The 72,089-nt window shown below is 43.6% G+C and overlaps 1 protein-coding gene across 2 annotated transcripts; it reads left to right on the top strand.

Moving 5' to 3' along the window:
- The first annotated feature begins 19,735 nt into the window (after positions 1 to 19,735).
- Positions 19,736 to 69,636, top strand: WASL (WASP like actin nucleation promoting factor). Of its 2 annotated transcripts, XM_069976643.1 has the most exons (12): positions 19,736 to 20,034; positions 50,987 to 51,121; positions 52,102 to 52,188; positions 53,096 to 53,192; positions 54,882 to 54,905; positions 55,847 to 56,012; positions 57,826 to 57,868; positions 61,983 to 62,136; positions 63,407 to 63,424; positions 63,735 to 64,270; positions 64,365 to 64,473; positions 68,208 to 69,636. In XM_069976643.1, exons 1-12 carry the CDS (start codon positions 19,924 to 19,926, stop codon positions 68,267 to 68,269), a joined length of 1,542 nt encoding a protein of 513 aa, XP_069832744.1. In that variant the 5' UTR covers positions 19,736 to 19,923; the 3' UTR covers positions 68,270 to 69,636. The 2 variants fall into 2 exon arrangements, with proteins under 2 accessions (XP_069832744.1, XP_069832750.1); XM_069976649.1 differs by lacking the exon at positions 63,407 to 63,424 and having other exon boundaries at positions 19,737 to 20,034.
- The last annotated feature ends 2,453 nt before the right edge of the window (positions 69,637 to 72,089 follow it).

The raw sequence follows: 72,089 nt of genomic DNA, 5'->3' as shown, positions 1-72,089 counted from the left end.
ATGTATTCAATCAGTACATTAGGAGGGCACCGAGCAGGGAGGGAGAGAGGTGCCTGTGCATCTACCTCCCCCCTCCCTCCCTGCTCGGCGCTGGTGCCACATATACACAGTACTACTTCTCCCATCATCTGCTCATAGTATGATGGGAGTAGTAGCTGGGTTATCCCTATGACATGTCTGCCACCGCTGATGCCGCTGGGCACAGGGGGGAACCACTCATCACAGTGCAGCCATCATGCCCCCTCCGCTCCCCCCCCCTTCTTCTTCCAGGATCCGGCCAAACTTCCCCCTATCCCATGACTGACTCCCTGCCCGGCCGCCACTCTCCCCTCACACATATCGGCTCCCACCGGGAGCCGGTATGTGTGAGGGGAGAGCAGCGGCCGGGCGGGGAGTCAGCCATGGGATAGGGGGAAGTTAGCCAGAATCCTGGAAGAAGGAGGACAGGGGAGCGGAGGGGGCATGATAGCTGCACTGTGATGAGCAGCTCCACCCTGCGCCCGGGGGCATAAGCAGAGGCATCAGTGGCGGCAGGCATGTCATAGGGATTACCCAGCTACTACTCCCACCACCTGCCCATACTATGAGCAGGTGATGGGAGTAGTAGTTCAGTGCATATAGTCCAGTGCGGCGGCGGCAGGGGGTAGCAGTTTGGCGGGTGAAGGAGATGGGCCCCGGTAATAGACCCCCATCATCTGCTCATACTATGAGATACTACAGCAGAACTGAGCAGGGAGGGAGGGGGAGGCAGATGCACAGGCACCTCTCTCCCTCCCTGCTCGGTGCCCTCCTAATGTACTGATTGAATACATTTATGGAATACTTTGGGGAGAAAGGACACTTATAATTTTGGCCGGACTTCTCCTTTAAAGTATTGCATCGCCCCCCAAAAGTCATACAAATTACCAATATACACTTATTACAGGAAATGCACATAAAGTGCTTTTTTTCTGCACTTACTACTGCATCAAGGCTTCACTTCCTGGATACAATGGTGATGTCACGACCTGATTCCCAGAGCTGTGCGGGCTGTGGCTGCTGGAGAGGATGATGGCAGGGGGACACTAATGAACACAGGCAACTGGAGGGACACTAAGCATGCCTCTGCCATCATCCTCTTCAGCAGCTACAGCCCACACAGCTCTGGGAGTCGGGTCGTGACATCACCATTTTATCCAGGAAGTGAAGCCTTGAAGCAGTAGTAAGTGCAGGGAAAAAGCACTTTATTGGTGCATTCACACCTACAGGATCTGCAGCTGATTTTCTGCAGCAGATTTCATTTAAATAACTGAACACAGCATCAAATCTGCTGCAGATCCTGTAGGTGTGAACGCACCCTATAAGCATTTCCTGTAATAAGTGTATATTGGGGATTTGTATAACTTTTAGGGGCAATACAAAACTTTAATAAAAATTTTCAGCGGACTTTTCCTTTAACCCATATGTTAGCTTGTTGTACAAACATGTTAACTTTAAAGTTGGCACTAAAGTCAGTGCTTACAGATTTTCTCTTTTGTAATATGTTCTTAAAAAAACATTAAACCAGAAAGTAGTAGAATCACAGCAGCATTTAAAAATTTCAGGAAAAAAAGCACCAGTGCAATATTTGAACTCCCCACTGGAGTTTTTATCAAGCAGTGTAAAACGTGTGCTCTTGGATCAAATTGTGTATAAAATCTGTGTCATGATAATACATATACAAATTTATTAACAAGTGTTCAGAGATCAGTCCCCTGATACCTTGTGACACTGGGTTAAGGGGTGGGTAATAGAGACCAGAACCTGGGCACCTTCATGTCCCCCTTCTCTACAACTATAGTAGCCATCACAGGAAGACGTGATAGTTTCATGGCCATAACCCACACTTTCCCCCCTCGTCTCCATGACAGCACACCTGAGACTGTCTCCTCCTGATCAGGGACAGGAAAAACGCCAGAGAGGTTAAAAACCCCACCCCTTCCTCCAAACACCAGTGTTTTTCCTGTCCCTTTCAGGAGCAGGAGCCGAGAGGTGCTAGGGCTCTGTGTGGTCCTGGCGATTATTTATATATTACTCACGGTGGAGAGGATCGGGCGAGATTCGGATCATTCCCCTTCCTCTGGCTGGCCCACCGCTCGCTCTGGAGCTGAATTGCAGCCTCCCAGCTCCATTTTTCAGTGTTCCCCTGCAGAAGACCTCAGGCTGAATCCAGGGGACGCCCGCATAGGCCTCTTTGTCCCGGTTACGACTCCCGCCGGGTTGAGGGCTACCCTCCGGGGTCTGGTGACGTCCACACTGTGCAGAACGTCACTTCTGGTGCGCAGCCAAAAACCGGAAGTTCGGCCTTCTAACTTAGGCGGCTTCGGCAGGAGACCGGAGCGCAGAGGGGACGCCGATTCACTTCCAGATCGGCACCAGGTCACGTGGGCGTTTATTCTGCGCCAGTATTCAAACAGCAATCGTGCTGAGTGAATGGACACTACTCCTGTCCAAACAAAGGGCCAGAAGCAGTCCATTTTTCAGCACTAAGGGAGCTCCTATACATTGTAAGTGTCGGGTCTCCTTCCTGCAGCAGCAAGGCAGCAAGATGAGTTCTCCTGCCACTTCAGCTTCTGACAGGGAATCACCAGTCTGGATCGCGAGTATGGCCTCAGCAAGCCTTACTGCTGATATATGATATTATATATGCTCATCCTTCTCCTCCTATTTTCTAGGATGACAAGGATTCAAATGCACAAAAGCCTATTGTTTCCTTAAGGAAGTGTGCAGTATGTGGTGCAGACTTGGATCCTGTGGGCAATAATCCTCTGTGTAGCAGATGCTCTGCCTCAGTTATTAAAAATGAATCTCAAAGTTTAATGCAAGATATAAAGAACTTGATTCGCCATGAGATTCGTTCAGCACTTGCTTCTAAACTGGGTCCATCTGCCACAAAACATTCCACTCCTCCTAAAAGGAAACGTGTGAAACCTATTATTTCTGATTCTGAGGATGAAGATAATAATCTCGCTATAGATAAGTATAATTCTGACCGTGACAATCCTACCTCTGATGTGGAAGAAGGGGAGTGTGTGGAGGATGAACCTAGTGTCCCCAGGAAATATTTATTTAGTCCAGAGGACACTCAGGAACTAATCAAAGCAATTAGAGCTACCCTCAATATTACAGAGAAGGAAAAGCCAAAAACTATTCAAGATCAAATATTTGGAGGTCTTGCTTCAAGTAAACCTATTGCCTTCCCAGTACATGAAAATATTCATGCTATGATTAAATCCGAGTGGGCTAAGCCAGAAAAAAAGCTCCGTCCTTCCCAAAGGGTTAAAAAGACGTTACTCCTTTGAAGAAAAGGACAGTACAGATTGGGATACAATACCAATGATTGATATTCCAGTGGCTAAGGTTGCAAAAAACACTTCTATTTCATTTGAGGATGCTACCCAGCTGCGGGATCCCATGGATTGTAAAGCTGAGAGTCTCCTAAAAAAGACTTGGGAAGTAGTAACAACTATGCTAAGGCCGAATGTTGCATCTACTTGTGTAGCCAGAACATTAAATGTTTGGCTGGACCAGCTAGAGATACATCTCCAGGGCAAAACTCCTAGAGCTAAAATATTAGAGTCCCTACCAGTCCTTAAAATGGCTACTAGTTTTCTGGCTGATGCATCAGCAGAAGTAGTTAAGATGTCGGCCAGAGCTTCTGCTCTTGCTTACTCTGCTAGAAGGGTTGTATGGCTGAAATCCTGGACTGGGGACATGGCTTCTAAGAACAAGTTATGTTCCCTCCCATTCCACGGTCAGTTTGTCTTTGGTCCAAACTTAGACAAGATTCTGGAAAAAGCGGGGGATAGAAAGAAAGTTCTTTTTACAGATAAGCCTAAATCTACTAAATCTTCCTTTCGTGGCCAATCACGATCAGACCAGTCCCAAAAAAGTAACAAGGGTAAAACAGGTCGCTGGTCCAAGATTAATCTGCTACCAAACAATGACGCCAGACAGGTGGGGGGGAGACTTCTCATTTCGGCCCTACATGGAGTGCTCTAAACCCAAATACCTGGATAACCCAAATAATCAACCAAGGTTATCAATAGATTTCAACTCTCCCCCCCCCCCCCTCTCGTTTTGTGGTAACAACTCAGGGCCATCAAAAAAGAGAAGATGGAGACCGCACTTCCAAAAAAGAGTTCACACTTTATTCACACCAGATGCAACGTTTCGGCTCAATGTGTAGCCTTTCTCAAGCAGTGATACAAAATGCTCCAAGAGCTCAGTATATATACATGTGTGCATGATTATAGTTCATCAAACAATTAATTCATAGAGATATAAACAAAGTAAAATACAAGTGATCTAGTATCGTGTAAGGTTCCAAAATCAAAGTGATAAGCAAGCAAAGTGAAAAGAGGTCCTAATCAGATAATTTACAGCAATGATCATGTTAGGAATAGTGTGAAGTAACAACAAATGACATGATTAGGTGTAATACAAACAGCTGTGCAACAAATAGTAAATAAAACAAGTTATACATACATCACACCAGAGCAGGGAATCCACATGGAGGTGGCGTGTCCGGGAGCGCCGGCGTCGCCCGCTGATGACGTCACCCACAGCGCATGGTGTCCGGATCACCTAGTACCAGATCATGTGACCTGAGTGTATCACATGATCGGTGTGATCACAGGCGCATGCGTCGGGCAGTCCTCAAGCTGACAGCGGCGCGGGCATGCCCATAACAGCCACAGAATCTGATGACGCCATATTAGTAAAGGGAAGATAGCCCTTACTACCATTGTCATAGCGTGTATGGATCAGTATATCGCAAAAGATAATAAAAGTTGCAAAATAATAAATGAGAAGGGGAATATAAATGGGGAATTGGGAAATTAACCAAGTTGGGGTTGAATAAAGTACATATAAATAAATGTAATAGCAACTAAGGCAGGAGGACCAGTACCAAAGGGAGAGGGGCTGGATTGTGTCCAGGATTAGTCATAAGGGCTCAGAGAGTATAACAGCAGGCCAACACAGGGCATAAAGGTGTCACACGGTAGCCAAGGCACCGAGGTCACCATTGTCCTGAGTACCAACCCTGTCGTCCACAGAATCTGCAGAGAAGCTGGGCAAGTAACATGGCCACATCTGTTTCCTCATATTAGCACCACACCGACTGCTTAGCAAGGACACCAGCCTCAACCTATATTCCGTACCTCGGGTCCATCCTCCCAGGCTGAGAGTGGCAAATAAAATAAGGAACTGTATAGACGACCCATAATGGTGGATATATAATGAAAGCAACTTGAAATAAATAAAAGTTTAATATAAACACCCATACACATTGACAAAAAACTGGTGCAGAAGAAAATAAATAATGGCACCAGATAAAATAATCAAGGCATCAACAAAAGAAAGAAATGGAAAAAAAATCCATGTTCGGATTCAGGCCAATGTATGCAGTAACTTGATTACACTCCAATTCATCAAAAGAACAGATTTTCATTCTGCAAAAAATGAGAGAAAAGCAGATAAATATACAAATATATGTACAAGTATGTTGGGGACAAAATACCCCTTTGATACCCCAATCAGGAGTATCAAAAATCAAAATGATAGAAAAAAGGGACAAAATGTTATGGGATAATGTATCAGAAGGTGTCCCTATCAGGCATTGAAGGCAGTATAGAATGTTCGGAGGGGCCACAGGGAGGAGAGGAAAAAGGAAAAGAGATAAGGAGAACCGAAAAGGGGAAGAAAAGGGGAAGAAGACGAGGGGAGGGGGAGGGGGGGGGGTGGGAAAGAGGGGAAAGGGGGGGGGGGGGGAAAGAGGGGGAAAAAAAGGGGGGGGAAAGGGAGGGAAAAGAAGAAAAGAGAAAGTTAGAGGCCAGTGGCTGTTCCTATTTTGAAGTCTATATTCATCCCGCCTGGTGCGAGGGTATCTAGTTTGTAAATCCATTGAAGTTCACATTTTTTAAGGCGGGAGACTCTATCACCGCCTCTTCTCAGCCTAGGTATGTGGTCCAGAATAGCAAACCTGAGGTCAGTGATTTTGTGTTTATGTTGGAAAAAATGTTTGGGCACTGGTAGTTCACATTTTTGTGTGCGTATAGTAGATTTGTGCTGATTCAGTCGTATCCTGCATTCACCGGTAGTTTCCCCCACATACAACATGTTGCAGGGGCATTGTAGAACATATATAACGAAATCTGATCTGCACGTAACAAAATGTTTGATCGGATATCTGCGCCCTGTTTTGGGGTGTGTGAAGAATTCTCCCTTGAGCATCTGGTTGCAATGGCTGCAACCCAAACATGGGTAACAGCCAGTCCTGGATTTGGTTATATAGGTCTGTCTGGATATGGTCGTGTTGTCTGGACCCATGTCTGCCCTCACCAATCTGTCCCTCAAATTCTGAGGGCGGCGGTAGGCCATGATGGGTGGGATAGAAAATTCAGGAACCTGTGGATATGCCCTAGATAATACCCCCCATTCTCTGCGGATAATTCTAGCAATGTTCTGGCTTGGTGACCCAAAAGTGGAGACAAAAGCAAGTCTAGGTTGTCTTTGTTGAGTATTTTTTGGTCTCAGTAGATCTAGTCTGTTGAGAGGGGTGATCTTTTCCCTTTGTTTCTGTATGATACGTGTAGGGTAGCCCCTATCCAGGAATTTTTTGCACATGTTATCCAACTGAGATTCACATAGTTGAGGTTCCTCAACAATGCGTTTGACTCTAAGGAGTTGGCTATATGGTAAAGATTCTACCATAGAGCGTGGATGGTGACTTGTGAAATGCAGTAATGTATTGCGGTCCGTCGGTTTTGTGTATATGTCACTGGTAAGTTTCTGACCTTGTATGGAAATTTTGGTGTCCAGGAAATTGAGGGATGTTGTAGAGAATTCCCTGGTGAACTTGATATCATCGTCTATTTGATTGAGGAATGTGAAGAAATCATCTAGTTGGACTTCAGTGCCAGTCCAAATGACAAAGATGTCATCTATATATCGCCACCACCTCAACACATGGTCGAAGTGGTGGGATATATAGATATGTCTCTCCTCAAGGGCTGCCATAAAGATATTGGCGTACGTAGGCGCCACGTTAGAGCCCATGGCTGTGCCTCTGCGTTGGACAAAGAAATCATTCTGGAAAAGGAAGTAGTTCTCAGTAAGTATGATTTCCAGTAGTGCCACCATGAAGTCAATGGCATGCTGTGAAAAGTTACTGTCGTGCAGTATCTGTTTGACTACCTCAATGCCTCTAGTGTGGTTGATGGAGGTGTATAGGTCCTTAACATCAAAGGAAACCAAAATGCAAGTGGGGATCACCCCTAGATCAGATAGTCTATTAAGGAAGTCTGCAGTGTCCCGTATGAATGATCTAGCTCCCACAGCATAGGGGCGAAGGACCTTATCAAGGAATTGTGCTGGAGGGTTAAAAATGGAGTCTATCCCTGAAACAATTGGGCGGGCAGGGGGTTTGTCCAGGGATTTATGTATTTTGGGAAGTCCGTAGAGTACTGGGGTGACAGGATGTGTAACAGTGAGGAAATCTTTTAGTCCTTTGTCAATAATGTTAAGCATATATGCCTCATCCACTAATGTGTCAATGGTGTCTTTAATTCTCTGTTTAGGGTCTTGGGATAGAGGTTCGTAGACTTCTCTATCACTCAGTTGTCTGATCATTTCGTTTCTATACTGAGATGTGTCCATAACAACCACCGCCCCACCTTTATCTGCTGGTTTGATTGTTATTGAGGTATCAGTGCTAAGATCGTGAAGTGCTTTTTTCTCCCTGTATGACATGTTGGAGGATAAGGAGTGTGTATGTTGCTCTTTAAGTAATGCCAGTTGACGTTTGGTGGTCAACAGAAAGGTATCAATCACAGGGTCATTTAAAGGTGGATTGAATCCACTTTTATTGCGTAGGCCCACCCCTTGTAAGTGAAGTTCACTAGGCATATACGCTTCCTCCCTTCTTGTCTGTTGGGGAAACCACACTTTAAGCTTAATATGTCTGGTTAATTCATGTAGATCACATTCAGTCTGGAACCAATCAAAAGGTTCAACAGGACAAAATGACAAGCCCTTATTTAAAACACACATTTCATCAGTGGATAATGTTCTAGAAGAAATATTTACCACTGTTAAGTCCATCAATGGTCCCCCGGCTCCTGTGCCTCCGTCTGTGGAGGGTCCCTCGTTTGTGCTGGTGCTGGTGAATCCCTCTGAGGAGGGGGTCGGTCCTTCTTGGCTGCGCTTCCATAGCGGGTTCTTGGTCGGTCTTTGGTGTTTCTTACCACCCCTTCTTGTCTTCCTCCAGGGGTATTGACTTGACCTAAAAAAACGGCAGAGTCGGTAAAGTCAGTGTCTGTGTCAGAGTTCTGTGAGCGCCTTTTGCGTTTTTGTGGGCCTTTGGACGGGCCTCCTCTTTTTAATAATGTACTATCTCTTTGCCACATGTAAATCTTCCCTATCTTGTAGTCATCATCATCTCTCTGCCATTTCTGGCATTTAGTAGCTTCCAATGTTGTTTTAAACTCGTCAAGAGATTTCTTGGTCTTGGTAAGAAAGGTCTCTAAATCTGTAGTAGGGAGTGTAGAATTAAGGTTAACATCACATTCAGTCATACGTATAGTTGCCAGTTCAATCTCTTTCTGAAGAAATTCCATGTTAAGCACAATTAAGTCCATAGAGTATTTGTTGGAGATATTAATGAAGATTTACATGTTGCAAAGAGATAGTACATTATTAAAAAGAGGAGGCCCGTCCAAAGGCCCACAAAAACGCAAAAGGCGCTCACAGAACTCTGACACAGACACTGACTTTACCGACTCTGCCGTTTTTTTAGGTCAAGTCAATACCCCTGGAGGAAGACAAGAAGGGGTGGTAAGAAACACCAAAGACCGACCAAGAACCCGCTATGGAAGCGCAGCCAAGAAGGACCGACCCCCTCCTCAGAGGGATTCACCAGCACCAGCACAAACGAGGGACCCTCCACAGACGGAGGCACAGGAGCCGGGGGACCATTGATGGACTTAACAGTGGTAAATATTTCTTCTAGAACATTATCCACTGATGAAATGTGTGTTTTAAATAAGGGCTTGTCATTTTGTCCTGTTGAACCTTTTGATTGGTTCCAGACTGAATGTGATCTACATGAATTAACCAGACATATTAAGCTTAAAGTGTGGTTTTCCCAACAGACAAGAAGGGAGGAAGCGTATATGCCTAGTGAACTTCACTTACAAGGGGTGGGCCTACGCAATAAAAGTGGATTCAATCCACCTTTAAATGACCCTGTGATTGATACCTTTCTGTTGACCACCAAACGTCAACTGGCATTACTTAAAGAGCAACATACACACTCCTTATCCTCCAACATGTCATACAGGGAGAAAAAAGCACTTCACGATCTTAGCACTGATACCTCAATAACAATCAAACCAGCAGATAAAGGTGGGGCGGTGGTTGTTATGGACACATCTCAGTATAGAAACGAAATGATCAGACAACTGAGTGATAGAGAAGTCTACGAACCTCTATCCCAAGACCCTAAACAGAGAATTAAAGACACCATTGACACATTAGTGGATGAGGCATATATGCTTAACATTATTGACAAAGGACTAAAAGATTTCCTCACTGTTACACATCCTGTCACCCCAGTACTCTACGGACTTCCCAAAATACATAAATCCCTGGACAAACCCCCTGCCCGCCCAATTGTTTCAGGGATAGACTCCATTTTTAACCCTCCAGCACAATTCCTTGATAAGGTCCTTCGCCCCTATGCTGTGGGAGCTAGATCATTCATACGGGACACTGCAGACTTCCTTAATAGACTATCTGATCTAGGGGTGATCCCCACTTGCATTTTGGTTTCCTTTGATGTTAAGGACCTATACACCTCCATCAACCACACTAGAGGCATTGAGGTAGTCAAACAGATACTGCACGACAGTAACTTTTCACAGCATGCCATTGACTTCATGGTGGCACTACTGGAAATCATACTTACTGAGAACTACTTCCTTTTCCAGAATGATTTCTTTGTCCAACGCAGAGGCACAGCCATGGGCTCTAACGTGGCGCCTACGTACGCCAATATCTTTATGGCAGCCCTTGAGGAGAGACATATCTATATATCCCACCACTTCGACCATGTGTTGAGGTGGTGGCGATATATAGATGACATCTTTGTCATTTGGACTGGCACTGAAGTCCAACTAGATGATTTCTTCACATTCCTCAATCAAATAGACGATGATATCAAGTTCACCAGGGAATTCTCTACAACATCCCTCAATTTCCTGGACACCAAAATTTCCATACAAGGTCAGAAACTTACCAGTGACATATACACAAAACCGACGGACCGCAATACATTACTGCATTTCACAAGTCACCATCCACGCTCTATGGTAGAATCTTTACCATATAGCCAACTCCTTAGAGTCAAACGCATTGTTGAGGAACCTCAACTATGTGAATCTCAGTTGGATAACATGTGCAAAAAATTCCTGGATAGGGGCTACCCTACACGTATCATACAGAAACAAAGGGAAAAGATCACCCCTCTCAACAGACTAGATCTACTGAGACCAAAAAATACTCAACAAAGACAACCTAGACTTGCTTTTGTCTCCACTTTTGGGTCACCAAGCCAGAACATTGCTAGAATTATCCGCAGAGAATGGGGGGTATTATCTAGGGCATATCCACAGGTTCCTGAATTTTCTATCCCACCCATCATGGCCTACCGCCGCCCTCAGAATTTGAGGGACAGATTGGTGAGGGCAGACATGGGTCCAGACAACACGACCATATCCAGACAGACCTATATAACCAAATCCAGGACTGGCTGTTACCCATGTTTGGGTTGCAGCCATTGCAACCAGATGCTCAAGGGAGAATTCTTCACACACCCCAAAACAGGGCGCAGATATCCGATCAAACATTTTGTTACGTGCAGATCAGATTTCGTTATATATGTTCTACAATGCCCCTGCAACATGTTGTATGTGGGGGAAACTACCGGTGAATGCAGGATACGACTGAATCAGCACAAATCTACTATACGCACACAAAAATGTGAACTACCAGTGCCCAAACATTTTTTCCAACATAAACACAAAATCACTGACCTCAGGTTTGCTATTCTGGACCACATACCTAGGCTGAGAAGAGGCGGTGATAGAGTCTCCCGCCTTAAAAAATGTGAACTTCAATGGATTTACAAACTAGATACCCTCGCACCAGGCGGGATGAATATAGACTTCAAAATAGGAACAGCCACTGGCCTCTAACTTTCTCTTTTCTTCTTTTCCCTCCCTTTCCCCCCCCTTTTTTTCCCCCTCTTTCCCCCCCCCCCCCTTTCCCCTCTTTCCCCCCCCCCCTCCCCCTCCCCCTCCCCTCGTCTTCTTCCCCTTTTCTTCCCCTTTTCGGTTCTCCTTATCTCTTTTCCTTTTTCCTCTCCTCCCTGTGGCCCCTCCGAACATTCTATACTGCCTTCAATGCCTGATAGGGACACCTTCTGATACATTATCCCATAACATTTTGTCCCTTTTTTCTATCATTTTGATTTTTGCTACTCCTGATTGGGGTATCAAAGGGGTATTTTGTCCCCAACATACTTGTACATATATTTGTATATTTATCTGCTTTTCTCTCATTTTTTGCAGAATGAAAATCTGTTCTTTTGATGAATTGGAGTGTAATCAAGTTACTGCATACATTGGCCTGAATCCGAACATGGATTTTTTTCCATTTCTTTCTTTTGTTGATGCCTTGATTATTTTATCTGGTGCCATTATTTATTTTCTTCTGCACCAGTTTTTTGTCAATGTGTATGGGTGTTTATATTAAACTTTTATTTATTTCAAGTTGCTTTCATTATATATCCACCATTATGGGTCGTCTATACAGTTCCTTATTTTATTTGCCACTCTCAGCCTGGGAGGATGGACCCGAGGTACGGAATATAGGTTGAGGCTGGTGTCCTTGCTAAGCAGTCGGTGTGGTGCTAATATGAGGAAACAGATGTGGCCATGTTACTTGCCCAGCTTCTCTGCAGATTCTGTGGACGACAGGGTTGGTACTCAGGACAATGGTGACCTCGGTGCCTTGGCTACCGTGTGACACCTTTATGCCCTGTGTTGGCCTGCTGTTATACTCTCTGAGCCCTTATGACTAATCCTGGACACAATCCAGCCCCTCTCCCTTTGGTACTGGTCCTCCTGCCTTAGTTGCTATTACATTTATTTATATGTACTTTATTCAACCCCAACTTGGTTAATTTCCCAATTCCCCATTTATATTCCCCTTCTCATTTATTATTTTGCAACTTTTATTATCTTTTGCGATATACTGATCCATACACGCTATGACAATGGTAGTAAGGGCTATCTTCCCTTTACTAATATGGCGTCATCAGATTCTGTGGCTGTTATGGGCATGCCCGCGCCGCTGTCAGCTTGAGGACTGCCCGACGCATGCGCCTGTGATCACACCGATCATGTGATACACTCAGGTCACATGATCTGGTACTAGGTGATCCGGACACCATGCGCTGTGGGTGACGTCATCAGCGGGCGACGCCGGCGCTCCCGGACACGCCACCTCCATGTGGATTCCCTGCTCTGGTGTGATGTATGTATAACTTGTTTTATTTACTATTTGTTGCACAGCTGTTTGTATTACACCTAATCATGTCATTTGTTGTTACTTCACACTATTCCTAACATGATCATTGCTGTAAATTATCTGATTAGGACCTCTTTTCACTTTGCTTGCTTATCACTTTGATTTTGGAACCTTACACGATACTAGATCACTTGTATTTTACTTTGTTTATATCTCTATGAATTAATTGTTTGATGAACTATAATCATGCACACATGTATATATACTGAGCTCTTGGAGCATTTTGTATCACTGCTTGAGAAAGGCTACACATTGAGCCGAAACGTTGCATCTGGTGTGAATAAAGTGTGAACTCTTTTTTGGAAGTGCGGTCTCCATCTTCTCTTTGGACATTCTATACGAACCTGGGTCCGGTTTGGTGAGACGTGCACCCGCACATATATGTTTTTCTGGTGCTGCTGAACATTTTTTTCAATTTTTTAACTCAGGGCCATCAGACTCAGATACTGGAGGGTGTTCAAGATCTTATCCGACTAGTCGCAATTTGTCCCGTTCCAAAGAATCAAATAGGTCAGGGTCACTACTCCCGTCTGTTCTCAATCCAAAAACCAAATAGAAAATCACGCACAATCATCAATCTAAAGCCACTGAACAGGTTCGTGATCTACAGAAAATTCAAAATGGAAACTGTGAAAACAGCATCACAATTAATAAAAAAAGGTGCTGTCATGGCAACAATAGACCTAAAGGATGCCTACTACCATCTGCCCATATATCCGACATCCCAACAGTATCTCAGGTTCGCAATAAAGGTCAACAAACAGATTTCTTATTACCAGTTTGTGTGTCTACCATTTGGTCTCTCCTCTGCTCCCAGAATCTTCTCAAAAGTCGTGATAGAGGTGATGGTGATTCTCAGAGAGGAAGCGATTGTAATCATCCCATACCTAGATGACATACTGGTGATTGCCGACTCGAAACCTATCTTACAATCTCACCTCCAGAGAACCATACATCTTCTTCAATCTCTGGGGTGGATCCTAAATATGGAGTCGAATCTAATACCCAGTCACGAAAAAGTCTTCCTGGGGACCCTGTTAAACTCCCGTCTCCAGATGTCCTTCCTGCCAGCAAAGAAACAATCAAACCTTCAAAATCTAATAAGAAAGTTTGTATCTCGGAAAAGTTGCCCGATACGTCTAGCCATGTCAGTTCTGGGTCACCTGACAGCCTGTATCCAGTCAGTGGCATGGGCGCAGTTCCACTCAAGGCCACTCCAGAAATTAATCCTGTCCAAGTGGGACAAGAAACAGACGTCCCTCGACAAAACAATTTGTCTCCCAAAGGACACAAAGTTGTCTCTTCATTGGTGGCTTCTAAAGAAAAATCTAGAGAAGGGAGTACACTGGCATCAAACAAACCTTATCGAGATAACAACCGACGCAAGTGCGACGGGATGGGGAGCTCATCTTTCAGGTCTATCGGTTCAAGGAATATGGAGTCAGTCGATTCAAAAAAGATCCTCAAACTTCTGGGAACTAATGGCGGCATGGAAGGCACTAAAAGCATCAGAGCATCTCACAAAAAATCATCATGTTCTGATACATTCCGACAATGTGACGACGGTGGCATTCATTCAGCATCAAGGAGGACCTTGTCACAGTCCACTCCAGGATCTAGCGCAAAAAATATTCGAGTGGGCAGAAAAAAATCTAATATCTCTCAAGGCAGTTCACCTGAAAGTGTCTTGGAACCTGGAAGCAGACTTCCTAAGTCGTCAGACCATAGATCCAGGGGAGTGGTCCCTAGGGCCCTTGGGCCTTCGACATGATAAAGGAAAGATGGGGGCTCCTGTACTCGACCTGTTTGCAACACAGAAAAATGCAAAGGTAAAACAGTTCTACTCCCTCAATCCAAGGGACTCTCCAGCAGGGATAGATGCACTAACTCAACAGTGGCCTCAGGGACTTCTATATGCATTCCCTCCGATTCCGCTAATATCCCAAGTACTAGCAAAGTTCAGAACCCAAAAGACCACGCTGATACTGGTGGTACCAGCCTGGCCAAAAAGGGTGTGGTATCCTCTTCTAAAAAGCCTAGCAACAGAGGACCACATATTGTTCCGAGCAAAGCAAGACCTTCTCATGCAAGGCCCGGTCTATCATCCCACAGTCCAAAGGATGCACCTATCTGCATGGATACTGAAAAATCCATACTAAGAAGGAAGAGATTCTCCCTGAAGGTTATTGATACCCTTCTCCTCAGCCGCAAAGACTCTACCACGGAAATTTATTTAAAAATCTGGAAAAAATATTCTTCCTGGTGTGGTCCAAAATTCTCACTTGACTCTCCAGATATCCCACTCATTTTGGACTTTCTCCAATTAGGCTTGAATCTTGGTCTTGCCCCAAGTACCCTGAAGGTGCAAGTATCTGCTCTAAGTGCCCTATACGATACTAAGCTGTGTGACATCTCCTGGGTAACTAGATTTCTGAGGGTGGCACAACGCATCAGACCCAGAATCAGAAACCTGCATCCCCCAGGGAATCTCAATACGGTTCTGTCTGGTCTATCTAGCCCCCCTTTCGAACCAATAGATTCCATTTCACTCAGACAACTTACCTTAAAAACTATACTTCTAGTAGCTATTACGTCGGCACGTAGAGTAAGTGAACTCCAGGCCCTCAGCATTCAAGAACCCTTCTTAAGAATTCTGGATGACAAATTAGTCTTTAAATTAGACCCTAACTTTTTACCTAAAGTAGTGACATCATTTCACAGGTCCCAAGATATTGTGGTCCCCTCCTTCTGCCCTAACCCAAAAAATGAAAAAGAAAGGTCTTTTCATAACTTGGATGTTAGAAGGGCAGTACTACAGTACATAGAAGCTACCAAGTCTTGGAGGGTAGATAAGAATCTCTTTGTCCAGTTTGCAGGGGTGAACAAAGGGAAAAAAGCTTCTAAAAGCTCTATCTCCCGATGGATTTGCCTCGCTATATCTGAAGCCTATAGTGTCATGAAACAGACTCCCCCTATTTCAGTTAGGGCCCACTCTTCCCGTGCTATGTCCACCTCTTGGGCAGAAAAGGCTTCAGCCTCAGTTGAACAAATTTGTAGGGCAGCTACCTGGACGAATTTGCACTTTCTCTAAGCATTATCGTCTAGATGTCTCTTCTGCTGATGACACGGCTTTTGGACATAAAGTCCTTAGTGCTGTTGTCCCACCCTAGGTGTTTCTCTGTTAGTTCTCAGGTGTGCTGTCGTGGAGACGAGGGGGGAAACGGTGAATTATACTCACCAATAATTCTTTTTCTACAAAGTCTCCACGACAGCACCCTAACATCCCACCCTATTCACTTGGTTACGGTTTTTATTTAATATTATAATTCACGTCTTCCTTCTCGGTGTTCTTCTTTAAAATACACTGGTGTTTGGAGGAGCGGGTGGGGTTTTTACCCTCTCTGGTGTTTTTCCTGTCCATGATCAGGTGAAGGCAGTCTCAGGTGTGTTGTCGTGGAGACTTCGTAGAAAGAGCATTATCGGTGAGTATAATTCACCTTTTTTTCCTGCACCACTGCCAAAATCTGCACATAACCGCAATAATGTACAGTAAACACTGACCTACAAAAAAATTATGTTAAAGGGGTAGTGCGACACTAAACATTTATTCACAAAATAACACACATTACAAAGTTATACAACTTTGTAATGTATGTTATGTATGTGAATGGCCCCCTTCCCCGTGTTTCCCCCCACTTACGCTAGACCCGGAAAGGTAGTGCTCTATACTCACCGCATCTCGTGTTGACCCCCGTCCCCAATCTTGGGACAATGAAGTAGTCTTCAGGAGGCCGGCCGAACCGCTCCATCCATCCCTCATGCCGTCACCCCTCTGCCGCGTCATAACTGTGCTCAGCCGCGATTGGCTGAGCACAGTTATGCTCAGCCAATCGCGGCTGAGCTGCTGATGACGCGGCAGAGGGGGGCCGGCATGAGGGACGGATGGAGCGGTTTGGCCGGCCTCCCGAAGACTACGTCATTGTCCCAAGATGGCGGACGGGGGTCGACACGAGATGCGGTGAGTATAATGCACCACACTTCCACGTCTAGTGTGGGTGGGGGGGGGGAACACGGGGAAGGGGGCCATTCACATACATAACACACATTACAAAGTTGTATAACTTTGTAATGTGTGTTATTTTGTGAATAATTGTTTAGCGCCGCACTACCCCTTTAAACCTAAAATGAATTCCTGATGCTCGCAGATCACTTTCCTGATGTCCCCTTTCAGTGAAATGCTAGGGGAAAGGTAAATCAGTTTCTTGCATATGGTGTTCCTGTGTTGATTGATTCTCATTTTAAAATCATCAGTTGTCTCTCTAATATCTCTTTTTCATATGTAGTGGATTACTTTACAGCAGGGATGGGGAACCTTCAGCCCTCAAACTGTTTCAAAACTACAATTCCTATCATGCCTGGACAGCCACACCTGCTGTCAAGGCATGATGGGAATTCTAGTTTTGCAACAGCTGGAGGGTGGAAGGTTCCCCATCCCTGCTTTACAGTTTTACGATCACTATGTACTACAGATATATTGGTACTATCATGAGTTAGTGTATGTTTTTTTTATATTGATATATTATTTAGTTATTGTAAATTAACACTTATATATACGTATGTAAACCACTATAATGACACAAGAGTGTATGCTTGAGAAAGGCTACCATCAGGTAGATCCTCTTTAATGTGACCCAGGGATAGAACGGCGCCGTCACGCGGAAGCCGATGCCTCAGTCCGTTTTTTGAACCACGGCCCGTTTCCCGTGTACGGCGCCATTCTATCCACGGGTCCCGGGCCGGAGCTAAAGCACAGGAGGCGGGCTGGCCCGGCCCCAGTGGGAGGAATCCCCAGCCTCTGTATGATGCAGCTCCATTGATTCCAATGGAGCTGCGTCATAAGAGGGGAGGGAATTCCCTCCCACTGGGGGCGGGCCAGCCTGCCTCCTGTGCTTCAGCTCCGGCCCGGTACCCGTGGATAGAACGGCGTATCCTTGGGTCAGATTAAAGAGTTTAAAACATGTCACAAAAGGATTAAAAAGACACTGACGCGTTTCGGGAAGTCTTCCTTAATCATGGCAGTAAACATATGTAGAATTTACATATGTTTACTGCCATGATTAAGGGAGACTTTCAGAAACTTGTCGGCATGTTTTAAATCCTTTTGTGACATGTTTTAAGACCATTGGAATAAAGCTTTGTGTATTTTATCTCTTTGATGGACTTCTGTTTTTCCTTTAAAGGGGTTATCCAGCGCTACAAAAACATTACTACTACCCCCCCCCCCCTCCCTCCTCTTGTCTCCAGTTCAGGTGTGGTTTGCAATTAAGCTCCATTTACTTCAATGGAACTGAGTTTGAAACCTCACCCAATCTGTAGACAGGAAAGGGGGAAAAGTGGCCATGTTTTTGTAGCGCTGGATAACCCCTTTAAGTGCATCTATCACCTGATGGCTCCAGGTGTAGTAATCCACCTGCTCCGTGCTGGAAACAACATTGAACAACGGAGTATCCATGCCACAGTGGTGAGCTGACAAAGACTTTTTTGTTGTCCTTTACATTATGTTACACTGATATCTGCTGCATCCCTTCACACGTCCGGAAAAACCATCCGGATTTCTGGACCCATAGACTGGGCACCGGGTGTCCGTTCCAGAAAATAGATCCAGAAAAAATAGGACATGAAAAAAATAGAAGCCTATGGGAGCGCCGGAGTCATGATGGGAGTTGTACTTCTGCAGCCTGTGGCCATCCAGGTACTTGTGATGTATGTTGGCATACTAGACCATATTGAGAACCCTTTTTTTTCTCTCATCAGGAAATCCTGAAGGTTTTTCCTGATGGTTTCCTGATGAATTCCTGATGTTAAAAACGTTTTACTGTCAGGAAATCCTGATACTTTCATGATGACATTTGAGGCCTCCTGATTAGAATTTCGTGACAGTAAAAACTGACACAGACGTGTGAATGGGGCCTAACAGATCCCGTACATGTGAATGTACCATTATTAGCACATATATTGTATACTGGGTGTAGCCCATTCTGGTTGCTATAGGAGATACAGTGTGTGTCAGTATTTCTTCTGGTTATTCAGGGGAAGAGATTGAAATATGTCAGAAGAAGAAGCAACAGAATCCAATGAAAAGGCACTGATACATTGCTTCTATACAGTTGTACAGTGTGCTTGACTCAACGTAATGAAACTCTCACTATCCCGGTGTGACAGCTCAGTTAGTGAGATTTATCAGTGCATTTTCCTCCAGTTTTCACGGCCAGTTCAGTACAGTATCACAAAGGTTTAAACGGTTTCGGAGCTCCTAGTAGCATAATGATACATGATGCCGGAAGTTCCGTAACCCATTCCAATGCACACCGTCCATATATCCGTATATCTTCAGCCACCGCTAATCAAAGGTTGTATGCTTGGTTTCGGACAGAGCCAGGCCTGCTTGAGCTGGGCTAATCTCTAATATACATGAGGACGGGTGGGCAGGAGGGATGGATAGTAATCCCGCCCCCAGTGCACTAGACAGCTGGATTAACATATTAATAATACAATACTGGGGGGAGAAGAGTGCTAAGGATGAAGGTAAGAAAACTAACAGCTATGTACCAGACTAGGATATACAGCGAAGACTGGTTCACATCTGTTCATGCATAGATGTGATTATCCATCTATATCATGGTGAGATATTTGCACCCAGTATGAGTGACTATGGAAGTGCTGGAAGCTTTCACGTTATTACTGGACCAGAAACCCCAGTGTGTAGCAGTCACACCAGGCACGCCCCTCAGCAGCGACTGATATAGAACTACATCACAACGGCCACGATCCAGGCGACTACGGAAGCTTCAGGGAGGAAAAAAGTATGTTGAGGATTAAGCTTTGCGTTCCTGTGACGTAGAGTCCTAGCAGATGAATACAGTAGCCGCCCCCGTATCTATTACCGCACAAGGAGCAGCGCTTAGTATACAAGCGCGTGGCCCTATGTTTGCTTTGGGAGGCGCGCATACTACATTCTGACACGAGCACTGACCGTCTGCGCGCGTTCGCATATATCGGGAGCGAGCACGCTCCCAAGGCCCGCCCTCCGCAGCCCCAGCGCCGGCCTGCTCAGCCAGCTAGGGAGGAAGCGGCAGCGGCGGATCCTCCCACAACACGACGACAAGCGCCCGGGACATGGAGCGGCCCTGATTCACCGCCCGGATCACTGGTATAGAGCTGCCGTCCGCAGGGAGGCCCTGACACGCAGCCATGAGCAACAACAACAACCGGCAGACCAAGCGGCTCACCAACAGCGGCTCCATCCTGCTCACTGCGCAGGAGAATGAGACTCTGTACGGCTACCTGGGCAAGAAGTGTGTGGTGAGTGCAGCGGGCCTAGTCCCGGGGCTGCGGGCAGAGACGTTATAACACGGCAGGAATCCGCACTGGACGGAAGGCAGACTTTACATGGGGGAGTGAGGCTACCGGTGACAGCTGTCCTATGTGACTATACTGTGTGTACACCACTGCCCCCCTGTCACTATACTGTGTGTACACTACTGCCCCCCTGTCACTATACTGTGTGTACACTACTGCCCCCCTGTCACTATACTGTGTGTACACCCCTGCCCCCCTGTCACTATACTGTGTGTACACCACTGCCCCCTGTCACTATACTGTGTGTACACCACTGCCCCCCTGTCACTATACTGTGTGTACACTACTGCCCCCCTGTCACTATACTGTGTGTACACTACTGCCCCCCTGTCACTATACTGTGTGTACACTACTGCCCCCCTGTCACTATACTGTGTGTACACCCCTGCCCCCCTGTCACTATACTGTGTGTACACCACTGCCCCCTGTCACTATACTGTGTGTACACCACTGCCCCCCTGTCACTATACTGTGTGTACACCACTGTCCCCCCTGTCACTATACTGTGTGTACACCACTGCCCCCCTGTCACTATACTGTGTGTACACCACTGCCCCCTGTCACTATACTGTGTGTACACTACTGCCCCCCTGTCACTATACTGTGTGTACACTACTGCCCCCCTGTCACTATACTGTGTGTACACCACTGCCCCCCTGTCACTATACTGTGTGTACACCACTGTCCCCCCTGTCACTATACTGTGTGTACACCACTGCCCCCCTGTCACTATACTGTGTGTACACCACTGCCCCCTGTCACTATACTGTGTGTACACTACTGCCCCCCTGTCACTATACTGTGTGTACACTACTGCCCCCGTCACTATGCCCCCTGTCACTATACTGTGTGTACACCACTGCCCCCTGTCACAATACTGTGTGTACACCACTGTCCCCCTGTCACTATACTGTGTGTACACCACTGCCCCCTGTCACTATACTGTGTGTACACTACTGCCCCCCTGTCACTATACTGTGTGTACACTACTGCCCCCGTCACTATGCCCCCTGTCACTATACTGTGTGTACACCACTTCCCCCCTGTCACTATACTGTGTGTACACCACTGCCCCCCTGTCACTATACTGTGTGTACACCACTGCCCCCCCTGTCACTATACTGTGTGTACACCACTGCCCCCTGTCACTATACTGTGTGTACACCACTGCCCCCCTGTCACTATACTGTGTGTACACTACTGCCCCCCTGTCACTATACTGTGTGTACACCACTGCCCCCCTGTCACTATACTGTGTGTACACTACTGCCCCCCGTCACTATACTGTGTGTACACTACTGCCCCCCTGTCACTATACTGTGTGTACACTACTGCCCCCCTGTCACTATACTGTGTGTACACTACTGCCCCCCTGTCACTATACTGTGTGTACACTACTGCCCCCTGTCACTATACTGTGTGTACACTACTGCCCCCCTGTCACTATACTGTGTGTACACTACTGCCCCCTGTCACTATACTGTGTGTACACTACTGCCCCCTGTCACTATACTGTGTGTACACCACTGCCCCCTGTCACTATACTGTGTGTACACCACTGCCCCCTGTCACTATACTGTGTGTACACCACTGCCCCCCTGTCGCTATACTGTGTGTACACCACTGCCCCCCTGTCGCTATACTGTGTGTACACCACTGCCCCCCTGTCGCTATACTGTGTGTACACCACTGCCCCCCTGTCGCTATACTGTGTGTACACCACTGCCCCCCTGTCGCTATACTGTGTGTACACCACTGCCCCCCCTGTCGCTATACTGTGTGTACACCACTGCCCCCCTGTCGCTATACTGTGTGTACACCACTGCCCCCCTGTCGCTATACTGTGTGTACACCACTGCCCCCCTGTCGCTATACTGTGTGTACACCACTGCCCCCCTGTCGCTATACTGTGTGTACACTACTGCCCCACTGTCGCTATACTGTGTGTACACTACTGCCCCACTGTCGCTATACTGTGTGTACACTACTGCCCCCCCTGTCGCTATACTGTGTGTACACCACTGCCCCCTGTCACTATACTGTGTGTACACCACTGCCCCCCTGTCACTATACTGTGTGTAAACTACTGCCCCCCTGTCACTATACTGTGTGTACACCACTGCCCCCTGTCACTATACTGTGTGTACACCACTGCCCCCTGTCACTATACTGTGTGTACACTAATGCCTCCCTGTCACTATACTGTGTGTACACCACTGTCCCCTGTCACTATACTGTGTGTACACTAATGCCTCCCTGTCACTATACTGTGTGTACACCACTGCCCCCCTGTCACTATACTGTGTGTACACCACTGCCCCCTGTCACTATACTGTGTGTACACCACTGCCCCCTGTCACTATACTGTGTGTACATCACTGCCCCCCTGTCACTATACTGTGTGTACACTAATGCCTCCCTGTCACTATACTGTGTGTACACCACTGGCCCCTGTGTACACTACTGCCCTCCTGTCACTATACTGTGTGTACACCACTGCCCCCCTGTCACTATACTGTGTGTACACTACTGCCCCCTGTCACTATACTGTGTGTACACCACTGCCCCCCTGTCACTATACTGTGTGTACACTACTGCCCCCCCTGTCACTATACTGTGTGTACACTACTGCCCCCCCTGTCACTATACTGTGTGTACACTACTGCCCCCCCCCTGTCACTATACTGTGTGTACACTACTGCCCCCCCCTGTCACTATACTGTGTGTACACTACTGCCCCCCCTGTCACTATACTGTGTGTACACCACTGCCCCCTGTAGGGGCCTTCTGTAATAAGTGTGTGTGGGGAGGGGGGTATGTGTAATAGATCACCATATGAAATTGAAGCCCTCCTCCTAACCCCTAAAGCCCATGTATCCCCACCGGCATAGAAATTGGCTGGTTTCTTAGAAGGAAATGGTGTCTCTCCCACAGTCGGCACCTCAGATAAGCAGCTTCTGAGAAGAGGCCGCCCTCCCAGGAGTGAGACTTTCCCGGCACTTCCTGCTTGTAGTCAGGAGTTGCCTGCAGGTGTAGTGACAGGTGTGATACTACTGACAGCGCTCAAAGGGTCAGGCTGACAGATTCCAGTGGATTAAGACCTATGCTTTCCGCTCCTGGCCTTTACAGGAAAGCTCCTTTTATATATTGGGGGATCCAGAATAAATCTATCAGCTGATCATCCTTTCCTAGGTTTAAGGCGTATGGTGAGAGCACCAGCGAGGAAGGCAGACTGCCCACAACTGCACCCAAGCAGCTGTCAGATTGCAGGTAACAGTCAGTAGACAGAACAGAAAGTTGTGATGGTTGTCAGAACTTGGCACCACTGTGTCACCCTCTTAACTCCCTCCTTTCCCACAATGCTGAAACTCATCACACGCTCCCTAGTACGCCAGTAATAGTGGGTCCGCAGTTACGGGCAGCACTACTGATCCATTTATTAAAACCGCTCTGTTCACACACAGGTGATCCGTGACGCAAAAATAATGGGCAGGTCTTAGTACAGACCCATGATTGTGGGATGGGTCACTAGTGTCTATAGGGTGGGCCTGTGCATTGCCTTCTGAGTGTTTGAATAAAGCCTTAAAAGAGAAATCCAGCAATTGCTAAAAGCCTGTGGGGGTGGGGGGGGGGATTGTTTACAAGTAGGCTCTCCGGTGCCCGTGGTGAGCGACTGGACCAGCCGCATGGAAATCCATCAGCCAGGTCATGATATGGGAATCTCTGAGTCCATTGGGGGTCCCTTGGCCGTTCCTGCTGCTCACCGCGGGCACGAGGAGAGGTAAGTTGTTTCTTGTGATCAGTTTCCCCCCTCCCTTGCAGGCTGCTGGCTTATAGAAATCGCTGGACTTCTCCTTTAATATTGTTGCTTACCTTATATGTTGCGTCCTGCTAGAGAAACTCAAACCTGAAATTTCAGGTAAGGTAGACTGAACTGCCAGCTTACATGAATGGATTGCTCAAGATATAAGGATAGAAATGAATGTATGACACCGTATGAGTTGCTATCACTCACTAGTACTAGTTATATAACTGCTTATGACGTGATTCACTGATGTGTATCAAGGTGGGATTGCCGAAATTAGATTCTTTGGATAGTGGGGTTTTAGCATTGCTGTTTGTAGTCCACTTAAGTAGTCACTGTCAACCATTGTGCATGGTTGATGCCAGACCTTATGCGCCATCTCCCTCAGGTGCAGTGGGATCAGCTATGTTTACAGTAAGTTGGGTCACTCCTCCACCTCTAAGGACTTATTCCCATATATTACAAAGGCTACTGATGGTCAATCCTTGCAGTAAAGTGTCTCCCCGCTTGTGTCAGTATCATGCCGGGACCAGGGAAACTGAATCTTTGCGGCACTGTAGTGACAGAGCCTCAGAGATTCAAACAGTTTCCCTGCTCCCGGCATGATACTGACACAAGCGGGGAGACACTTCACTACAAGGATTGACCATCAGTTGCCTTTGGAATATATAGGTGACGTGTAATACCAGTTTGACCAGATCTTGCATGCACTGTCAAGATGTTCTAAGGAGGTTGTCCAAGAGTTTAAAGGGGTTATTCAGCGCTACAAAAACATGGCTTCTTTTCCCCCCTCTCTTGTCTTCCGTTCAGGTGTGATTTGCAATTACGCTCCATTTACTTCAATGGAACTGAGTTTGAAAGCCCACCCAATCTGGAGAAGAGAGGGGGAAAAGTGGCCATGTTTTTGTAGCGCTGGATAACCCCTTTAAGAAGTAAAAGTAAGGGTCCTATTAGACAGAGAGTTTTCCTTTTATTCTGACTATCGATAAATGATTGTAAGTGAGGGCTTTTGTAGACGTCCTGAAATCATACACCATAATACACGTAACAATATTTGTTCATAATAATGGGCGGATGATATGTACATACATCAAAAAATTTGCAAACAATTAACAATGATTTTATGGTCAGCTCAAAAGATGCTCTCAACGACATAATAAGGAATACACATGGAAAGATTATCGCTTAAATTTGAACAATATAACGATTGTTTGCATGATAATCTTCCCGTGTAATAGGGCCCTAACTGCAGGAAATGCTATAAATTGCAGAAACAAACACTTATTAAATCCACAGTAGTCCCAGTGAGCACATTCTTGCAGTCGCTGCTGGTCTATGTGCCTTCTGTGGCCAATGGCTGGCCCCAGCACTGGTGCTAACATATATGTAATAGGTGGCACATTCTTTCAGTGACAGCATGTGTCATGGACTGTGCTAAGGACAATACCCGATTGGACCTGGTTTGCCACCATTCTTATTATAAAAGAACAAAATTTAATTTAACCCCTTAAGGACAGAGCCTGAAATGGCCTTAAGGGCAGAGACAAATTTTATGAATATGACCAGTGTCACTTTATTCATTAATAACTTCGGGATGCTTTTACCTATCCGGCTGATTCTGAGATTGTTTTCTCGTGACATATTGTACTTTACATTTCTGGTAAAATGGAGTCAATACTCATAACAAATCTTTATGAAAAACACCAAAATAGCGTGAAAAATTGTGAAAAAATGCATTTTTCCAACTTTGAAACCTTTCTGCTTATACAGAAAATTGTTATGCCACATAAATTATATATTAAATAGCATTAGCAACATGTCTACTTTATGTTGGCGGCATTTATTAAACTATATTTCATTTTTTTTAGACAATAGGAAGCTTAAAACATTAGCAGCAATTTTCCCAATTTTCTGTAAAATTTCAAAATCAGATATTTTTAGGGACCTGTTCAGGTTCAAAGTGTATTTAAGGGGCCTGTATGTTAGCCCCACAAAGCACCCCATTTCAGAAACTGCACCCCCCAAACTCTGCAAAAGCACATCCAGAAAGTTTTTTAACCCTTTAGGAGAGTCACAGAAATAAAAGCGAAGTGTGTAAGAAATTTTAAAATTTTTATTTTCTGTGCAGAGATTTTATTGTAATCCAATATCTTTCATAATGATAAACCTGTTACCAGAGAAATGCACCCCAATATTGATTGCCCCGTTTCTGCAGTTTATAGAAATACCCCATATGTGGCCCTATTGCGCTATTTGACGCAACCACAAGCCTCAGATATAAGGGAGCGCCTAGTGAATTTCAACGCCTCCGTTATATTTGGTCAGGTTGGCAGAGGCTCTGGGGTGCCAAAACCTAAAAAACACCCCTAAAGTGACACCATTTAGAAAACTGCACCCCTCAAGGAATGTAACAAGGGGTGCGGTGAGCATTTGGACCCCACAGGTGCTTCGCAGATTTTCAGAACAATGTGGTGTAAAAAAGGAAAAATTCTATTTTTTACACTAAAATATTGTTCTAGCCTTCATTTTTACAAGGGGTTAAAAAAAAAAAAACACCAAACATGTAGCGCAGTTTCTCCCGAGTACAGAAATACCCCACATGTGGACATAAAGTGCCAAGCGGGCGCAGCACGAGCCTCCAAAGGGAAGGAGCGCCAATTGGCCTTTGCAAGCTGGATTTTACTGGAATGGATTTCAAGGGTCATGTCGCATTTACAGAGCCCTCGTGCTGCCAAAACACTGGAAACCCCCCACAAGTGACCCCATTCTGGAAACTAAACCCCTCAAGGAATCTAACAAGGGGTTCAGTAAGCATATGGACCCCTCTGGTGACTGGCACAAATGTGGAACAATGTGACGTGAAAGGGAAAAATTTCATTTTTTCACATTCACGGCACAAATGTGGCCGTCATCAAGGGGTCCATATCCTCACTGCACCCCTTGTTAGATTCCTTGAGGGGTGTAGTTTCCAGAATGGGGTCACTTGTGGGGGGTTTCCAGTGTTTTGGCAGCACGAGGGCTCTGTAAATTCGACATGGCGTTCATCATCCATTCTGGCCACATCCAGCCTGCAAAATCCAAATGGCGCTCTTTCCCTTCGGAGGCTTGCCCTGCGCCCACATGGCGCTTTATGTCCACATGTGGGGTATTTACGGACTCAGGGGGAATTGCTTTACACATTTGTGGTTTTTTTTCTCTTTTAACCGCTTGAGAAAATGAAAAATTTAAGGCTAAACCAACATTATAGTGTAAAAAATGTAATATTTCATTTTCACGCCATATTGTTCCACATTTGTGCCCGTCACCAGTGGGGTCCATATGCTCACTACACCCCTTGTTACATTCCCTGAGGGGTGTAGTTTCCATAATGCGGTCACTTGTGGGGGGGTTCAACTGTCTTGGCAACACAGGGGCCTTTTAAATGCAACATGGCCCCTCGAAATCCATTCCAGCCAAATCCAGCCTCAAAAAGCCAAATGGCGCTCCTTCCCTTTGGAGGCTTACCCTGCAACCGCATGGCGCTTTATGTCCACATGTGGGGTATTTCCGTACTCAGGGGAAATTGCTCTACACATTTAGTGTTTTTTTTTTATCTTTTAACCCCTTGTGAAAATGAAAAAAATCAAGACAAGATCAAGGATTTAGTGTAAAAATTAAAAATTTTTTACACTAAATGTTGGTCTAGCCTTGATTTTTTTCCTTTTCCACAAGGGGTTAAAAAAGAAAGTGAACACAAAACGTGTAGGGTAATTTCCCTGAGTACGTAAATACCCCACATGTGGATATAATGTGCCATATGCCCAGAGGGCAAGTCACCAAAGGGACAGAGCGCGATTTAGAGGCTGGAATGGAGGATGGAGGCCATGTCGCAATTAAAAAGCTCCTGTGCTGCCGGGACAGTAGAAACCCCCCACAAGTGACCCCATTATGGAAACTACACCCCATAAGGAATCCAACAAGGGGTACAGTGAGCATATGGACCCCACTGGTGACGGGCACATAAGTGGAACATGTGCCATGAAAATAAAAAATAAAATTTTTCCATTTTCACGGCCCAAATGTGGCCGTCACCAGGGGGCCATATCCCCACTGCCCCCCTCGTTAGATTCCTTATGGGGTTTAGGGGCGATGCTGATCAGCACTCAGCGGCATTAGGGCGCAAAAAAAGAAAAAAAATAATCATCTTTTTAACCCAAAGCAACTGATCAGTGAATGATATTCACTGATCAGCCGCTAGGGGGCAATAGAGCGACGCTGCCGGAGATTGCCGAGACCCGCCGAACCCGAGGACCCGAACGTTTCCGAAGATTTCCGACGCTGGACGACCGAACCCGGAAGTGAAGCGAGGAAGACGCGCGGACCGCAGATCTTCGCTCCGGACGCCCAGATCAGGTGAATATGGTACACCTGCACCACACACACCTGTTCTGCACCCCTCAGCTACCTAGCTGAGGGGTGCAGAATCCGACAAAACTGTTTTTTTACGCTTTGATCGCCATGATGGTCCGGCCATCGTGGGGGTGGCATCGACGCCATCTTTCCCCAGTACACTAATGGCGATTGGTGATATCTCGGACAGCACCAATCGCCATTGCTTTCCGGGTCACCGATGACCCGGAAAGCTGCTTTTAGCTGCTATATGCTGATCTGTATTGATCAGCATATAGCAGCGATCGTCGGCACGGGAGGGGTTAATCACCCCCCCGTGCCGACGGGCAGAGATGGCCTGCTATACATTATAGCAGGCCATCTTCCCCGACCGTTGTGTGTAAACACACAGCGATCGGGGAAACATCGGGCGTAAGTATACACCCATTTGCGTTAAAGCCCACCCTGCGGGGGCGTATACTTACGCCTGATGTCGTTAAGGGGTTAAAAGGAATTGTAGACAGCGGTTTTAGACCGGAATACTTTTACAACGTACGGGGTGTGACAACAGTCTCAGGAAACCCTTTTATTTCAGAAACAAAAGTCAAATGACATATCTGAATATCCCAGCAAGTAATAGGTAAGGGGGGGGCTAGATTTTAGCGTATTACCAGACCATGGCTGCCATCTTGAAAACTGCCATACTGAATCAAGGGCAATGGTAAGGTGATCATAGCATATCAAAGACGACCAAAATTGTCTCAGAAATCGATTGCCACAAAAGGTTCTCTTGTTTAAAAGGTGTCAACACAGAGGGGTATTCGTCAAAGTATTTGTAAATGTTTGTGTCTATATTATGGCCGTTTTTCCATGCACCAAATTTATCAAAATGGGGCACAGACCATCATTTTGTTGCAATAGTGGAGATGTCGTTTCACACAGTTGACACATGGAGTGGCTTTGCGGCTTTTTTTTTTTTTTTTTTTTTTTAAAATCAGCTTTTCTAATGGCAAATATAAGCAGGGTAAACTTGATAATCAAGTTATTACGCCAAAATTTGTGACCTTCATCAAGACATACATAAAATGACAAATTCTCCCCAGAGTTGCGACAACAACCACAAAGAACATTCCTTGTGATGCACAGCTATCTCACGTCTTTAGTGTGTTGTCCATGGTGCTGAACACAGAGCTGAAGGCATTGGATCCAATTTTTATGAACCCGCTTGAGAATCTTCCTATGGTGATAACGTTAGAACCACAAAAGATATTGTAAATCAGATTATTGCAATCGATTTCTAAGACAATTCTGGTCTTTTATATGCTTCACATTCTTTTTGGAAAAACTTGCCCTTGATATGCCTCCTCACCCATTACTTACTGGGGTATTCATTTTCCTTTCTGAAATAAAAGTTTCCTGAGACGTTTGTCTCGCTCTGTACTTGTGCCAGAAAGCTCATACATTGATAAATTTGCTAGTATTTTTTTTTTTTTTTTATATATATATTGGGCATTTAGTACACAATACATATTTAAAGGGGTTATCCAGCATTAGAAAAACATGGCCACTTTCTTCCAGAGAGGGCACAATTGTGTCTAGATTGGGTGGGGTCTTGCAACTCTATTGAAGTGAATTGAGGTTAAAGGTGTATTCTAAGATGAAATAACGTGTCCCCCAGTATAGGGGACAAGAGATGTCTGTGTAAAGGTCCAAGGGAGGTGTTTACATCTTGCTTTACAATATAGGTATATCTTCGGATACCATCAAACGCATACCATGGAATTCACCTAGCGTAGCCATAGGGTTCAGTAGACCAGACAGTTTACCTTTGGCTACCTTTGCTCTGTTTTCTGTCAGTATAGATTTTGTTTGCAGGATTCAGAAACATAGGGGGAGATTTATCAAACTGGTGTAAAGTAGAATTGGCTCAGTTGCCCCTAGCAACCAATCAGATTCCACTTTCCATTCCTCACAGGCTCTTTAAAAAATGAGTGTAATCTGATTAGTTGCTAGGGGCAAGTGAGCCAATTCTACTTTACGCCAGTTTGATAAATCTCCTCCATAGTCTACCACATTTTTATGTTCCGCAAATAAAAGCTTTATTAGTGTAAAACAGACAATATGTAGTCACAGGTAGGCTGTGTCTGCTCTGTTGATCCCTATGACTGCACAGCAGTGTATGTCTATGTGGTGTATGCTGATGCATGGCCCAAGGATACAAGGTTGTTTTTCTTATTTGTACTTTTAACATGCCCTTATACATTTCAGTGAATGATTTCCTAACTCATAAGTGCTGGATACCCTTTTATATCTAGAGTGTATGTTTAAATACCTTTTTGACAGTGTTCTGACATATACCCGTGTTGTAAAACTAGAACGCAATATGATCAGTCTGTAACTGCAGTGTGAGCATGATCACGTATGGGGCATTCACAGTGCTATAACGTATGAAATCTGCTTTCTTTTGTACACTGCTACACCCAATGAATGACTCTGCATGCTTTCTAGAACACATTAAGTAGCAGTTGTAGATATAGTGTCTACATGCTATACCCATGGCTGCACTCTGCTTCCTGCTCTGAAGGTCTGCACACTGGGGTGAACCATAAAGAATGAGTGATTTACGGTACATGCTCATTCTGTCTGAAAAGCCTGCAGTACATGCAATTTTTCATGCAGCTGTAGATCTGTAATTATATAGATTACAGATCTACAGCTGCATGAAAAATTGCATGTACTGCAGGCTTTATATATATATCTATCTATCTATCTATCTATCTATCTATCTATCTATCTATCTATCACAGACTAATTACTTAGCCTTAGGCTACTATTACACAGAACAATAATCGGCCCGATTCGGCCGATTATCGCTCCGTGTAATAAATACAACGGTCATCGGCTGATCATTGATATAGGTTAGAACCTATAATTGTTGGGCGCCAACTGCGGACCACTACGTGTAATAGCGGTGCGCGGCTGGGGACTAACGATATAAATTACCTATCCACGCTCCATGGCTTCTCCTGCGGTCCGCTTCAGAGCGGCCTGTCAGGATAGGTAAAGTATATAGTTTAAGCAAGGGCTGCAAGGACATCGGTAACAATGCCCTTGCAGCCATTGTTAAACGATTATCGGGCCGTGTAATAGGCCCAGTAAACGTGCGCCGATCTAGCAGGTCGGCGCTCATTTATAGTTGTTATCGGGCCCCCATCGGCCCGTGTAATACCACCCAGGCAGGGGATGCGGGAATATTATAAAGAAAGTATTTTTACCCATTCCTGTTCCTCCGAAACGCCGCTCCTGCTATGTCACATACCCAGCTCTGGCTGCTGCAGCGCCACAGCCCTGCTGATGGTTTGTCCGTTCAGATACTCTGACTGCAGCAATGTCCCACTTTAGTCACTGATTTGCTGACCGGGCAGTCCATCAATGGGGTACGTGACATAGCAGGAGCTTCCTAGGGAAGATATCTGTAAAGCAGCACTACAGGGCCACGGGGATGGGTAAATATACTTTTTTGTGTTCCTACAACCCCCGGTATTTCCAGTGAGTATTCCATTTTATGGGACTACTTCTTTAGACTATGTTCCCACACAGTATTTTTGATCAGTGGTTTGCAACCAAAACCAGGAATGGATTCAAAACAAAGGCTGTTTTCAATTTCAACATTGTTTACACAGGAAATAACGACCATTGTTTTAAAATAACAGTAATCATTTGCCATTAAATGGCGGTCATCCACTCAATTTCAACAACTTGTGAACATAGCCTTTCTGTGTTTTCAGTCCAATCCTGGTTTTGGTTGCAAAAAATACTGTGTGGAAACATAGCCTTAATTTGCATGGAAATCTGCCAGATTCCACATGATTTGTGGAAATTTGCCACTATGGGTTTTCCTTGTTACTTTCTGTAGCAGATCTTCCTTGTGTGTAGTAAAAAAAACTGCAAAAATGTATACCAATATGCATGCTAAAAGGGTGTTCTTTTGGAGCACTTTAGGTCATTTAAGGCTACATTCAGACGTCCGCAAATTTGCGGACGTCACGGATGGGGAAGGAATGTAATGGATTCGTTCCCCGCCCCGCATGATGTTTAAATATCATTCTGGCAGCGGGAAAACTCTGAAGTGCTGCGGCGTTGTAATGTATCTATGGACAACGGGACCGGTGCTCGCTTGTGGTGCCTTTACATGACAATTCATTTGTTGTCCAACTCGCATTCACAACCGGTGTGTAGTTTGTGCAGCCATTAACATTCATTGTTAGGGTATGTCCACACTACGGAATCCCGGGAGATCACCCGACAAGGATTCGGCAGCTTGCCCGCCCAAAGAATGAGCAGGTTCATTCTTCAAGCAGACAGCGGAATCTGCTAACCCATAGAATAAAGCCTGTGGGGCGAGATGCGTGATCCGTCGGGATTCCGTAGTGTGGACATACCCTTGAACAGAGATTTGCAGATGAGGATGATCAATTTTAGTGGCGCACAAAAAAAAGTGATCAGCTGATGAGTGAGTAATTTCCTGATTACTAGCACTTTCACACGGGCTGATTATTGGCCGAATTAGTGTTTCTTGGAGCGCTGGTTGTAGATAACTGGCCTGTGTAAAAGGACCTGTCATAAATAGCATTTTGTTTTCATGATCATTGAGGCCAATGTGTGTCGTGCTATTGTATGGCTATAAAATATCTATGTCCTATACATTCAATGAAAGGCCTGATAATATTAACAACAATTGTTCGTGTAGCCCAGCTGCATAATGGATTGTTTCTTGGGAAGGCACTGCAAACAGATGTGAAACTCTCTGATCGGCACTCATTTGCGGCCACATATCAGGCTGTCTAGGCTCGGGGGGTGGTATTCTATACCTCACCCTAAAGATAAAAAAAGACCAATGTGGAACTTTTATTTTCTTATTTGTGGATTAACTTTTTTTTGCACAGTTTTTTCAGTTCTGACTAAAGGGAGACTAACAACAGGTTAGAAGAATCTAACCTGCTGTTTTGTACCTATAGCACACAGGCATGAAAGTTATTCTACCTTATCTTCAGCACCCTTTTTGGGAAATTGGTATTTTTTTTTATATGTAAACTAGCCAGTATGGGGCATCATAAATATAGAGGTGGCGCTTATTACTGCATAGCACTGGGTGAAGATTGATTAGGAAGGGCTGGCGGGGAGGATTGTTGCACTGCCCTTGATCCCATCCCCAGTACACCAGACCACCTTATTTACATGTTAAAAAAAATTGCCAAAAAATGCTGAGGATCGAGGGAAGAAAATTGCCCTGTGCACTTCTAACCTGCTGTTAGTTTCCCTTTAAGTCTGTTAATGTTAATGTACTTGCCAAAGCCCAGACAATTAATTTGGATGAAATTAGCCCACACAACCAGTCAATTATGTTAGCAAAAAGATGCACTAAAACTGTAAATATGGGAACACAGAACACAAGCATTGCAAGTAAAACCAGTACTGTGGCCGATTTGTTGTGAAACAAAGCGCAGTCTGATGCAAAAAAAAAATACAATGATGCAAGACAGCACTGCGGGGCAGGCAGCCCAGGGAGCAGACAGGTAAGTATACATTACTGACCCTACCCCCGGCCCGGCAACATGCTTAAGTATTAGTTTTTCCCAGACAACTTCTTTAAGACATGCAACGTTTTTATAAATATAAACAAATATTTGCGCAAGTTGACTCCAGCCATGAGCCTATTTAGATGATGATGTATCTGTGAACCTTTTAGAGCAACCATTAGACACACAGATATTTCAGACTTATTATAGACTGTGCACCACTGTTTTTTTTTTTTTATAAATTAGCTGTGGGTATGCATGGTTTTCTCTGCTAGAACTACTAAATACATGCATGGAATGATAAAATGCCCCCTTTGTCTTCTCACTAAGCTGATGCTTTCCCCACAGCTGGAGTTTTGAAGCAAATCTGTCACCCACAAAACAGGTAACGGAACTAATGATAGTGTTTTGCAATTATAAAAGCAAAATTAAATATACTCTTGTATCCTATGCCAGTGTCTTTATTGTGGATATGAATATATTAATATACATTGTTAAAAAAACGTCTACTCCCCATGATTGACTTGTGGGATCGATAAAATCCTGGCCATACGTACTGCAGTGCAGGTTCAGAGTGGGGGTGTCACCAGTACCTAACTTCAGTGCCGCAATGTATGCAAGCAAAGACCTCTGAGTGGGCTTTCATTCTAGTGAGGGCAGAAGCTTGGAAATCTTGTGCGTGTGTGCTGCAGTACACATCCATGGCACACTTGCAGGATTTTAAGAAAACTTGGTGCCATAAGCCGGGCCCCACTTGTCCATCATGCTGTGGGGGTGTGCAAGAAAGGTGTCATTAGAAAGTTTAAATGGTCCCACAAAAAACGACAACAAAAAACCTTAACTCCTATGACTTATAATTATATGAAAAAAGTGAAGTTCAAAAATGAATTTCTCTAATTCTCTAATGTATTCTCCCATACAGCTGATCTGTGTATAGACATGATGACATAGAGCAGTGCACTTTGATCTTCCCAGACAACATTCAACATTTGTAATGTTTGTTTATGGCGATTGTATTGCTGTTTGCTTTGTTTTATATGCCATGGCTAAGTGTCCAAACCAGTAGGAAGTGGGTGAAAAATCATTGATAGCTTGAAGCGAATGTGCATTGAATTTTGCTTTTGGCATTACATTTCTTTCCTGTTGATGTCTATGGCAGTCCTCATTGTCTGGCTACTAAATAAGAATCTGCTGTTGCTGTCTGTATTTACTCTCTACTGTATTGCAGACCTGTATACTGATCTGTGATTCAGATTTCTTGCGGATGTAAAATATAGAAATATATTACCCATACCTAAATTTTTAGACTATTGATTCATTTAAAGCATTGAGAAATGAGAAATACACACAGAAATCCTGTTATATAAACTTATTAATGTGTGAATAGTTTCTTGGGATAACATTGGCTCAGCTTTTTAGGACCTAGTCTGTATGGAAAGAATACAGCTCCTAAATCAGCACGCGTGAATCATACTTTTCCTTCTCTACTACTTTGACTGCTTTTAAGGCATTCCAGTTAATATATATGGCATTGTGAGCCCACTAGCCCTAACTTTAGTGTTGTTCTTCTAGTACAGACCCCTTAACCATGTGGACACCAACACACATTTTTACATATTTAGCATAGATGATGCTGAAAGGCCTGTGCATACTACCAGATAGAAACCAGTCTAGCTGCATACCTAAATGTGACTCAGACATTTACTACCTTGGCTTGTTGCAGGATGCTCCACAGCCATACTTTCCCTACTGAGACCAGTATGACTTGCTATCTACTCTGATCTCTAATGTACTCTTTAGCATTACTGGCCTCACATGTCTAGTTCCAGGATATTTGCCCTTTTTCATTTTTAGCACCATTGGACACCACATGCAGGATAATTCAATATCTAAATAATGCAGTGTTGTATTTCTTGAACCCACATTACAACTTCTCATGTGCCAATCTGAACACAGATGCAGTCTCCTCTTCTGTTAGGGTGAATGCTGGTCATTGCAACAGGCAGTGTCTTGATAAAACATCAGGACCAGGTCAGCCAGAACATATTGTACACAGGGAGTGCTATGGTGAAGTTACAGGTGCCATCTTTAGTACAACCTATCCCCCCCCCATCACTGTGTCTGTGTGAGCCCACTGACTCTATTCCATGGGCCGACTAGAGCAAATGAGTGCTCTCAGCGCTCGTTTGCTCCTCGTTCCCCATTCACTGCCGCCGATATTCCACGCGGCAGCAGCGAGCGGGTGAGTCCCGGGGAAGGCCGGGGGGGGGGGGGGGGTTGGGGGGGGCGACGGTGCCCGGGTAATCGCTAGATTGCAACAACAAATTGCCATCTAGCTGCAGGAAAAATATTTGCCCCTAATGTATCAGTGATTTTATTAAGGAAGACAGAGCTTCCTTCCTTGAGGAAATTAGGAAGATGATGAAAGATGAGATTGCCACATCAATGGCTAGACTCCTCCACCACCTCCTGCTATGCCTCAGGGCCCTGCACCTACCCCTCTAGTCCAGCAGGCTATAGCGGACAAAGTTCCTATAGCAGAGTCGGTCACTAACTATCCGGTCTCTATAACCGCTTCTGAGGGGTCAATCGCATCCACATCCAGGAAGCGTAAGAGACAGTCTTCGGCATCTTCCTGTGAATCAGGACAGATCTCAGAAGATCTAGAAATTGATGAGGAAGAAGCTGAACATAAGGAGGAGATAAAGAAATATTTTTCTTCAGACCACACTTCCGCCCTCCTCACAGCAGTCAAAGACGCTTTGGGAATGGAAGACGTGCAAGAGGAAATAGCACCCAAGGATAAAATGTTTAGGGGTTTAAAAGCAAAGAAAAAATTCGTTTTCCCGGTTCATGAGACTTTACAATCTCTAATAACCGATGAATGGATGGAACAAGAAAGAAGACTTCATGTTCCTGGTGAAATTAAAAGATGTCTTCCCATAAGTAAGTAAATGGGGAGAGATGCCTAAAATTGATGCGCAGGTGGCAAAAACTACAAAAAAATCAATTTTGCCTTTTGAGGATTCTTCCCAACTAAAAGAGCCTATGGATAGAAAGGCCGAGAGTCTCCTTAGACGCTCCTGGCAGACAGTCTCGTACACTCTAAAAAATAACATTGCTGCCACCTGTGTTGCTAGGGCTCTTCACGTTTGGATAGAGCAACTGGAGGGCCACTTAAACAACAAATGCCCTAGACAAAAAATAATTGATTCCTTACCCCTGTTAAAGGCCGCCACTGCCTTACTAGCTGACGCCACGGCAGAATCTATTAGATTTGCTGCTTAGGATGGCGCTCTGACTAACGCAGCCCGCCATGCACTTTGGCTGAAAAATTGGACAGGGGACAACACCGCAAAATCCAACCTATGCGGTATACCATTTGAAGGGGAATATGTCTTCGGAGCTCCTCTTGATAAAATTATCGAGAAGACAGCGGACAAAAAGAAGGCTCCACCTGAAGAGAAGCGCACAACTAAGAAACAACAATATAAACATTCTAAATTTCAGGAGAGCTATCGAGGCAAGAGGAAGACAGGCCGTTGGAGCTATTCGAAAGGAGGCAAGGGGAGGAATATTTTTTTCAACCCCAAAGCCTCCCAGGACAAACGGTGACGTTTGTCCTGTATGGGGAAGACTGCAGGACTTTTCAAAAGCGTGGGGCTCTATTACCGAGAACACCTGGGTAATAGATATCATCAAGAAGGGATATCAAATAAAATTTACTCATTCCCCCCCCCCCCCCCCAACCACCCCCACGAAGATTCACCATATCCAGTCTTCAAATTCCCTACAAACAGAGCTGGTAGATAATGTACGGATGCTACACCATATGGAAGTCATCTCTTCAGTACCGCTAAAAGAAAGATGATCGGGTCATTACTCGAACCTATTTCTTGTAAAAAGAAAAAAAAAACTGCACCTTTCGCCTAATTATAAATTTAAAACCCCTAAATCAATTTGTGAAATATGCAAAGTTCAAGATGGAGTCTATAAAATCCACCACTCCTCTAATAGCTTCAAATGCATGGATGGCCTCCATAGACCTCCAAGACGCGTATTATCATGTCCCAATACATCCTCAGTCTCAGAAATTTCTGAGATTCGCGATACAAATAAACAAAAGGATTTGCCACTTCCAATTCAGAGCTCTCCCGTTCGGGATTTCATCTGCCCCACGAATCTTTACCAACATGATGTCAAAGGCTGTGTCTTTATATATAGTGGCTTACCTGGGCGACCTTCTGATAATTGGAGTTTCGTCTGAGAATCTCCATCAGGATCTGCAAACAACCCGCTGTCTACTATCTACACTGGGTTGGATCATCAATGAAAACAAATCAGACCTAGTTCCATCTCCCAGGAAAGTTTTCTTGGGAATCCTCTTGGACTCCAGTCTTCAGATGTCCTTTCTCCCGCAAGAAAAGATCATAAAACTTCATAGAAATTCAAAGACAGCCCTCTGTCATCTGTAAGGGAAGCCATGTCGGTGCTGGGATCTATGACATCTTGTATACCAGCGGTTCCATGGAGTCAGGCTCATTCCCGAGTCCTACAGGCCCAGATTCTAAGAGTATGGAACAAAAAAAACATCAGGGCTAGACAAAAGGATAGCCCTCACTCCACAGGTGAAACAATCACTGCACTGGTGGCTGAGCCGTGTAAACCTCGAGAAAGGAGTACAATGGAATCCTCACCCCATGGTGATACTGAAAACAGACACAAGTCAGACAGGGTGGGGAGCTCAAACAGGGACTCATTTCTTTCAGGGAGTCTGGAATCCAGACGATATGAGAGACTCCTCAAACCTCAGGGAGCTGAGAGTGGTTCAGAATTCCCTTCTGGCAGCTCAGAACATCCTAGACGGGGTACATGTTCACATACTGTCAGAGAATATCACAACAGTAGCTCACCTAAGACACCAAGGGAGTGCAAAACACAACTGTCTGTGGTCTGTCTCCCAACAGATTCTCTCCTGGGCAGAGTCACATCTTCTGTCCCTATCTGCAACCCATCTAAAAGGGACAGAGAACACCGAAGCGGATTTTCTCAGCCGCAACCAGATCCATCCGGGAGAATGGTGTCTAAAAGAACAAGTATTCCATCAACTAGTGGATCGTTGGGGACTTCCCGAAATCGATTTATTTGCCACAAAGAAGAACAGGAAAGTAAAGAACTTTTACTCCCTGAACCCAGCCGACCATCCGACGGCAATAGATGCGCTAACTCAAACTTGGGAAGTAAAGTTAGCATACGCATTCCCTCCAATACCGCTGATACCCAGAGTACTACAGAAAGTCAGAGACCTAAGGTCAAAGGTTATCCTCATAGTCCGATACTGGTCAAAAAGAAGCTGGTTCGGACTTCTAAAGACCTTGGCCCTAGAAAACACGGTTCTCCTTCCACATCAAACAGATCTTCTATTTCAGGGCCCGATCTTCCATCCGGATCCAGCGAAACTACATCTCTCGGCATGGATCCTGAGCGGTCAATGTTAAGAAGCCAGGGCCTCTCAGAAAGTGTAATATCAACACTAATGGAAAGCAGGAAAAAGGTAACAAATTCCATCTATTTGAAAGTCTGGAAAGTTTTTTTCTTCTTGGTGCAAAACTCCACCTCCTTTTTCCTGCTGAACCTAATATATCTCAGATACTAGATTTCTTACAGGCCAGACTGTCCAAGGGTCTCAAACCAGCGACCTTAAAAGTACAGGTTTCGGCTCTATCTGCCATATATGACAAAAATCTAGCAGACCACCGATGGATAAAGAGGTTTATCAAAGCGGCCTCCAGAATTAATCCTAAACCTCAGATTATTCATCCGGAATGGGATTTAAATGTGGTCCTAGAGGCCTTAACAAGCACCAAATTTGAGCCCATTTCAGAACTTAACAATAGACAGTCTTTCTAGTGGCTATTTGTTCTGCAAAAAAGGTGAGCAAGATCCAGGCCCTAACTATCCGTAAACCCTATTGCACAATTTCCTATTTAAATATCAAAGAATTTCTTGCAAATCTGCTGTGCATTTCACACCGTTCATTGTAAAGTTAGTGGAAGAAGTCTATTTCTGCAGTCTATTGTTTCCATTTCCGTGTACAATGTGTGAAGGTTTTGATAACCCTATACACACACACACACATTTTATATATATATATATATATATATATATATATATATATATAATCTATATCACCTATGCATATTTGTGCATCTCCATTGTAACAGACGACAAACAGATGCTGTGTAGTCTTTGTTTTTTTTGTTTTTTTTATTGCTTCCTTATATTTTTTTAAAGCTAGATAGAAGTTTGGGCTTATATGTACTGCTCACTGTAGTAAAAGTGCAGTAATGCTTTTGAAAATAAGGGATCTGCACATTAGTACTTAATGGTGACTGATGGAGATGTGAATATCACATACGGGGTGGGGGAGGGGGTGCTGCTGTTAGGGGAGGTCGTTTGTAACCACACTCACTTTTGTTCTGTGTGGCACTTCTCTGGATATCACAATCCTCCAGTACCCAGGAAGCTGCTGCCCAGCTAGGTCCAATTCAAGGGGCTGGTTGTGGTCAGTTGCAAGATAATAACTAAATAATTCTTGACTCTTGACAATAACACAAGTACATGCCATCTCAAGCAATGTAGATACAGCCAATCAGCCATATCCTTGGTCAACATAAAATGTAGTTTATCATACAGCATTTAGAAGCATCTGCAGCGGGTAACAGCACAATATTTTCTATCCGTATTTAAGTGTGTCCCCTATGTTTTCCTGGTTCTGTAATATATGAATGTGTCCACTTTGTTTGCCTGATTCTGTAGTGTATATGTGAGTGTGTCCACTGTGTTTGCCGGATTCTGTAGTGTATATATGAGTGTGTCCACTGTGTTTGCCGGATTCTGTAGTGTATTTATGCGTGTGTCTACTGTGTTTGCCGGATTCTGTAGTGTGTTTATGCGTGTGTGTATATATAGATATAGATATAATATGAGTGTGTCCACTATATTTGCCTGGTTCTGTAGTGTATATATGAGTGTGTCCACAGTTACATAGTTAATACGGTTGAAAAAAGACACATGTCCATCAAGTTCAACCAAGGAGGGGATGGATACAGGGAAGGGGGAGGGGTGATAAGTTCTATACATATGCATTTATATTATTTTGCTCTATGAACTTGTCTAGTCCTGTTTTCAAGCCCTCTACTGTTTTTGCTGTGACCAGATCCTGTGGTAGACTTTTCCACAGAATCACAGTTCTCATGGTAAAGAAGGCTTGTCGCCTCCGGAGATTGAACCTTTTTTTTTCTCCAGGCGGAGGCAATGCCCTCTTGTCCTTTGAGGGGGTTTTACCTGGAACATCTTTTCCCCATATTTCTTGTAGGGGCCATTTATATATTTAAATAAGTTAATCATATCTCCCCTTAAACGTCTCTTCTCCAGACTAAACAAATGTAATTCTTTTAATCTCTCCTCATAACTAAGATGCTCCATTCCCCTTATTAGTTTAGTTGCCCGTCTTTGTACCCTCTCCAGCTCTAGAACATCCTTTTTATGAATCGGGTTCCAAAACTGGACAGCATACTCCAGATGAGGCCGCACCAAAGCTTTATAAAGCGGTAATATTATATCCCTGTCCCGTGAGTCCATGGCTGTTTTAATGCTTGACAATATCCTGCTGGCTTTAGAAGCAGCTGACTGACATTGTGTGCTGTTCTGTAGTCTATTATCTACAAGTACACCCAGATCCTTCTCTATCAGCGACTCTCCCAGAGTAACTCCCCCCAGGACATATGATGCATGCGGGTTATTAGTACCCAGGTACATAACTTTACATTTATCCACATTGAACCTCATTTGCCAAGTGGATGACCAGACACTCAGTGAGTCATCCTGTAACATCTGCATATTCTCCATAGACTGTACTGTACTACAAAGCTTGGTGTCATCTGCAAAGATAGAAACATTGCTGTTAATTCCATTCTCAATATCATTAATAAACAAGTTAAACAGAAGAGGGCCAAGTACTGACCCTTGGGGTACACCACTTATTACCGGGGACCATTCGGAGTAGGAATCATTGACCACCACTCTCTGGGTACGATTATTAAGCCAGTTTTCAATCCAGTTACACATTAAATTTTCCAAACCGATAGACTTTAACTTACCCATCAGACGTCCATGAGGAACTGTGTCAAACGCTTTTGCAAAATCCAGGTACACTATATCCACAGCCGCGCCGCCATCCAGACTTCTACTTACCTCTTCATAGAAACATATTACGTTGGTTTGACAGCTTCTGTCCTTAGTAAAACCATGCTGGGTATCACTTATAATACTATTAGCCACTACATATTCCTGGATGTAGTCCCTTATAAGCACCTCAAATAGTTTCCCCACAATGGACGTTAAGCTTACAGGTCTATAGTTACCTGGGGAAGTTCAAGAGACCTTTTTGAAGATCGGCATTACATTTGCCTTACGCCAGTCCCTCGGCACAATACCAGTAAGAAAAGTAAAGAATCACCAAGTGTTGGCTTGGTTCTGTGATATATGAGTGTGTCCTCTGTTTGCCTGGTTCTGTAGAGTGTGTGTGTGTGTGTATGTATTTTTATATATATATATAATATATATGACTGTGTCCACTATATTTGCCTATTTCTGTAGTGTATATATGAGTGTGTTCATTATGTTTGCCTGGTTCTGTAATATATATGAATGTGTCCACAGTGTTTGCTTGGTTCTTTGATATATATGAGTGTGTCCTCTGTGTTTGCCTGGTTCTGTAGTGTGTGTGTGTGTGTGTGTGTGTGCATTTATATAGATATATATATGACTGTGTCCACTATATTTGCCTATTTCTGTAGTGTATATATGAGTGTGCAGCACTCTGTTTCTTCCCTGAACCGCATTTTGTTTCTTTCTTTTCTCCGTGTATTGCACTCCTCCTGGTGAGACCCACATGACCGCAATTAGCAGGAGACACCTGAGTGCACATGGTTTTTTCCCATTCTGTTTGCTGCAGCTATGGTGAGTGTAATACCTTATCCAGACTTGTGCTGCTTGGGGGCGACCTTCTCCGCCGGCAGTGCTGGCCGGGTTCTGGTGTGGTGTTTTTGGGTATGGTCCTGTGGCATGGGGGTCGCAGGGCCGTCCCATGGCCCCCGTTCCCTGGCTGTGCACGCCTGCGGGGTTGGTGGCCACTGACTGGCACGGTGTGGACTTAGTGTAGGGACCCATGTGTATCAGATACCGGCACGAGGTACATGGGGCAGTATGGCTTGATCAATTCATACACAAAATTCTGATGTGTTTTTTATTTAGCCTAGCGGCACTAGTATCCAGGGCCGGACTGGGACTGAAAATCAGCCCTGGCACTCACACTCCTCCAGCCCACATACCATATCACACTGAGGTCGTGTTGTGTTGTGTTGTATTGCAACTCATTTTTATTTACAGAAATGGTGCCAAGTCTATCTATCTATCTATCTATCTATCTATCTCCTACCTATCTATCTATCTATCTATCTCCTACCTATCTATCTATCTCCTACCTATCTATCTATCTATCTCCTATCTATCTATCTATCTATCTATCTATCTATCTATCTATCTCCTACCTATCTATCTATCTATCTCCTACCTATCTATCTCCTATCTATCTATCTATCTATCTATCTATCTATCTATCTATCTATCTATCTATCTCCTACCTATCTATCTATCTCCTACCTATCTATCTATCTCCTACCTATCTATCTATCTCCTACCTATCTATCTATCTCCTACCTATCTATCTATCTCCTACCTATCTATCTATCTCCTACCTATCTATCTATCTCCTACCTATCTATCTCCTATCTATCTATCTATCTATCTCCTATCTATCTATCTATCTATCTATCTATCTATCTCCTATCTATCTATCTATCTATCTATCTATCTATCTCCTATCTATCTATCTATCTATCTATCTATCTATCTATCTATTATGCAACAACAGGTTACAGCAGTGATAATATATATAAGTAGGGTCCTAGGGAAATTTTTAGCATATGTAAAATAATATTACACATTTCCTGTATAATGTTAGCACTGGTAAGACAATTTTCTATTCATGATAATACTGTATATCTCTAAATAGCTATTATAGTTACTAAAAAAAACACCAGTATACAGGAAGTGAATATCATCATTACTGTTACTGGCCAATCTATTATAAAGAGACTGATACTACCATTATTACAGTATACAAGTAAAAGATAATACCTCAACCACCATCATCACTACAACATGACTAATACCACTATGCTGTCACTGAATAAAATCCACTACACGAACACAAGTATTACCAATAAAATGAGTACAGGACAAATAATACCAGCACACCATGACCACTGCCGTCATCACCATACAGTGACTGGATAATACTGCTGTACTGTCTATTAATATTCCCTTTATACCATCAATATATAAAATGCAATATTCTACCTCAGCATTGACTAGAGATGAAGTTCAGAGCATTTGGGTTCATGTGAACCTAAACTTACTGTAAGGTCTCTCATCTCTAGCAGTGACCAAATAGAGGTACTGTAGAGATCCAGCTATACAAAGGATCTACAGACCTTAAGAGTACGTTCACACATACAGGATCTGCAGCAGATTTGATGCTGCAGATAGCTTTGTTACTCAATGACGGAACCAAGCATCAAATCTGCTGCAGATCCTGTACGTGTGAATGCACCCAAAAAGTGATTATGCATGATTGTGCAGTTACATCCAGTGACTTTTAGGAGGCGTTTTCCTACATGAATCATAAGTGACTTTTTGGTAGTCAAAGTTGTCTGTTTTTTATTTTCTTTCCATCTGGCTCAGCCGATCATGAAGATTTCTCCAGCCATCACTTGTCTCCCCAGAATCTGCGAGACAAACACTTTAGGCTCCATGCTCCAGCATCATCCTAACCTTATACCTCATCATAACCTTATATTCCCCATTGCTTTACACCAGGGGTCCTCAACTGGCGGACCGCGGTCCGAACCCGGACCGCGGAGGCCAGCTGTCCGGACCCCTGGTCAGACCTCCTAACCGCCCCGGATCCGGTCCGTCCCGCTCCCCACCGCACTGCCTCCCGCCCCATAGGCGTACTGTCCTTAGATGTCAGTACGCCTGTGGGGCTGGGGGCAGTGTCGGGGGCTGATACGCGCTCTCTGGGGATGTCCCGGGGATTCCCCAGCAGAGCGCGCACCACAGACCTCAGTGTACGCTGCCGGCCTGTCCTTCCCGGAAGTGCAGGCCGGCGGCGTACGCTGAGGTCACTGATGCGCGCTCTGCTGGGGAATCCCCGGGACATCCCTACGGAGCGCGTATCAGCCGGGGGCCGGACCGACGGGAAGAGAAGAAGACAGCCGCAGCGGGGAACGAGGTGCTAGGTGAGTTGTTTTTGTTATTTTTTTTTTCTGTCTGGGGGGCATCTACAAGGGGAGAGCGCACAGGTGGACTATATACTACAGGGGGACCTCACAGGGGGCTATATACTACTGAGGGGGCTATATACTACTGGGGGGAGCGCACAGGGGGCTATATACTACAGGGGGGACCTCACAGGGGGCTATATACTACTGAGGGGGCTATATACTACTGGGGGGAGCGCACAGGGGGATATATACTACAGGGGGGACCTCACAGGGGGCTAAATACTACTGAGGGGGCTAAATACTACTGGGGGGAGCGCACAGGGGGTTATATACTACAGGGGGGACCTCACAGGGGCTATATACTACAGGGGGAAAGCACAAGGCGGGCTATATACTACTGGGGGGGACCTCACAGGGGGCTATATACTACTGGGGGGAGAGCACAGGGGCGCTATATACTACTGGGGGGAGCTCACAGGGGGCTATATACTACAGGGGGACAGCGCACGGGGGGGCTATATACTACAGGGGGAGCTCACAGGGGGCTATATACTACAGGGGGGAGCTCACAGGGGGGCTATATACTACTTGGGGGGAGCTCACGGGGGCTATATACTACTGGGGGGAGCTCACAGGGGGCTATATACTACAGGGGGAGAGCACAGGGGGGCTATATACTACTGGGGGGAGCTCACAGGGGGCTATATACTACTGGGGGACAGCGCACAGAGGGCTATATACTACAGGGGGAGAGCGCACAGGGAGGCTATATACTACTGGGGGGAGCTCACAGGGGGCTATATTCTACAGGGGGAGAGCGCACGGGGAGGCTATATACTACTGGGGGGAGCTCACAGGGGGCTATATACTACAGGGGGAGAGCGCACAGGGGGGCTATATACTACTGGGGGAGCAACAGGGGGCTATATACTTACTGAGGGAGAGCGCACAGGGGGGGCTATACACTACTGGGGGAGCAACAGGGGGGCTATATACTACCAGGGCAGTCACCCCCTTTGTACCTAATATCAAAGGCCTGGTGAGAAAGAAAAAAATGCCAGTTTTCCCGCTAATAAGCAGCAATTCTGTATATAAATAGTTGAACGTTTGTGACAAAGTAACAAAACACGTTTCCTACTGATGTTCAGCTCGGACCTTCACCTGACAATAGACCCCGGTAAGTGGACCTTCACTAAAAGTTGTTGAGTACCCCTGCTTTACACAGTAACAGTGCCCCCTCTGTGCTCCCACATAAGCAGTCAGGCCCAATATGTACCTCCAAATAGTAGTCAGGCATATAGCCCCCCACACATAATATAGATGACCTGTGCAGTCCCACATAATATAGGCCCCCCCACATAGTAAAGCCCTTCCCCCTGTGTAGCGCCCATAGTATATCCCCCTTTGTAGCCCCCACATAGTATAGCCACAACATATTATTCTCCCCTTCTTGTATCCCATCCCCCAAATAGTATAGGTCTCTGTGTAGCCAGCCCCCACATAGTATAGTCACAACATACAGGGATGTCACTCAGTATATGCACAGTGTACAGGGATGTCACTCACTATATGCACAGTATACGGGGATGTCACTGACTATATGCACAGTATACAGGGATGTCACTCAGTATATGCACAGTATACGGGGATGTCACTCACTATATGCACAGTATACGGGGATGTCACTCACTATATGCACAGTATACGGGGATGCCTCTCACTATATGCACAGTATACGGGGATGTGACTCACTATATGCACGGTACACTGGGATGTCACTCACTATATGCACAGTATACGGGGATGTCGCTCACTATACGCACAATATACGGGGATCTCACTCAGTATATGCACAGTATACAGGGATGTCACTCAGTATATGCACAGTATACAGGGATGTCACCCACTGTGTAGCCAGCCCCCACATATTTCCCTCCCCGATAGTATAGCCTTAACATATCCCCCCCCTGTAGCCCCCCACATAGTATAGGTCCCTGTGCAGCCAGCCCCCAAATCACAACATATTATCCCCCCCTCTGTAGCCCCCCACATGGCATTTCCCCCTGTACAGACCCCACATTGTATACAACCCCCTCTGTAACCCCATGTTATAGGCCCCAGGTGAAGCTCCCACTGTGTAGGAGCATTCATGTAAAAAACAAAGAAACAAAAGTATACTCACCTCCGGTGATTCCAGCAGGTCCTCTCTGGTCCGGTGCTGTTAGCTGCTTACATATTCTGTTACCGGTAGCCCGATGCAGCCCGGCCCCGGAGGCTCACAGCTCCAGCCCCGCGGCGCCTGCAGCTCTCTCCTCTCCTGCTCGTCGGCAGACTTGTGACGTCATCAGTTGCTGCCCGCCCGAGCAGGAGAGGAGAGAGATGCAGGTGCCGCGGGGCTGGGGCTGGAGCTGTGAGCCTCTGGGGCCGGGGCGGCCACACAAAGTTCTTACGGCCGCGGGGGACTGGGGGGTGTGAGCACGTGGTGAACTGTGGTTTACTTAGCAGGGGGGCTGGTCGGCGGCCCTCCGACTGATAATCTGAGCAGCCCAGCGGGCATTTGCCCGGCCTGCCAGATTATCAGTCCGGGCCTGCTAGTATCAGCCATAGGTGTGAGGTGCAGCACTCTGTTTCTTCCCTGAACCGTATATATGAGTGTGTTCATTATGTTTGCCTGGTTCTGTAATATATATGAATGTGTCCACAGTGTTTGCTTGGTTCTGTGATATATATGAGTGTGTCCTCTGTGTTTGCCTGGTTCTCTGGTGTATTTTTGAGCATCTTTTTTTTCTACTTCAGAGCACAATACTGATAGCTTCACTAAAGTCAGAAGGAATGTACTTGCTAGTCAGCATTTGCAACAGGAAATATTGGTCTTTTTCTTCCTTAGGGAGAGGAGATTGGAATTTGGATCCTTTTGCAGCAGAGTTCACACACACACACACACACACAACGGACTAGATTTACTGACTGAGCAGAAAGACTATTTGTGTACAAACAACCCCTTCTAGTCATATTGCTATTCAGCAACTTTGCTTCCGTTTAAATTGTAAGTATTGTCGAGCCTTATCACACACTCTTTACATTAGGTTACCCATACCTCCCAACTTTTACAGAGAGCAAAGAGGGACATACATGGTGATGTGCCCTGCGTGCTTCACAGCCTCCAGCAATTTTCCTAACAGTGTACCTCAGCCACACCTATGCATGCACAGTTTTTTTTTTCTTCAAATATTAAGTGTTCTCCCAGTGCTTTTCACACCGTTCTAAGCTGTAATGGATAGCGTAGGATGTCAGGGCAGAATATTACTATTTATCTCACATCATATGTACAGTGATTGAGCAGACCATCGCTTACAGACACTAAATAGTTCCTAGATTCCTAAATGGCAGATCATAGTCCATGATAGTCACAGCCATAAATGGATTAAAAAAGAGATATCAGGCAAGGGGTTATACTTCCATTTCCTCCTGAATACACTTCTGGCTTTGGCCAAAATGTCTGCAAGATGTGGCCCTACTCTGAAGTTGTGTTATCTTCATCTTTTTTTTGCATCTGTTTTTCAAAATGTAGTTCAAGACAAGCTTCAAGAAGACAGCTCATCGGTATTGTACAGAAATATGGATGCCATACGTATGGAATTTCATCTGTAATACATCAGTATTTTGGATCTGTGGTACACATTTTTGCTTGTGCAGAATAGACCATAATGCCTGCAGATGGTGCTACGCGCACCATGGAGTCTACCGCTTCTCAGTCTCAGTTGGGGAGGTGGAATGGATCCAATACGTTGTGATCAGTTTGCTTGCTTGGTAAAGGAATCTGCCAGTAGTTAATCTCAGTGGGGTCCTTCCCTGCAGTGACAAGGTCCAGTATGCAGTGAAATAGCTCAGCAGGGACAGTTATATCATATACCCAAATGATTAAAGCCAGCACAACTCTACAATACTCTCCCAGAGCTGAGCAATAGGGGAATAATATGGGCTTCTTCCATACTGTTCCAAGGGCAGTTAAAAACTGCTCAGGCAGGCTAAAAGCTCCCATAGCAATCTACAAAAAAAATAAAAATTGGGAAAAAGAACATGTTTCGGTATCTGGCTCTAATCGGTAAAAGAAAATCTAGATTAGTAGATTGTGGACTCATATCTGGAAAAAGCAAGATTCTACCAAATAGATCCCCTGTCTGTACTTTGGTGGTTGCTTTAAATAGGGTGGGAATTACAGAACAGTGTTCTACTTATTTTTTGCCCTTGCTGGAATTGTTCTGAACTATTCTTTTCGGCATTTACTTGCAATGCGCTGGTGTGGACATTGTAAAGGTTAGAATGAATGAACTGTTTATTTGAAGCATCCCTCGAAATTATCAACACAGAACGCTTGGTATGTTCCCTGTGGGCTGTGTGTAATGCGGTTCTGGAAGTGGGAAGAGCTGGTGGAGTATGTAAAGGCTTCCTACACGTTTACAGCTTCTGGGGGGGGGGGGGGGGGGGGGGGGGAGGGTGGCTTTGTATCCCTTTTTTTTTTTTCCTTTTATAGGGAGTGGTTACTGTAACTGCAAAAAAGAAAAATGTAGGAGCAGTTATCTAGTGTCTTCCAGTTTTATCAGGTTTAAAGGGTTTACCCCAGATTAGGGAAAAAAACACAGCACCACTCCTGTACTCAGGGTATGTTTGGTATTACAACTTTGCCCCAGGGATGAGAATTTCACTGTTTCTGGAATAAGTTAGAAAATGACCTATTGTTTAAACAGTTATTTTGTTAAATTAAGAATTTTTGGTGATTTTAAATTTTCCTTTTTACTTTCTATTTATTAAATTAATTAGGAAATCTTACTAGATCTAAAAGTAAGGGGAGACTTTCTGTTCTGTACAGATCTTTTCCCAGGTAGGTGTACAGTGACGCCAAAATATGGATAACTGGTAAACAGGAGCTGTTGCCTACAACTCGACATTGTTGTAAAGTATAACTATAAACACTGTAAAAATATCACCAGGTAATAATGTGCAAAAAATAAAATGGAAAACAACTAGAAAAACAGACCGTGTTTTAGGATCTGGCTCTGTCTTGGTACAGAGAGAACTCTCTGTACTGCAGCAGTGACCGTGGCTCTTATCCGGCACAAACTGATTGTGCCAACTATTTAACCATTTAATCCCCTAAAGCGACTCTGTACCACAATCTGTAGCCCCCCCCCAACCGCTAGTACCTTCGAATAGCTGCTTTTATTCCAAGATCTGTCCTGGGGTCCGTTCGGCAGGTGATGCAGTTATTGTCCTAAAAAACAACTTTTAAACTGGCAGCCCTGTGTCAAACGGACGTGGCCTACAGTATCTGTGCCCTAACCTTGCACCACTCCTCCATCCCTCCTCCCCACCCTCCTCATCATTAGGAATGACACTGGCAGTATTTTTCCTATTCCTCTGCAGTGAAAACTACACAGGTGTCTTAATGATCCAGCCCATGTGCTGTGCTTGGGCTGATTGGTTCCCTTTAAGCATTTTGAATGTAATAGAATATAATAGAGAGAATAGTTATATACAAATATAAATATATTATGGAGACATATGTTATGGTATGTTATAATCTCGCCCAACCCCTTTAATGGTGTCTAGGCCGATGGAAACCTGTTTAGAAACATTGGTGTCGATATGCTGATAAACTAAAGAAAATGTGAACAGATTTAACTTCAGTTTTTAATTTAACCGCCCTTTTCTTCTCTTCTCTCTGTCCACAGACTATTAGTTCGGCTGTTGTTCAGCTATATGCCTCAGATCGAAATTCCATATGGGTAAAGAAATGCTGTGGGGTAGTATGCCTAGTGAAGGACAATCCACAAAGATCCTATTTCATTAGAGTCTATGATATAAAGGTAAGGTGCACCGGCATGCCCAGCATCTGTAAATGGAGACCTCCAGTCAATTACTTTTATATATGCTAAACTACCTATGGTCCTTTGACAGTGTGTATATATGTAGGAATATATGTTGAATTCTAGATCAGGTTTAAAAAGACACCTTTTATTCAGAAAACGTTGATCCGGAGAAGGACAATACCTCTTTGAGGCAGACACCAGTTGCCTCATATTTGGGGGGGGGAAATGTCCCTCCAACTTCTGCTATAGAAATCTAACTATATCCCTGAAACATTATCCAGAAATCTAGTAGTACATAAAACTTGCCATATTATTTACTTCAGGACACCACTTTGAACCCTTTTCAAGCAACCACTTCAGTGCACATACATTTCTTAAGTGCCTGGTCGATTTTCAGGTTATGTGAGCCCATCTGGCTTACTGTGACGTCCTGTTCATGCTTTGCTCTGGTTGCAGAAGGTAAATTCTGGTGATTATGGTATATCTAGCAGAAAATGTCTTTCTTTGCCTAAGTATATAAACTTTTATTTATATGGAACATAATTTGTCACTTCTCTGCCCACATTTAGGTAATGTTCACATAACATATCTTTTGCATAAATCATGGCCATCCTAATTTAACAGAAATGAATATCACCCAGCTGCCGTACCGGCCAGGAGGAGCTTGTGAACTTGGCCATAGGGTTGATTGTGGCAGCTTGGTATTATTTGCAGATATTAAAATTCTACTCTGTAGGCCTCTAAAAGTTTGTTGATAAATAGACTAAAAAGAGGAGTGCCTTGTAGTACTTCACTAGTAACTGTGACCCAGTCAGAGTATGTTCCATTATTATAGTATGCATTTAGTGTATTTTTTCCACTTTTGTACTAGTTTATTAAAAACATAAAGGCTTAATATTGTGCATGTTACCAACTTACGCATATAGATTATACACAACAGTTTTGATTGTGTGTATTTTATTTTCCTTGTTTTTTAGGATGGCCGGCAACTGTACGAACAGGAACTTTATTATAACTTTGTATATAATAGCCCAAGATCATATTTTCACACGTTTGCTGGTGATGTAAGTATTGATACATTGTGCTTTTAATGTGGTGTAATAGTGATAAAATAACCATTATTCTATCTATAGAAGAAGGGACTGAACATTGGGCATATGTCAATGAGAATATCTTGGTCATATAGATAACTGATATATCTCAGAATTGTGAGCACAATTATTATTAGTGATTGAAGAGCAGAGCTTCTGGCAAGCAAATTAGGCCTGTATTTCATCAGGGACATGCGGGTGTGTGATAAAAATGAAAAGCAATAATATACATTTGGTAAAAGTCCGTCTACTATCTAGTTAAAGGGGTATTCTGGGCAGCAGTGAAAAATTCAGGGGAGGGATGGGTGTTGGCAACAAAATAAAGAAGTCCTATTTACCCATCCCTGTGCCCCTGCAGAGAGGTGTTACCATTGACTGTGCCCACACTGGCCTCCTGAAGTTCCCTATCCTGCGACGTCACAGCCTCATTTAGGAATGCCTGCTTAGCCAATCTATGACTGTAACAAGACACTGCTGCTATAACTGATTGGCTGCGCAGGTACATCCTGTGGTGCAATGACAAAAAAGGAACTTGGGAGATTCAGGAGCCCGGATGCTGACAGAACTTCTGGTGTTAAACTGCAGGTGCACGGGGATGGGTAAGTATTAATACTTAATTATGTTGCCAACACCCCCTGCCCCCCTGGAATTTTCACTGTCGCCCAGAGCGTTAGACCCTCTTTTGTTTTAGTAAAGCCTAATCTGGATCCCCTTTTCACAACTCTGCATTATGCTGTTTGGCTTGTTTCTCTTGGAAATTAATAAATAAAATTACATATTACATGTCCTTGGCAGTGAAAGAGTAATGTTTTCTCTTTGTTTTGGGTCCTTATTATTCTATCCTCCTTGCTTCTTATTTTGTTTACTTTGTATGATACAGGCACATCAAATTGGCCTAAACTTTGCAAGTGAAGAAGAAGCGAAAAGATTCCGAAAAGCAATAGCTGAATTGCTTGCTAGAAGACCTAAAAAACCTGGTAAGATAAGTATCCTAGTAACACAGTCCCATTTGTTTTTTTTTGTTTTTTTTTATACTTTTTAATTTTAAAAGGTTTTTGACATTATTTGATGGGGAGTTATCTGTGCTTTACCTGGGATGCAGGGTCTTATGTTGCAGACACAGCGGGAAGCTTGTTTCATTAGGTTTAATTATACATACCAGGGAGTGAGGAGAATCGGCACAAATTCTAAATAAAGGTACTATAGAGAAATTAATATGGTGTACAGTGCTACACGATTTTACGACCCCCACCTCTGCAGGTATACTTTAAAGGGAGCCAATCGGCCCAATTGGGCTGATATGGTTCCCAGGAGCACTGTATAAAGCTCCTGCAGCTGCAGCAGGAGCTTTATACCGGAGAAAAAGTTTTATTCTCCAGGCACGTGACAGACACGGGCGGGGAAGTTCATCTGGGCGGCTCCCCGCCCGTATCTAGTCAAAGCGCTCTGCCTGGCAGTGCGCTCTGCAGGATGATTGACAGGCAAAGAGGCCAGTAATGCACCGCACAGCCCCGATGGGGACAAAGGGAAGATTCTCCATTTTTGCGGGTGCCTGGTTATCACTAACAGCCAGGCCCCCACGGATGACATGGGCGCAGGTCCTGCACCTGTTTCATCCCTGTGATGTGTTCACATGTCCATCTGCAGTAACGCTATGCAGATTTGGAAGTGGTGGTACGTCCATATGCGGGAAGGTTAAACTCCTTAGATGCAGTCTTCACTATTGACTGTGGCTTAGTGGCCAAATAGCTGTGATTTCAATACAGTAAGACAACTGGCATCATTGATGGTGTCACAAAAAGTAACTTTATTTTATATGCAAATTACTGTAATAAATTAATATTTTCTTGAGCGGTAGTTTCTAAATATACAGCTTTAAAACAGCAGTACTCTTTTTTTAAAGCATAAATTGTATAAATTTCTTAACAAATAATTTTTTTCTCTCCCTTTAGGGCTCGTTCACACAGAGCAAAAGCAGCTGAATTTCTGCGCTGAATCAGCGCTGAAATTTCAGCCGTTAAAATAGGTACAGAGCTAATTTCCATTGTGTTGAATGGAAATTCTGCTCTGCAGTTCACACGGTGGAATTCCCGCACTGAACTAATCCGCTTTCCGCCAGAAGAATGAACATGTTCATTCTTCCGCTAACAGAAGCCTATACAAACCAATGGGGCTCTAATTTTCTGTTTCAGCGCGGAATACAAGCGTAATACAAGCGGAAATTACTCGCTGAATCAGCGCAGAAATGGGGAAAAAAAGGGGGGGGAGGATTCTAGTATATATTCTGGTATAGTTTAGTTTACTCGCCAAATACTCGCTGAATTTCAGCGCTGAATGCATGCGGATTCAGCGCGGATTCCTCGAGTATTCCGCGCTGAATTTGGCAAGAGCTGATTACGAGCTGAACACTTTCCTAGCGGAATACACAGGGATTCTGCTTACATTCTGCTTATATTCTGCTCGGAATTCAGTGTCAGTTGATTTCAGGCGGAAATATTTCCTCGCGTAATCCGCCCCTTTTGCTCTGTGTGAATGTTTAATGACTAATTGTTCACTATTACTTAGAGAAGGATTGTACTCTATATCTGAAATATAAGTGGTGTGTTGTATAACATTTAGTAATGTCTGTTTAGTAAGTTTTAAAGTATGGTTTGTTACTCTTCCAGATAAAAAGAGAGAACCCCCAAATGGTAAGTTGAAGTATTTTTTTCGTACATGTAGCAATAATCCACAGAACAGTTTGCATGTGTTTGAGACTGAGAATGGTCAACTGTACTTTTTTATGATTTTATGATCAAGATGTGCTCCCTCATAATTGTCACATTAAAGAAACAAGAAAGACACTATGAGTGCACCTCACAAAGTAAACAAGTCGATGCATTAGAATATGTAATCAAAAACACATTCTTTATTGGAACACTACAAATACATCAACATGGTTAAAAGCATTTAAATACCCATATTGGGTATGAAAAATCAAGGACCACTGTATAAATAACCAGTAATCCTTCAGGGAGCTGCTTTTTGTCAAATACAAAAAAAATACATGATCAGAGGCACCAATACACTATAACTCATTGAAATCAGATCAATACCATAATGATTGTAGTAAAGTACAATATAATTTCAGGGGTACTTACACCAGACTATAAAGTGCACAATAATAATAATGTAGAATCACTGAAGTAGTAAGCTGCTAATGCAGACAGTGCATTATACCAATGTAAACTATCCTAATAACCTGCAATCCCAAAGTAACAGTGCTAACCCCAAAACCATAAACAATGCAAGTAAAGACACAAAGTACCCTGCAGTTAACTATCAAACCACTCTGATAGTCATGGTGCAATGCCCCCCCCCCCCCCCAACGTTCAAGCTGTGTAATAAGAAATCATTTAGAGAGTCTATCTGCAAGAGGGGTGCCAGTTTACATAGAGTATCAGGCCATCTTATAGGGCCCTTAGCCCGTGTAGGACAGAATTACTGTGCCCTTTGCAGAAACTCCATAGGTTTAGTGATGGTCATCAGCGAACTATTTCTATTCTGATGCAGGTTCTGTCCATGTCCTGTTAAATAAGGGTAACATTTTAAAGAGTCTTACAGTCTGTTATACCATACTGTTCTTTTCCAGGACCAAGTCTCCCCATGGCAACAGTTGACATCATACATCCCGAAATTGCCACCCCAAGATACAGTACACAAGTGAATAACGTTCCTTATAACAAAGATAAGAAAAAAGGGAAAAACAAGAAGAAGAGAATCACCAAGGCAGACATTGGGACACCTAGTAATTTCCAGTAAGTATATCTGTAGCAATAAGTTTTACTGTAAACAGTTATGGTGTATTAGAAAGTTATAGTTTGCGTTCATTCTAGGAGTTGCTGGATGGAGATCATTAGATGACAGTCGTGTCACTGTCATGTCCCCCACAGCCCTGGCAGGATTGATGATGATCAATTTATCCCAGACATCACATACATGTACGTGATTGTTCTGGTAAGGATGCATGGGGCGGGCTCGGGACTGAAGCCCACCCCATTCATGACTCCACCCGGCTGCGATCAGCAGCTGGGGGGGTGACCCTTATAGCCAGCATGGAGTGTTCTTCTATGCCAGCTATTTAACCATTTACATGCAGCTGTCAAAACTGGCCTTTAAATACATTTATAGTGGTCCAGATCACCATATCATCAGATCCAAGCGATGCAGTTGCAAGAAGCTGATCTGTTGTAGAGAAAGCCCAAGGCCTCTGCTAGGTCTGGCTAGCTGCCATGGTTCCGTCAGTTGCTTCAGTCTGTCTCCGGTAATGTGCCAAGATGATAGATCAATGCAGTACATAGGTCCTGCATTGATCTCTCAGAACGTAACTGTAGGTCCTGATGCGGGAAGGGGCGGTTCACAGTTTGGCTGTTTGGCCACCCCACTCTGAACCACCGCGATCCTGGGTGCTATCTGTAGCCTGGGACCACGGCTATTAGCGTCCGCCGTGCCTGCTAATCATACATTTGAATGCAGTTGTCAAAACTCACCGCTGCATTTAAATGTATTGTGTGCCCCTTTCCCTGGTGTCTAAGGGGGACTAAAAGTTAACGTATACTGTTGAAAAAAAATGTTTCTATTTATAAAAAAAAAATCCCCCCTTTTTCCCATTTTATAAATAAATATATTTGGTATTGCCGCGTGTAATTGCCTGAACTATTAAATTATCACATTCCTGATCTCGCATGGTTAACGGCGTAATCGCAAAAACCCGCCAAAGTGCAAAATTGCGGATTTATTGTCATATTAAATCCAGAAAAATTGTAGTAAGTGACCAAAAAGGCGCATATGCGCAATAAAAGTACTGATAGATAGAACAGATCATGACGCAAAAAATTTAATATCTCACACAGCCCCATAGACCATAGGATAAAAGTGTTATAAGGATGGGAATAGAGCAATTTTAAACACACTTAGTTTTTTTAAAAGGTTTTAATTTTTTAAAAGCGGTCAGATTAAATAAAAGTAATATAAATTACATATCGTTGTAATCATACTGACTTGAAGAACATAGATAACATGTCAGTTTTACTACAGAACGAATGGCGTAAACACGAAACTCCCCCCCCCCCCCCCCCCCCCCCCAAAAATGAAAACAAATTCCTTTTTTTTTTTTTTCAATTTCACTGCACGAATTTTTTTTTTCCTGGTTTTACAGCATATTGTATGGAAAAATTAAGTCTGTCATTGCAAAGTGCAATTAGTGGTGAAAAAATGCAAGTGCTATGGCGCTTTAAACAGGAAACTAAAAAGCAAGGAATAGGAGGAAGCGAAAACGCAAAAACGAAAATTAGTGGTTAAAAGTTGCACCGTCATTACCAATAAATAATGCGTTATAAAAGTGTTATAAGAAAGGGAATAGAGCAATTTTGAACACATTTTGGTTTGTTTTTTTATTTTTTTAAAGCAGTCAAATAAAATAAGTTATACAAGTTGCCTATGATTGTTATTATAGTGACCAGAGGAACTTACCTAACTCGTCCGTTTTACCACAGGGCGAAATGGCATTAAGACTTGGCCTCCTCTGGTTCTGAACAGTTGCCTTGTTTAACTTTCTTTTATTTTGTTTAGACACATTGGACATGTCGGCTGGGATCCGAACACTGGATTTGACGTAAGTATGTGGTGTACGAAAGCTATATAAATTTCGTATTCAGGACATGTGATTAGTAAAATTCATAGTACTAAATGTGTACTGTCAAGATACTGATAATTAAAAGAATGAAAGCTGTCATTATTTAAAGCACTATTACTCATGGCTCATCGTAATTAGTAAGGCATCCAGCTGTTCCATGTACAGCTAAAGCTGGGCCATAATTGCCTAAAATCGTGGTTAATCGCACATTCAGCTGCGGTAACGATAATTGAGCGATAATTAAGACACACCCCTTTTTACAAACCCCACCTACTTGGCCGTGCCAAACAGGTGATTTTTTGTTTCAATAAAGTGAAAAAGAAAAAGGAAAAGTAACTCGCTGGGCAGCAACCCAAGCTATGTACACACTACAGGACGTGTATATAGAGGTTTATAGCTATATACACACTACAGGACGTGTTTTTACAGGTATATAGCGATCTACTACAGGGGCACAGAGTATATGTAATGGGTATATAGTTTACACAGATAACAGTGCAGGGGCACACTGCATGTATGATGGGTATATAATATATTATATATAGGTGACAGTACAAAGGCACTGTTATGGGGACACTGGCACATTATAGGGGGGCTGTAGCTGGCACTGTTTTGGGGACACTGGCACATTATGAGGGGCTGTAGCTGGTAGATTATGGGGGCACATGGTGGCTTATAGGGGGCTTTAGCTGGCACTGTTATTGGGACACACAATAACACATTATAGGGGGCTGTAGCTAGCACTGTTTTGAGGGCACATGGTGGCTCATTAAAGGGGGCTGTGAGGACATTGTGGTAATCAGTATCAGTCAAAACCATATGGGTTTCTATAGGTGTCCCTGCACAGACAGCACATAGGAAACCTCCTCTAACCTGTGGAGCGCTCAGGGCTCAGCAGGGGAGATGTCCTGGTAAACTGACCCCAGAGACAGGATCTGTATTTTCACTGTATATCGCCCTGCACTACCGGTTGATTTTGGTTAGTAATAAGAGATGAGCGAACCGGGTCCGGGTTCGAGTCCATCGGAACCCGAACGTTCGGCATTTGATTAGCAGGGGCTGCTGAACTTGGATAAAGCTCTAAGGTTGTCTGGAAAACATGGATACAGCCAATGACTATATCCATGTGTTCCACATAGCCTTAGAGCTTTATCCAACTTCAGCAGTCACCGCTAATCAAATGCCGAAAGTTCGGGTTCGAATGGACTCGAGCATGCTCGAGGTTCGCTCATCTTTAGTCAGTAATCCAACAAATTAAGAATAAGTACAAACTTTTTAACTTGTAGGTTTTGCTGCTATTTATTTTGTAATATAACCACATCAGAAGTAAGTACTCATTTTTTCTGTAAATATGCCTTACATGCTTAGTGAGTTGTTCTCACCTGCTAATATACTTGGCACCAATATTTATGACCTACATATTTGAGTGCAGAGGTTGATAACACTTCTACAGGTTTTATTGTTTCTTGTAAATCCTCCAGCACATATTTGGGTCAGAGATCAGCTTTGGTGGCTCAGTGTGAGAGGAGGCTCCTTGTCTGGTATCTTTTTTTTATTTTTATTATTAAAGGTTTTATTTATAGTTTTGCAATTTATCATAAACATTACATACAAAACAAGTAAAAGACTCAAAATCCCCAGCCCACTTACAACAGTTAAATCCACTGAGACATTAAAGGGGTTGTCCGGCGATAAAAAATTATTCACAGAATAACACACATTACAAAGTTATACAACTTTGTAATGTATGTTATGTCTGTGAATGGCCCCCTTCCCCGTGTCCCACCACCGCCACCCGTGTACCCGGAAGTGTGGTGCGCTATACATTACCTGTCACGTGCCGACCACGGTCTCCGATCCTCAGCAGTGACGTCTTCTTCGGGAGCCCGGCGGATCTTCCCGAGTGCCAGCCGCCCTCTGCAGCGTCATCCGAAGCTCAGCCGCGATTGGCTGAGCATAACTGTGCTCAGCCAATCGCGGCTGAGCTGCTGATGACGTGGCTATAAGTGAGTATAATGCACCACACTTCCGGGTCTAGCGTGGGTGGGGGGAAACACGTGGAAGGGGGCCATTCACAGACATAACATACATTACAAAGTTGTATAACTTTGTAATGTGTGTTATTCTGTGAATAATTTTTTATCGCCGGACAACCCCTTTAAGCAGCACTCTAGCAGATCATTCCGAAAAGACTGGGGCAGTCCAGCGAAAAATTTAGTAGTTCGTCCCTGAAAAATGTGCCCTGAGATTGGGACAACCAATTGGGCAAATTATAGAACAGGTCAACAAGGTTGACCGCACCAAACAATTACACACACACACACACACTTCTATTGCGTAGAGTAGGTATGTCAGGAGATTTCCAAGCCGTGACAACTGTCTTTCTGGCGCAAAACAGGAGAATGCAAAAAAACAACCATTTGTAGGTACCAAAGACAACAGTGTCAATAATGCCCAACAAACAGACCTGGGGGGAAATTTAAATACTGGTGGAGGAATAATAGAACAGACGACCAGAAGGTAGCACACTCGGCAGTTGAAAAACTCAATGGAGGAAAGTGCCAGTATCACTTTGTCAATGTCATACCCACTAACTATTCAGGCCTGTGTAAAATAGAGACTATGTAAAAAAAAACTGCGTTGGATCCCTTGCACTCACAACTGACGACAAAATATATAGGCAGTCACATTTTCTCACTCGTCCTCTGATACCTCTACGCAAAAATTTCTCAAGCCTAGAACTCAAGAAAGCAAGCGCCCCAGACCCGCACTCTGCCCACTCCATTTGTTTTAGTTGAAAGAATCTAAATGGGCTAAACACAGGACACTAGTAGGGATTTTAGGGATTGAAAAGTAATAAAGTTGGAAGAATCTGGTAATTCAAACCCCTGGGGGCCCAGTAGCTTATGGCTCGATGCTGATAAAATCAGGGGAAATGTAAGTTCAACCACATACGTATCCTGGGAGAGTGGTAGGGAGTAGTAGTCCAGTTTTTGAGAGTCTGCAACCATGCGCATACAACCGCACAAACCTTGAGAAGAGGGGCGTCACCAACCTGCTTATATCTAAAGAGAGTATTAGCCAAACCCTTATACAAGCCATTTAGGGCACCATAGAGAGAGGATGCAGCATTGCTATAGTTGACGTTAAGCCACCAATGGGCATAAACCAGCTGAGAGGCTAAATAGTACATATGAATGTTAAGGGCTACCAAGCTGCCATAGTCTTTAGGAGCCTGCAATGTGGCCAGTCTAAATCTGGGAGAGTGCCCCTGCTAGTAGAAGGCCCTTAAAATAGAATCAGTCTGTGTAAAGTAGGATAAAGAAAGAGGAGTAAGCTGCCTCAGATCAGATAAACTAGCGACATAAATGCTGAACAGAACAATTTAATATTAACATGATTCTGTTCAGTTGTTCTTCTAATATGAAGGAGAATGGGCTGCACCCCTCCCTCTGCCCCCCCAGCTGCTGTTTGACAGTTGACTGCCTATACACAGCATAGAGAACTGCCAGTCAGCAGCTGGTGGGCAGAGTTTCCCTTCTCATGAATATCCAGGACTACTGGGCTCATACTTAAAATGGAGAGGACTACTTATTTTCTATGCTATTCACGAGGATATCTCCAAATCAGCTGCACAGAACAATACATAATTCTTTTTAACTTCCCTGTCACTTCTTTATGCTGCCCTTATATAGGACAGCATAAACCTGCTGAAAGTCTCTTTAAAATGTTGTACTTAAATTCCAAGCAGCCAGTGTTCACCAGCAGGGAATAACTGCTGCAAAATATATCTATGGAACATAGTCTACTGTGGATGCAAATAAGTATTCAGTCTGGCTTCATTGTTTGCACTACAATCTATTATGTAATATTACTACTTTCTGCCATCTGAGATACGTTAGTAGTTTCACCCTATTCACAAATTCCCCAATCATTAGAATCTACTAGGTGAATTAATTTCTTTGTAGGCTACCATTGTGATATCACTAAAATACTGGCATTTAGAAATGAATGTATTGCTGTAAATGAGACCATAGATTTGTATTCAATATTTGTATTTGATACAAAGCGTAAAGAATTGTTTTCTGTTTAGGTGAATAACTTGGACCCTGAACTGAAAAAACTGTTTGATTTGTGTGGGATCTCTGAAGCTCAGCTTAAAGACAAGGAGACATCAAAGGTCATCTATGACTTTATTGAAAAAACAGGAGGCGTTGAAGCTGTTAAAAATGAGTTACGCAGGCAAGGTGAGTTCTACACCGTAATAGTTTTGTATTGGGTGTAAAACAGTGGCCTTTTTGAGATTGGGCTTTTTTAGTTGACATAGAGAAACCAGAAAAATCTCATATACTGGCTGTGAAGGTTTTTTCTTCTTTTCTGGTATCCTATTAATCCCTCACATCAGCCATACAGGTATGTAAATGTCTTGTACAGTTACAATGTACCCTGTTTCCCTGAAAATATGACATCCTCCGAAAATACAGCATAGTGGAGGATTTACAGGATGGCTTAAAATAGGGCCTCCCCCGAATGTAAGACCCTCTCTGCCACCGAGGTTATATCTGATTATGCTGGTTTGTGATGACAACTACTGTTACAGTATTGGAAAAGTGGGAGACGTTTCCCAGGACTTGATCCAGCTTTTCCAGGCACCTGGAGCCGAGCAGCATGAATCATAAAGGTAGCCGGCTGCAAGCCGACCCGCAAGCATTGTGAAGCACTTCGCTAAAACGTTTAAATCCGCTCAACCCTACTTTAAACTAATAACAGGCTCCATTTTCTGGAAGCTCTAAATTTGCAAAAAAAAAAAAAAAAAAAAAAAAAAAAAGGTTACTGCTCTTCTAGTACTTTTTTTTATTTTTAAGAGGAAGTGTTACTCTTTGATGCAGTTTTATGATGATGCCATTGGTGTTTTTTTGTGCTTAATGTTCTAGATAACTAGTTCGGAAAATATAATGGTGTTGGTTGAATTTTATTTAAGACTTTACATCTACATTTATTTCTGTTAGGTATGAGACTTGTCCTTGTGTTTAGAAAGGGCTACTACTCCTCTTATGTTTATAAATCTAAACTTTGGAAGCAGAGTTTGCATATTAGCCACTAGATGTCAGCATGAGACCACTAATTGGTAATTTTCCAGAAAATGGTGTTTCCTTTTTTAGATTAATTGCTTACTATTGCTAGGAAGTTAGGCTGATGTCCCTTACTGTGCCATGATGCGCAACCCATGCGTGTGCTACAATATGTTGCATCTGTAATGTAAAGTAAAAGTTACCACCTAGAAAGTATATTGAAAAAACTGTAATGTATTTTTGTGCATTTCCCAGAGACTCATATACAGCCATTTTACACTGGATGAGTTATTGTTTGTGTAAGGGAGGATAAGCATTTTATTTGGCGCTATTTTGACCATATTACTGGTCCTGTAGAGCACTCTTCTGTACTGCTTCTGTGAGGATTTTTTTGTATCTTTTTGATATCCTCTCATTTAAAGGTCTGCTCCATTTATTTCTTTAGGTCCGCCACGTTGGACTGGTATGTATAGAGGGTTGCAAATAATTAGACTTAATAAGCATGGAGTGTAACTTTTTTTTTAATTTCATATCCTGTTTGCAGTATTGATCCTCGGATTAACACATCAAAAATGTTTTAATGTTTAGCTTATGTTCTTTTCACGGTTTTACTTTTATACAGTGTGCCTCATTGACAAGTGTTACATGCATGCACACTGCAGTGGTGCTTCTGCATTCTGTCTCTTACAACACATGCATTTAAAGATGTTGGAAAACTTTTGCTTGTGTTGACATTGTAATTCTCATGACTATTGTTGATTTCTCTTTTACAGCACCACCACCGCCTCCTTCGAGAGGTGGTGCTCCACCTCCTCCTTCGCACAGCTCAGGTTTGCCACCCCCTCCACCAGCAAGAGGTGGCATTGCAAAACCCCCTCCACCTCCTTCCAGAGCTCCAATGGCTGCACCCCCACCACCTCCACCTTTTAGACCTGGGGCCTCAGGACCACCACCACCTCCACCTAATCGAATGCATCCTCCACCACCACCGGGTCATTCTTCATCTGCACCTTCAAGTCCACCTCCCCCACCCCCTCCACCAATGCAAGGATTTGGAGCCCCCGCCCCACCGCCTCCTCCACCTCCACCAGGTCCGCCTCCTCCACCTGGTCCACCACCTCCACCTGGGTCAGCAGCTGACAATGATCTTCAGATTGCACCTCCTGTTGGCAGCAAAGCAGCTCTTCTTGAGCAAATTAAGGGAGGAGCTCAGCTAAAGAAAGTAGACAATAAGGAAAATCGACCAGTGTCTTCCTCTGGACGAGATGCTCTGCTAGACCAAATACGACAGGGAATACAGTTAAAAGCTGTAAGTAACTACTGCAAATGTCCAATCTCTTAGTATGATGCCCATCATATTACTTTTCTCCCCTTCTTATAACTATGTTTGCATTGTTTACCAGGTGACAGATGAGGCAGATGCCGTTGCATCTACACCTGCTCCTGCTCCTGGAATAGTAGGAGCACTGATGGAAGTAATGCAGAAAAGGAGTAAAGCCATTCATTCTTCAGGTATGCATAGCAAATGTGTACTTTCTACATAAGCAATGTCCTGGATGTATCCTCTGTTACTAATTCACACATAAGTATATTTTTTTTCATATAGATTTTATATGATTATAGGGAAGCCATCTAGGCTAAGCTGCTGCAAAGGCAGTTCCAGATTTTCTTCCTTTTTGTGGCTTCAAGAACACTTGACCATCGCATATTATCAGTGTTGGATCGAAATGTATATTCATTGCATTTTGAAAGTCTCTCGATCCTTTCACTTTTTTCACATTGTTTTGTTGAGGCTTTGTGCTAAAGCAAAAAATCTGTACTTGGTAGCCCATAAAAACAATGTGAAAACAGAAATTTAGCAAACTTATTCAAGTGTACCTGTCAGAAAGCATCCAACATCCACTCGGCAGCCAGAAGTTCGCGTATCCATGGGACATGACACGGAACACACAGTCAGTATTGCACGTGACCCCGCTTGGATCAGAATGCGGGTTGCACACATTACTGACTCGGCATGTTCCTTCTCCATGGACACAGAAACAACTCTGTCTATATAAAGTCTCACAGCTGATAATGCATATCAGAGCACAAACCAAGCCATGAGGAGGAAAGAGCAGCCTGTAGTGCTCAGTGACGGGATCGGTGGCATAGATCTGGAAAAGGGTGCTGAAATATTTGTAGCTACCAAGATGACAATGGCCTCCGTCATTTTTAAAAGCGACTCTGTACCCACAATCTGACCCCCCAAACCACTTGTACCTTCGGATAGCTGCTTTTAATCCAAGATCTGTCCTGGAGTCCGTTTGGCAGGTGATGCAGTTATTGTCCTAAAAAACAACTTTTCAAACTTGCCGCCCGTGCCAAATGGGAGTATCTGTGCCCTAACTTTGCACCACCCCTCCGTCCCTCCTCTCCTCCCTCTTCATCATTAGGAATGCCACTGGAACATTTTCTCCATGCTGAACACTGCACAGCTGCTTAACGATCCAGCTCATGTGCAATGAATCAGCTCACCCAGCACATATGTTGTCTGGCTTCAGACTATGGTCATGGCGTTTGCTAAACGCTGAATTCGCATGGAACGTTTTTGTAAATTTTGATCGGTCAGCACTTCCATGTGATAAGAAGTATTAAAACATAACTTTAATTTATTAATATATATAATAAAATTTCATGATATATATTTATGAATTAAAAGTTATGTTTTAATCCTCCTTATCACATGGGATTGTGGACCGATCACAATCTCTGGTTTCCTGATGTAATGAAGAGTCAAAGAGGAGTTATGGCTCAACGTTTGTGCCTCACCACTTCTTCCTCCTCCCTCTTCATAAATAATCAATGCTGCTCAGCCTCCTGGTCACTCCTGCTGTCAACCGAGGACTGATCTGCAATCAGATATAGTTGAATCTCCTAGCCTGTGTTGGTGCTGTGGTCTAGGAGGTTCAACTATATCTGATTGCAGGTCAGTCCTCTGTTGGCAGATACTGACTGACAGCATGAAAGAGCAGGAGGCTGAGCAGCATTTATTATTCATGAAGAAGAGGGAGGAGGAAGCATTGGTGAGGTGTGCTTGACTGAGGCACAACTCCATATTGACTCTTCATCAGAGTAGGAGACCCAAGATTGTGCATAATCTCTGGGGAGATCTCAAGCATGCATTTCATGCAAGAGAGCACAGGAATTTGAATATTTTTGGTTGTCATTATGATTTAACATAGTAAACATAGTAGTTTGGAAATGAATGGCTTCACCCAAACACTAACCATGAGTGGAAACAAAGTTTTTATGTTATCTTTTATATTCTCTGAAAAAAGGACAAGAAAGCAAAATTTCTGCCAGAGTATGCAAACTTGAGCACAACTGTATGTCAGTGCAAGAAATTTAGTTTTTCCCTTTTCAATATTTAGCTAAGATATCCAACATATTAGTGGAGATTTATCAAACTGGTGTAAAGTGAAACTGGCTCAGTTGCCCCTAGCAACCAATCAGATTCCGCCTTTCATTCCTCAGACCCTTTGGAAAATGAAAAGTGGAATCTGATTGGTTGCTAGGGACAACTGAGCCAGTTTCACTTTACACCATGTTTGATAAATCTCCCCCATTGTTTTTACCTTGTCGTTTTGGGGTATTGATGAGGAGAAATAATATATTTTTTTTACTCACAAGGCCAAAACTGAACAATGCAAAAAAAGTGTAAAGGTCTGAAGACTAAAGATGAGCGAACCTTTAGCATGCTCAAGTCCATCCGAACCCGAACGTTTGGCATTTGATTAACGGTGGCTGCTGAAGTTGGATAAAACTCTAAGGTTGTCTGGAAAACATGGATACAGCCAATGACTATATCCATGTTTTCCACATAGCCTTAGGGCTTTATCCAACTTCATCAGCCACCGCTAATCAAATGCCGAACTATCTGGTTCAGATGGACTCTAGGTTCGCTCATCTCTACTGAAGACTTTCCAAATGCACTGTGTGTGAGAGGGTGCATAACTATAGAGATGAACGCGACTCGCGCATGCTGGCTGACAAATTTGGATACAGCCTATTGCTGTTTACATGTTTTCTAGTATCCCCAAGGGCTGCATCCAACTTCGATAGCCACTCTTATTCAAATGCCAATCCATCTCACGCATGCTAGTAAATATATATAATAAATATGTCAGCCCATTGTAGGGTTGAGCGATACGGTCAAAACATTTTAATCTTTATTTTTATTATTTATTTTGCTAAATCCCCCATGTAACCCGAACTCTCCCAGGCAAGGAGAGGAGCGCTACCAGTGTCTATTTATACAGCACCAAGGCCTGCACAGTTTACTGCCACAGTAAATACAGATATTGCAACGCCACAGTATATATAAACTCTGATACTGTGGTGGTGCAGTGTCTGGATATACTGTGGCAGTACAGTGCCTGTATACACAGCACCAGGTCTGGGACTGTGTACATGGAGGAGATTGCCACAGAAAATACAGACACTACACTGCCAGCACAGTATATAGAGACTCTGTACATACTGTGCCAATGCAATATCTGAATACTATGGCAGTCTTTTGTACCTTGTGCTGGCCCTGGTGCTGTGTAAGCCCTGCTGCAATCAACCACACACCCTTCCCCGGTCCCTAGCCTGCTGGTACCTGGAAGGCCTTCAAAGTCGGCGTGGCCCTGGCGTCCAGCAGCACCTCGTCCGCGTCCCGCACATCTTGATCAGCGACAGAGCAGCCCTTTCCCCAGCCCGATGACGTCTTTTATGTGTTCATGGGGCGGGAAGTGTGTTTCTGTGTCCAGCTGGACGCCAAGCTGCTCCAGGCCATGTGATCTGCAGGAAGAGGCTGCTGACAGCCGGCTCTCCCTGCAGGCAGAATTTTTTTTTTTTTTGGAAAATCGAATTCACGATTTTTTTCAAAACATCTAATCTTAAGGACCTCCAAGGGCAGATTAATTGCATTCATTTGATTAATTGCTCAACACTATAGCCTATTGTTCTGAGGCTCAGTAGCCAGAATCAAAATAATTTTGGAAAAGTAGAACTTTTAAGCTGAGATCATCCGGATCCAAGATCATGATTCAGGAAGTAATGCAGGGATTTATTGAAGACTATTATGAGAGTGACCCATTATATGTTATACAGAATGTGTGTGTAAAGAGAGTTATAATCATGGTATTCAAATGTTCATAGAGTCACACACATATGCGCACAGCCTATTTCTTTTTTTATTAGTAATCTCTTTCTTTACTTCTTAGATACTGATGAAGATGAGGATGATGATGAAGACTTTGAGGATGAGGATGAATGGGATGATTGATCTACACGTTATATAAATATATATAATATATATTTTTTTTAAGGTGAATGAATACTAAACACTACTTTCTGTCTATGACTTCTGTAAAATGATCATGTAAATGGTTTACCAATCTGCTGTATATTTTTGTTGCCTTTTGCTTTTTTTAATAATCTGTGCAATACCTCATTGGAAATGCAAAGGTTTGTCATAACTCTGCACACAAATCTTCCTCTTGCTAACCGTGTGCAAACTGACATTACATAACAAATCACATTGGTGAATAGATAACAACCTGTGCGTGACAAGACCTCCGTACTTAAGATTGAGTCAGTTACAGAACAACCTTTAATTTAATTGTAATAATGAAAAAAAGAGACACTATTTTCTTACCCTGATTTTTCTGTATCTAAATACCTTATTGAAATCTAGTATAGCACTACAATGGTTTTTTAAGTCATGCTGATCTTTGCTATTTCCACACCATGTTTTGAATTGGATGCTAAATGGATGTTACTTTTGTATGTATGTACTTTTTTTTTTTTTGTTTTCTTTCTTCCTTGACACTACAAGAAATTGGTTTGTATTATTGCAGCCACTACCGATAATGCAAGTATCCCAATTTAGAAAGTTCAAGCAATAGCATCTGCTATTTTACAGCAATATTGACTGTTTTGTTAAACCATTTTATATCCAATACGTTGCAAAATTGAAAGTAGGACAGAACACCAACTAAGCGTTGGTGACTATTTTAATTTACACGGTGAGTAGAACTGACCGACAAAGCAGTGCTACATGAGGCCACTGTTCAAGACAGGCCCTTACTGCTTCAACAACATTGATACACTTGCCTGTAGCCTGAATACTACATGTTAAATCACATTGGACTATAACAGAAACGGTGCCTGTTCTGCACTTTTACTCATCTATGTTGACAGAGCTGCTTGCTTCTCTACTGTAGGGATACGTTTCTGAATGCCACATTGCAGAAGCTCCAGAATCCATTCAGTGCCGTTTATTGTGCTGCATTCCTGTGTATCAAATAGCAAACACTAAAACACAATCATACAGAAAACCTATCTTGAATGGCAAATGAATATTAGTCTATATGGTAAAATAAACACTAATATGTTATGAACCTGCCTATTGCAATGCTCTATTATCTATTGTATAGTTTGGGGGAACAGAGGTTGGCATTAATAAGAAATAAAGAACATACTTTGTATACATTACATGATATCTACTTCTATTCACATGCCTTCATCTTTGAGCATATAGCCTCTTTCTAATGTCAGTGCTGGTATATGGGACAGGAACAAGTTTCCCATTCTATACTAGTTGAAGAATCACAATAAACAAGTTCCTGTTGGTTAAGCTTTCATTGTAAATGTTACTGGCTGTTAATCACTAATATAAGGCTGAGTGTGACAGGCTGGTCCTGTTTCATTTTATATTCTGGATTTCCGAAGTATTGAACTATCAATAATCATGCAATTAAAATGATCATGTAAACGTTAAAGTGTATTTTATGCATAATAAGAACTGCGTGTATGTAACCTTGGGCTCTCATCCTGTGTAGATGTGGCAGCATGGAGCATGTTCAGTGTGTACTCTTGTATTAGTATAAATCCTTCCTTCTCACAGTTACCAAGGCCATTTGCTGGATGCAACAGTTCTGCTGCGGCACAAGTGTACCTCTCACTTTACTTTGCTGGCCTCCAATCCTAATATGCTCATCTTAATAAAACGTCAGGCTATATACCCTAATTAATTATTTTTACCCTTCCTTGAATTAACGTTTTTTTAGGCTTTATATCATACACACTTGTCATATCTGGTTTATAAAAGATTCCAGCAGACCTGTTTCCATTAGGCTGATGATTCAGCAATTGAGTCCTTTTGTCACCAAGTGTAAAAGTGAAAGTTTCCCTTTAACTTACAATCAACAGGTTAGACGCATCTAACCTGCTGATTTGTCCTTTTTGTGCATGTGGCACTGAGGATGAGAATAAGTCTCTTGCCTTCATTCTCGGCGCTTTTTCCGTGCAGTTAGTAGTTAGATCCATAGGCTAATCCGCGGATTGGAGCATTTGACTTATTGACAAGTGACAGCCTGGAGAAGATTCAGTGACATCATGAAAATACACGGGATAAAGGTGTCCATATACCTTCAAATATTGTCATGTTTGAATGACAACTGTGGTATAATTCCTGACATTCCTATCAGGGCTGTGGAGTTGGTACAGCAGCCCCGACTCCAACTCCTGAATTTTATCAGAGACAGACTCCAGTTTCTTCATAAATGGACAATCAGACACCAGGGGAGGTATTTATCACACTGGTGCAATACAATACCAGTGAAATGGAGGTCAGACATAGGCCCAGATTTATCAGCTTTCTGTCGGTGCCTGCGCTCCTGAATTATCGCTGTCCCACAGGAACTACCCACTCAGCCAGTAAGTGACTAGAGTTGTGCCCCACCTCACTCACTGATTGACTCAGTCGGCATTTCTTAGTGAGGCTTTGACATCACAGGATCAGGAGCATAGCAGGAGGGCCTTGAGCTATGATGCTCTGGGGGCACGGGGATGGTTAAAAAGGACGACTTTATTATGATCCTACCACCCCCTGCCCCCTGGATTTTTCACTTTTGCCCAGAATACCCCTTTATTTTCTGCTTCTCAAACACACACCCTGCTGCAGCCATAGCACACTGAAGTAAAACACTATCTTCTCCCAGATAGAAAACACCACATGGTGGACAGAGTTATGGCTTCTTCTTCTCCTCCTCTATATTACAAAGAACATCTTCATATTACACTTCTGCTCATACACAATCATCCAGCATCCAAAAAGAGAAAAGCACAGACCTCCCCCCACACAATAAACTCTTCCAGCTCAAAAACAAACTGCCAAATAGTAACTGCTAACTTTTGCCTGACACCCCCCCCCCCCCTCAAAAAAAAAATCTCACTAATAACTAAATGTATGCTAGATAGTGTTTTTAAGTTTTTTATAAATAAGGTCCTTAGATTGATAGAACATAGAAAATATTAGTGAGGAATATTTTTTTAAATTCATTTGAAAACTCAATTCAAACATTTTAAAAGTTGTTTTTTTTTAACCTGGAGTTGGTATTTTTTCCAACTCCACAGCCCAGATTCCTATACGTATACACAGTCGCCAAAAAGTGCATGTTTTTACAATTACATTAGATGTGTTAAAATACAACATCCACAAGTTGTTTTTTACCTTAACAGCTGCTGTTGTGGGAGACTCCCACAACAGTAGCCAATCCAAAATCTGCCAGTTCATGTGCGGAATTGACCCATTGCCTAGCTGTTGTCACTTCTGTCCTTTGTTGATATTGGGAATCATGATTACAGATGAGAATTGAGATGCGAAGCTGTGTGGATGTATGCAGATCACCGAATAACAGAACTCCGTAAACAGATATATTGTTTGACGTCTGATCACTGGTGTCTAGCAATCTAGATCCAGAAGTTTTGACACAAATAGACATGTAAGAGAAGCAGCACTCTCTGTGGACCAAGGTAAAATCTGTAATGCACCAAATCAAAAGAAGCGACAGCTGTGTAAATGATCTTCTCGTGACATAGTGCCGATATGTGAGTTGTTTTAGAGGTTACTACTAGAAATTAGACAGTTTACAGTATTAATGGAGCAAATCACTGTTTGCTTATCAGCCAGTTTGAACTCTGTGCTGCTGCAGGTGCTTGGAAAAGCTGGATCCAGTCCTGGGAAACTGAGAGAAGTTTTCCAGGACTGGATCCAGTTTTCCAAGCACCTAGAGCGGCTCAGAGTTCAAAGGCAGCTGGCT

Source organism: Dendropsophus ebraccatus, chromosome 1 (assembly GCF_027789765.1).
Source record: "Dendropsophus ebraccatus isolate aDenEbr1 chromosome 1, aDenEbr1.pat, whole genome shotgun sequence".
Lineage (NCBI taxonomy): Eukaryota > Metazoa > Chordata > Amphibia > Anura > Hylidae > Dendropsophus > Dendropsophus ebraccatus.
Note: the sequence above shows the minus strand (reverse complement) of the source record. Positions and strands in the feature narration are given on the sequence as shown.

Coding starts and splice junctions, on each gene's coding strand:
- WASL (XM_069976643.1), top strand. CDS start 19,924: ATGAGCAACAACAACAACCGGCAGACCAAGCGGCTCACCAACAGCGGC. Junction 56,013..57,825: donor GGGACACCTAGTAATTTCCA/GTAAGTATATCT, acceptor TATTTTGTTTAG/ACACATTGGACATGTCGGCT. Junction 57,869..61,982: donor ATCCGAACACTGGATTTGAC/GTAAGTATGTGG, acceptor TTTTCTGTTTAG/GTGAATAACTTGGACCCTGA.